The sequence below is a fragment of the Telmatherina bonti genome, assembly GCF_933228915.1.
Source record: "Telmatherina bonti genome assembly, chromosome: 21".
NCBI lineage: Eukaryota > Metazoa > Chordata > Actinopteri > Atheriniformes > Telmatherinidae > Telmatherina > Telmatherina bonti.
Genome location: NC_136630.1, coordinates 19,612,946 through 19,683,851, shown reverse-complemented (window position 1 = coordinate 19,683,851; position 70,906 = coordinate 19,612,946). Strand labels below are relative to the sequence as shown.

Below are 70,906 nucleotides of genomic sequence, written 5' to 3'. Positions count from 1 at the left end.
ACATATGTAAAAACAAATTTTTCAAACAATTTGAAATCAAATATTGATACTCTAATTAAACAATTGGGTTCATTTGATAATTATATATGAATAATTATATTCATGTATCCAATATAATATCCATTATGTTCCTCTGTGAACTGTATACATATATATATTGTTAGTATAGTATAGTATATATATATATATATATATATATATATATATATATATATATATATATATATATATATATATATACCCTGCGATGGACTGGCGAGCTGTCCAGGGTGTACCCTGCCTGACGCCCAAAGCCGGCTGGGATAGGCTCCAGCTTCCCCGCGACCCTGAATTGGAATAAGCGGTTCAGAAAATGAATGAATGAATGAATATATATATATATATATATATATATTTACACATATTTACAACTTCTTATTTTATGAAAAAACCCACTATGTATTAAAAACTAAAAACTACAAATCCCTACGGCTCCGTCGTGCGGCTCGATCCAAATAAGCGGGATAGTTGTAGTTCTTTTGTTTAGCAAACGAGGGGTACATAATCATATCTCATACATATATGAAATATGTAGTACAGCCGAAGTATTATTTACATCACATATATATGATAGATGTGAAAATAAAGCAAATGTAATGTTTCATTTTGGATATTTTAGCTGCTGTCTACTTTTGCGTATTCTGTAAATGGACTTTTGTGTTGTTCGTTTTTCTGGTTTTCAAAATAAAATAACTTTAGCTGTCAGAATGAAGTGATCCATAACTATAACGGAGAACGTTTACACTTTCCTATCGTATTGTTGAGTTATCTTCATTTTGTGTGTGTGTGTGTGTGTGTGTGTGTGTGTGTGTGTGTGTGTGTGTGTGTGTGTGTGTGTGTGTGTGTGTGTGTGTGTGTGTGTGTGCGTGCGCGCGCACGCGTATATGCATGCGTGCGTGTGTTCGTGTTAAAGGTGGCATTAAAAGAAAACTGACAGGTCAGTAATTTTTGGGTTTGGGTTATATAAAGATGTATATTGAAGAATGTATTGTCTACTTATAATCAAAGTTATTTTGTTATGCATTTTAGCAATAACATTGTTTATACTTGTGCCATTTACACTGAAGGATAAATGGCACACTACAACACGTGACAGGATTCGTGTAATACACACTCATTTGCGTCTCCATTAGGTAAGTCGGAAGGTAGATAATTAACTAACATGTAACCTGCATACAGAAAAAAGCTAAATCTTTATCCCAAACAGATCTTGTCAGGCCAAGGAATTCTTAATTATGAACACCTTCAGAAACACAGCAAGAAATATAGCAAGTTTGTGGGATATAAACATGATTAACATTGACGTTTGCCATTAGCTAAGTCTTGTTTCGCGCCAGGATTGGAAATTATCACTAACCAAGTACTAGTCCAATATGAATGTTGCGGGTAGATTTCAGACAAAAAAAATGATTTACCATTGAGTAGCTGTTGAATTTTAGCATTTTGTGATATTTACACAATGAATTAATTTCATACTTAAGCTATCACTGATTCTGTCTTGTTTTGTCTTTTCTAATTCAACCATATTTGTCACATAAATTCCTTCAGGCAAAATATGGGAAAAGAATTATTTCCATCTGTGATTTCTCCACTTTGTTATGTAAATATTTTGCGTAGGAGAATAATGTTAAAATATTGGGTGTCTGATTCTGAATAGTTTATTTTTTCTCCACAGTTCCTTCAAATCTGCCATTATGACACCACCAAAATTCAAGCCCTGTCCATGCTGTGATGTTCTCAATCAGGCATTCAGGAAAGCATGTTTTGCCTGTTATGCAAGCCTGTCTGTGACCAAAAAAAGGAAAGAAAAGGAGGCATCGATTGACAGCCAGTGGGCAGAAGGAGTCCTCAAAAACCGGAACTATGGGCGTGTAATTCATTCTGCCCGTATTGCAGTAAGAATGCTCATATTGCATATTTAACATTTACGAAGTCCATTTATTAGAATATTAGTTTGACTTGACCCATCTATCTTATGGCTTATCAAAAATATAAAGGGTCCAGAACTTTGTTCGTCTTCTACCCCTTAATCCAATTCACGGTCGGGGGTGGGGTGCTGGAGCCCATCCCAGCTATTGTCAGGCAAGGGCAGGGTACACCTGTCGCAGGCCAACACAGAGAGACAGACAACCATTCACACTCACATTCATTCCTAGGGGTAATTTAGAGTAACCAATTAACCTAACATGCATGTCTTTGGGTCCAGAACCTAGCCTCTATAATGTCTCCCAATACTTATGTCGTGAGGGGCTGGGCAGCCATAAGTATTTCCTTTTGCAAAAAAAACTGATATTGGCTGGTTTTTGGTGTTGAGGACTGTGAGATCCAGTCTTAACTAATATAAAACTCACATTAGACTCCACCTTCTTTCATATTCATTAACTCTGCTTGTTGCTCAGAATTTTCCATCAGCTTTATAGCTGTTAAATATTGTTTTGTTCGCAACTACATGAAACCTTTGCATTGTAAGGCTATAACACAAATGAAACAGGTTGATGCTCATTTTCATGAAGCGCCCTTATAATAAAGTTGCATTTACAATACTTATGTAAGTAATAATTAAGTAATAATGCAGTGGTGTAACTGACTTAATCAAGACATACCTGATAGGTTGAATGGTTGGTATTGTGGTAGGGGAGGGAAATAACATAATATTGACAAATAATTATGATCTACTATGTGTACAAATTCTAATAATATGTCAAATATTTGTTGGAATTATGTAATTGTGAGAATAAGCTACAGCTAGATAAAAAATGTAATAATTCAGAATTTTTTACTAATGTGTGCCAACTGCTTCTGTTAATTTCAGGTAAAGAAACTTGAGGCATTAGGATATAACCCCATTTTATTTATGGGGAAAAAAAGTAACAGGGGAAAGGGGAAGTGGGACTCAGACGTTATAACCCATCTGCCCCCCACTCCGAACACAAAGATGCTACTGGAGAAGATGCAGAGGGCTTATGAATTCATCTTGACCAAGGGTAAGAGAAAGATCTTTTTGGTTCAGACATTTTTTTCAATACATATAATTTTCTTTGTTAATATATGTAGATTTTTTTAAAGAAAAAAATATATTATGGCTACCTCCACAGAGCAGCGTGACGGACCTCCAAAGGAGCAGCGCATTGTCACCACCAAGGAGCAGCATGCCAGCCCCCCAGAAGAAGAGACTGTTGTCACCCTGACTCTTGTTCCTGTCGCTCCCATGCTTGATACTTCTGACACTGTCGTGCCTCACCTGGATGAAGCCGTACCTCCCATAGACCATGCGTTGCCTCACCTGGACACAGCCGTGCCTCACCTGGACACAGCCGTGCCTCTTACAGCCATTCTTTCTCCAAAGTCTTTGCGTAAGAGGAACAGAGGGGCTTACAGTAAGGAGGGGCCGGATGTGAAGACAAAGAGAAAGAGTAAGTTTTGTATGGTATCTGTTACTCCACTATGTGTAATTAAAAGCAGGTTATGCTGTAATAGAGATAAGATAAGCTAAGATAAGTATGTTTACCTTTTAAGAGGTCAGTAGTGGTTTTACTTTTTACTGTTTTATGTTTGTTTTTAGTTTGGACATGGACCATGAGTCTGTAATAAAGTTTATCTATCTGTCTGTCTGTCTGTCTGTCTGTCTGTCTGTCTATCTATCTATCTATACCTACCTACCTACCTATAGCAATTCAAATAACATTACATTATAATTTAGTGAAATGAAATATTTATTGATCATGAACAGTGGACCTAAATACCTGTCAAATGGTCCAGAAGTCACATTTGACTGGACAGAACTTTGCAGAAAACACTTGATTCCAGTGACTGCCTCAAAACAAAATTTTAGGTCGGGAGCCTCACCATGCTTTACTTGTTTTATTTTTTGTTAGTCTATTTCTGTTAAACCACAATTCAAAATCAGTGTCATGGTTTTAGTAAATGATTTATTTAATATTACTTTTGTCAGTTTAAACTTATTTCAATGGCAGCTGATTGTATTACATCTTTAATGGGAGGGCGCCTGAACTTTCATTCCCCACTGTAATAAGACAAGAGTGGCATAAGACCTAAAAACAGATAAGTTGCAAATAATCCAGAATTAAAAGTAAAACAAAAATATATAAATTATAATAAAAATAAAACTAAGATTGCAAATAAACATCAGATATACAGGTGAGATGTGTACAGTAGTGTATTTGCATCTTACATCATGAATATCATGAAATAAAAAATAAATATATGACTCAGATAGGAATATTATACTTTTGGATATCATTATTGCACAAACGAAACTCTACTGTTTTTGTTTTGTTTTGGGATTTTTTGCTTTAGTATCGGCCTAAATAGGCTATACCTAGTACAGGTCCTCTTCATTTATGTCTGCTGCCCCCCCAGATTTCTATATTTATTATTTGTGTTATTCTCTCTCTTTATCTCTCTCTCTGTCTAACTGGTGAGAGTAGATCAGATTGAGGTTTTTTTCTGTTAAAGGGAAGTTTATCCTTGCCCGTGTCACAGAAGGCTTTCTAATTGTGTTGTTCATCGCTGCACTATATGAAACTGTTTTAATTCGCTGCTATACAAATAAATGTTCTTTGTCTTTTCATCATTCTAGACTGCCGAAAATGTAGTAGGCAGAGGGTCTTCCTGTTTGACTGTATAACGGGGAAAAGAATAAAACAGGTAAGATGTCAAACCTTTAATTTAATTTGTGGTATTTTTCATTTGACTGCTTGCTTGCCACAACTCATTCTGGCATTTCAAAGACAAAGAAACAATATTATATGTAAATAAACAGTTGTAATTATTGTTCATTCCCTTTTTGTCTGTTTGTACAGGAAAAAGCAGAATTTAAAATTCCCTGGTTACCTTGCTCTCTGTGGTAAGATAAAGTTTATATTGCAGTCATGTATAATTTTTCTATTTTCACTTTGAACCTTTCAGAAACAATGGACTTAGTGTGTTAAAAGTTTTTTTTTTTAGGAAAGTTTCACCCTGACATTGTTGGATCATAACAAAGAGAGCAAAGATAGCATAAAGTAATTAATAGAAAACAGATGTAGTGCCTGGGACAGATAGGATACTACAATTTCCTTACTGCAGCATCTTGGTGTGTTGTTTTTCCTACTTTGTATATTAATGTAAAGCACTTCGGTGGGTCTTGGCTAAATAAATCTGATCGTGACATTAACATTGACATTGCAGAGGGAATAAGAACATTGACATCTAGGGATGTAAATTGATCAGACTACTGATACCAATGCAATAACTGATTCTGCTTATTGGTTGATTGATCTCAATCAATTCCCCTATTCGTGTTCAATTTTATGTGTAGGAAAAAAAGTAGACCTACACAAGTGTTTAGGCTCTCATTGCTGCTGTTTCCTCATCTCCACTTTTTATCTATGACTTTACATATTGATGAAAATAGTGCTCCTGGAAAAGTCACTGTTGTACAAGATGCTAAAGAGGCGTGGTACGATTTCTGAGGTGAAACAGATGAAGCACCTTCTTTTCTTCACCTCCAAGTTGGTTTCAGTTGTTTCATTGTTGCAGTGTGTGTTGGTCAGTGTGTCTCATCTTGTTTGTTACTGCTGGAGTTTAATGGGCTACTCCACTAATGTTAGTCTATGAGTGACAATATAGAAATTCATTATGTACTTCACATTGATCTTGCAAAGGTCCTTTTAGTCATTAAATAAAAACCACCACTGCCTTTTTTGAAAATCAATTACAAGAAAACTGAAGATAATTATGTTCACAGTTTAGTTCCACCTTTTCCACCAATTGTCAACCGCACATCCCTTGACATCGAAGAGGAATCAATAGGCTCAGAGGCATATGATACCATGGGATCAGACCATTTAGAACCAGTTCTCAACTGGGAAAAATTCTCGACTCATATGCCTATTGACAGCAATGTTTATAGGATTCATGGGGAAGAGAAGGACAGTGATAATGATGAGGAAGATCAGGCTATTACTTTCTCTACTACAATGTAATTAAAGTATGTAGATTAAATATTTATTGGAAAGAATTAACTTGAAGTTTGCCCTGTGCGCTAATGATTTGTTACAGTGGCAAAACCTGGGATGATACATGGGAGCCGGCGAGTGAATTCCAGCACTACACTGCCATGGATGACCCATCACTTCTCTCTGGCTCAGCTGACTAGCCTTTATCATTACCAGCAATGCAACAGGAGATGGATATTTGTTGGTTGACTAAATTGATTCATTATAGTTCCATAGTTAAATTTTTGTTGTTTAAAAACTTTACAATGAGGTAGATATGAAGGGCTACCACAGTATGTGTACATGTGATGTGATGACAATGCTCACCTGTGACTTTTTGCCTTGTAAATTTTATTATAATTGGATTATAAATGATCATTTCAAATCACAAGACTACTAGAGCTTTATACAGAAATTGTTTTAATGAGAAAATTAATAACAATAAATCTGAAAAGATATATTTATAAAATTGTCATTACTATAGAAGTCAAAAGTAAAGTTAAGTGATGGTTTATGCTTGGAGTCGATTTAACAGATTTATTCATTCAATAACAACATTTTTGGAACAGTTTAGTTATTGAATCAGTTACTTGAATTTTTCAAGTTTAACTCATGTTTTTGTAATAGTTTTACTTGGTCAGGTCCTAGTAGTTCCTGATTTGTCAATTTTGTCATGTGACGGGGGAATAGCGGAAGTTCAGAAAAACTGTCGAACCGATTGGTTGCCTATGAAGACGGAGCAAAAACGTGGTTGCATACATTTACCAGTTTCTATCCTGTTAACTCGTTTTGTATGCGGGATCTTGCAACCACCAGCAGCCGGCGTATTACATTAAAATAGCCTACTTTTTGGTTTAAATCCATGAAATCCAGGGCAAAGGACGACTATTTCTCGTGTCTATGGGGCAAAAATTGATGGGCGTGGCTTCGGCTCCCCAAGCAGACTTAACGTTATTGTGTGTAAAATTGGAATGAATGAACACATATTTTGATAATTCATTCTGCACAGCCTCCGTGTTTGGCTTTTATAACAAAGTGTTGGCGTACATAGCAAGAGATCACTTGGATGCATTACCATGGCAACGTCAGAACTCTTCCAGCTTGAGCAACTGCTGCAGTGTTAGCGTTACCCAGTCTTTCTAATATAGTCGTTCTTAGAAAATTAAATAAACATTTGGTCATTTCAACAAATTTATCCCCTGGTTTGTCTATGGTAAATAACAGTATAAATATTATAGTTACATACATAGACATTAATGTCTATGGTCTCACATAAGCCCATTAAAGAAGAAATGAGGAGCCACAGTCACGCCCATCTACTTCCACACCATGGGACCATGGAAATAATGAATAAATCAGTAGAGGAAAAAAATTATCTTCTGGTCAAAGCCAATCTCTGCCCTGGATTCCAGATATATTGGCTATGGATTTAAATGGAATTTTTCCATGCTTACAAAAAGTTTAAAAAAAAAAAATAGAAACTGTGATTATTTCAGGTTTTGGCCGAAGCCGCTTGGTGGACTACCGCATACCAGCAGGCACGGCAATTTCACTCCGACATTATACTGCCTTTTGTCAAGAGCAGGAAAGAAGCATCAACAGAGATAAAAACTATTTTAAGTCAGGGCATGTCGAGTTAAGCCGATAGATTGCTGATTTGGAAGGAGAAACGGGGAACCAGTGTGTGTGACGTCACATACGCGACTGTAGTTTTTACTCATTCTGCTCATACAAAGGCAACTTGCGAGGTAGTTTTTACAAGTCATTACAAGAAAAAAAAATCATTTAAACCCATGACCTACATATCTGGAATCCAGGGTAGAGAATAACTGGGACCAGACGATAGTTATTTTCTCCCCATTGAATCAAATGAATATTTTTTCGTTTTTAAGGTCAGGTATTATTGCATGGGGCTAAAGGCGCGACAAATAAACGTCACGTTACCATGACAACAAAGACAGCGTTAGTGTCCCCCACTTCCCTGTGGCGTCAACACTAGACGTTGTGGGAGTTCCATGCAAGCCTATGGGGTTACCCACCTCGTCACAAAATGACGAAAAACGGGTACCTAATGAGTCGGTATCTGACGCCAAGGGACTGTGACCATTCGTCAGGCTGTTGACTCATTGGGAGTGAGGATGTGTTGCAATGAACAGCCAAATCCACCACTGATCCCGCTCTGGATTACAGAGTGGGACGTAAATTGCAAAGTTTTTCACGTCACGCAAAAATAATTATATTTTATTACATTCACAACCTCTGTCACTTACTCACCTCATCCACTGTGTGTGACACAAGCATATTTATCTAGCTTGTCATGTCTCTAGAAAGTACAGAAAGGAGTGGGAAACAAATCCTGAATTAAAAACTGGCTGAAGCCGTTTATTGGAGACAATACGAGGACATTTTGCCTGTATTATAAAAGACTGATTTCTATGCTAAACTCTGCGATTAAAAAAATACACGACAACTCAAAAACGTATCCATAAAGCAAAGCCTTATAATAGTTCATCATTTGAAAAGTCCCCCCCTAGAGCACTTATTTTCATACGTTGCATTTATTACATCATGCAAAGGCACTTTATTTTGTTTTAAAATGACATGTTTCTGCCACTGCTTTAACTGTTCAATAAATGCGGTTTTGATAGTTTGCTTCGTTACAATTTCATCCTTTTGGCATGAATGTTTAAAATCAGCATATCTTAATGCAATATGAACAATTATGTTTTAATGGAGACACAAACTCTTACTGATGTGATTGTATGCACCAAAGCATTAATTCAAGGCTAAGGTAAATATCGAGATATATATATCGTATATCGTGACATGGCATAAAAATATTGGGATATTACTAAAAGGTCATATCGCCCAGCCCTAGTTCGAAGGCTAACAATTTTGCTACCAGTGTAAAGTCCTCTGATGTTTTCAGTGACGTAGCAGAACAAAAAGTTACTGAAATTATGAAAGACTCAAACAAGAGAGTAATAGTAGATTGACTCATGCCTCAAATCTAGTGAGTCTATGCTGTGGCGACAACCACTCCATACATAAATGTCAAAGGCTGACAGAAAAAACTGTAGAACAAAAGAAAAAGTTCGTTCAAGAAAAACTTTGTTTTGCATGCCTAAAGAGAGGGCACAATTCCAAAAGCTGTTCATGCCAGGGCCCATGACTAGCTACTATTTTAAAATAAAATAGTTGATAGTATAACTCAAGTAAAAAGGCTCAAAGGTACAAAGGCTAATAATATCCTTGTGTCAATAAAGTTCATATACCCCGTATCTCCCAGAGGTTGCTGTCTCATCTGCTTCTACAGCCCGTCAGTGAGGGGAGGGGGGAAAAAAAAAAAACACACCCAAGTCGAGCTTCTTTTTGAGTGCCAGTTTAACCTAGCCCACACTTCTCTGCAGCCCTCCCTCTTACCTCTTCACAACTGACCGCCACATTTCCCCAGAAGCTCGCAGAGGCGGAGAGAGGTGCAGCCCATGTTGGCGCAGCTGCAACGCCAGGTGGGGCTGATTAGCGCCGCTACATGTTGCATGTGCTGTGTGCACGCACAGCAGATTGCAGATTGCGTGGACACAGCATCGTTCTGCGCAGCGTCCAAAGCCGGGTGCGCATCTGCTACACGTGCACACCACAGAAAGCAGCGCGCGGCCCCCTGTCATTGTGCAATGCGGTGGGTTAAAACTAAGCACACCTCCCACTAACATATGCCAAGTTGCATGTGTATAGGCTCCTCAATAGGCAACAGTGTTGCGTCTAGGAGGGACTCCACATATTTTACGCAGTTCTTTCCTTCAGCTTGGAGACAACAAGAGGAGGGGGGCCTAGGGGGATAGGAGGACAGGACTCAAGCCAGACGATTGAAATGGCTTGCAAGAAAGTGTTGTGGCGGGCTCACAGTGTATGTCGTCATCCCCACTGACAATGTACACTGTTGTAAGAGCATTCTGGTGTCATGGACCTGGAAGTGTCTTTATAAAATGATCAGCAAGCCTTATTTCACTGATCCACTATTTTGTGCTCCTAGGAAAAGTGCAGTTCCATTGATTTGTTTGGGGGTTTTTTTCCCTGAGAAGCAAGTATGTTGCTTTTTGCCATAATTATTGTAAACTAAACAAGGCAAATGTTCTGCGCTGCCTTCGGTCCCAAATTAAGCAGTTGGGACAATTTCTCTTATTTGCTCATAACCTGAAAAAGTTTAAGAGAACAACTGGAAATAAGCGCAGTTACACATGTACCTAGAGACAAAAAGGAACAGGCTGAGCAAAAATCACCTCTTTACTTTTTGGGTTTGTGTGGATATCTGCATGTCCTGTAATTGTTGTCCTGCATTCACTGGCACTATGATTAAATTAGGCTTTTCCTTTAGTAGAACTTTATTAAGTGTGAAGAGGCTGTGATAGCCAATACCATCCAGTATCCTCAAACTGGCATTTGTTGCACAATTTAGGAAGTGGATGCTATAGAAGCGGAATGTGTATGGAAAAAATCTTGTTATTGACTGTGATTGTCCGAGCAGTGAAGAAACAGTGAGACACAGGTTTAAAGTAAAAAAAAAATTATTTTTTTTAAAAATTAAAACCCAAAAAAAGAAGAAACCATTTTATCACGACTAAATCAGGCCTATAAGAGAGGTCAACACAACAAAACTATACTCAAAGAACTTGTAACGAAATTAACTCACTCAAGCAAACAATGAAATAAACTGACCTAACAAATGACACACAAGGGGAAACTTAAATAGTGTCTGATCAGCCCAAACAAAAACAGACAAAGGGGATGACACACAAAAACCTAGCTAAATGAATGAAAGAAAACTCTAAATTCCCCCTCCTATTTTTGCAACTGGTCAGGTCCAATTAGCTGGCTTCACCCTGTGGCCACCTGCTGGTTCACAACCAAGGGACTGGAGCTACTGAAACTCAAAGGAAAAAGAAAAATGAATAAATCATATAATCACAACATAAACTGAAATGTGTGCTATTTCAGAATAGTTGTGAATCATAACAGTTGTAAATGATACAGCAATCACATTGGCATAAAATGTTAGAAGCAGAACTGCAGTTTTCCTCACTTATAGTGAAGAAACTACAGCATCACATTCACTGACATTTCTGTGTAATCAATCAATTTCATAGTGTAACAAGCATTTTCCTGAGCAGTAAAAGTGTAAACTTAGATAGCTGCATCCATATATCTTCTCCACACAGTCCTATTTTTAATAATAAAATGTTTTCGAAAAAGGTCAATATGTGACAATATTCCACAAAATCACTGTAGTTGCTGAGTTGAGTGAATAATAAAAAAAAAACCATCAGTGACAGTCGGGGGGGCTCATTTGTGGACTGCACAAATGATTGTTGACCCCTAGTGGACATTTTCTAAAATGCAAGTGGATATCAGAGGCCACAACCGATTATTTGGACAGCTGATATAATATGAGACATTTTCTTATAATGTTCGAGGTGTAACTAAAATGGGAACATGCAGAACATATGATCAGGTTTTGTGTGTTGCACCGTGTGCTGGCTGGATGTTGTTGTGCTGTATCAGTGGAGGTGTAGCCTACCAGCCCTCCCCTGACTGCTGTTTCTCTGAAAAATCTACCCCGAGGTATTTTCCGCGTTTCTAGATAACATGCACCTCCCTGTCTAGACAGACTCCTGTCCTGTCCAAAAAAGAAAAAACTTTTCCTTCCTCATCAGCGAGCTTCTGTTAGCCTCACATATCACTGTTATTGTTTATTAGTAGCAGCAATGGGAGAAGTGAGGGAGCAAACAAGTTTTTCTGAAGTTATTAGCCAGATATTACAAGAAGCGCCTGCTGCCAGGAAGAACCTGGTGGATAACCACAGCAACCTCTTCCGAGTGGCAGATTACTGCGAAAACAATTACCTCCAGGTGAGTCCAACATCCCCATGAACAATGAAGCGCATTTATAGCTTGTTTTCAGTATTCATGTTTTTAAAAAAAAAAAAAAACAAAAAAAAAAACTTTGCAGGCAGAGGATCAAACCAAGGCTGTTGAGGAGACTAAAGCTTTGGTAACTCAGGCTTTAGCGAGTGTCACCTACCAGATCAACCGAGTGGCCAGCGCCACGGTGAAGCTGCTGGACTCACAGGCCATGCAGATCCACGAGATGGAGTCTTCTGTCACCCTGCTGTCACTGGTCAGGAAAACACACTGAACACAGCTGAGAAAGTCTCAAAGCTGATGACATTAATGCGGAAACTTCTTTTTTTTTTATGAGGGGGAGTTGCAGAAATGAAATGATTAAAGTGGAGTGGAGGAATTGAGTGAGTTGGAAATGGAGGGAAATGTTTAAGACATTATATTTACTGAAACAAAATTGACATATTGAGGTCATTTTTGCACAATTTCACTGAATGGTTATAAACTGCAGCCAAAACCTACATTTTCTTTTGAATAAATAAATAAATGGTAATGGCGATCGAGAAAGTATGTTTAAAAAAAAGACACGTTTTTTCATACAAAAAAAAATCATAGTTTACTGTCAGATTATTGAAATGAATTTGACATTTTTACTTTATTTAGACAGGAAATGTATTGCTCTTTATACACCACCCACTCAAAATTTTGCTATGCAGTTTGTGCCTTTTTTTGCTTTTTACAAAAATTTCATCACAGTTTCCACTTAAGTGTATGTTATCGCAAAAATTAAATGATTAGATAATAATAATGATGATGATGATGATGATAATAATAATAATAATAATGTTATTATCCTCATTATTATCAAGAAACTCACTGTTTTACCAGAACATTTTTCCACAGATTGAAAATTATATTTACAAATAGCTTCCCTCATCAACATAAAAAACAAACTTTTTTTTTTATAAATATATTGTGTTAGCTTCATAACATAATAGCTTAAGTCATATTTCGGCCAAATTGAGAATCTGTCTAGATCTACTCTCCTAGCATTGCTGATTCATTATGCATATTACCTATAATACCTTACAATATGACTTAGGATGTTGTGCTATCAGGCATGTGATTTGCGTCTGTTTTTAAAGATCATGTACAACAGACTGAAAGCAACAAAGATCAGACAAGACGTCTGCAGTTTCAGTGAACCAAGGTTTGTCTGATAGTGAGGTTTGGTTAGATTGATGTCATCACATGGTGATTTAGGTTGGAAACTCAAATCAGAAGGACAATCAATGATGTGGAAAATTTAAATATAAAAAAACAAACAAACACCTGATTGGATCTGTACCTTTCAACCTTCCTCAACCTTTTTTTTTTATCTTTTTAACTTCATTTCATTTTTGGTAATATTGCACACAGACTCTTCATCTTAGCATTTTAATAGTAATAATAACAATTGAATCCTTATCATTGCATATTTCTAAATAAAATCTTCTTTGACATAAATCCTGTAAATAGCAGCATGTCTAATGAAATTGTCTAAATATCTAATAGTCTAAAAAGCATTACAGTTGTAAGGCATAAGAGATAGGAAGATGGGCATCAGAAATCTTTTGAGATAATGTGTTAAACACTATGGAGGGCTTTACTGAAAAGGTAATCCTTTTTTTACTGTACGTGAAAGAAAGGAATAGAAATTAGATTATTTATAAAGCATGTGATTTGAATAAAGAGATCTTGTTTATTATTGACTCTGTTATTTGGTCCAGGCTGCAGCTATCCACTTTGAGAAGGTGGGCAGGAGGGAGATTGGTGAATTCACAACTCCGAAAAACAAGACTTATTCCAAGCTCATGACCCTGCCGACATCAGGCAAGGAACCAGAGAAAACCTACTCAAGAGCACCAATATCATATTCCATTTTGGACTCGATCGGACATTGTTTTCAGGTAAAGTGGGTTCTAAATTGGGGCATCTTGAGAGCAGAGTTTGACTCCAAACACATAATGAGATTTGTCTGTGGTCAGGTCACAGTTGTATGGGGGAGATGTGCTGTACGTAGTCTGGTTTTCTTTTTTCTTTTTTTTAAATCATCATTTTCCCTCCACAGGTCACCCAGCGACAGCCCAGCAAAAGGACGGAAACCATGCAGAGCATAAAGACCACCAGAGAAACCCCTGTGTAAGTAGACGGTCATTTATACTAATAACACTGTTGGGATTTATCAATTTACACAAAAGAAAGTCATAATTTTCAGATGTGATGATACATTTTCTGTAAAATTTCCATTTATATTTAATTTTTTCCCTCCTTTTTTTCAGATCCAGTTTCGGCATCGCTGTTCCTCCGCCTTCGGTCCCCATCATGCCCACCGTACCCACAGACAGCAGCCTGCCTCCTCCACCTCCTCTTGCCAATTTGGACCCCACCTGGCATTTTCCCCCTCCTTCAGTTGACACTGACCTCCCACCTCCCCCCTCTTTTCCTTTACCCACAGATCTACCGCCACCTCCTCCTCCACCACCCTTTGCAGCTGGAGGTGCTGCTGTTCCTTCCCCATATCCTCTTGGATCAGGAACTGCACCTCCTCCTCCACCCCCTCCTCCTCCAGCTGCCCCCATCAGCTCCTCTGGAGCTGCACCACCACCTCCTCCTCCACCACCGCCTCCACCAAATATCAGTCCTAACAACAACTACCCACCTCCTCCACCACCTTTTGCAGGTGCCCCCGTCAGCTCCTCATGCACTGTTCCACCTCCTCCTCCACCTCCTCCCTTTTAATAGATAAGTTAAATCTGCAGATATGGAATTTAGTCAGACATTGTGGATTCTGTTGTGTGTAAAACGTGGCGCATGAGGGAGACATCCCTCCCTGCTCAGTCATGATGCTGAAAGAAAGAATAATAATATTAAAATGTTCAGAAGAGTGTTTTCCCCTTTTTTTTTTTACGTTTTCTTGTGTTTTTTAAAAACAGTTTCACCTGTGTTTAATGGCAGAGTGTGAGCCTGAAATGAGATTTTTTTTCTGGGAGAGAAAAATCCTCCTTCAACATGAATTGTTAGCGTAGAAAGCTGCTGGAGAAATTCTTTCAACAAGTCTCAACAACACCTGCGCTGCATTCCTGGAAAACATGCTGAAACAGAGCTTCTTATCTTTCTGTCAATGTAAATGGATTTCCTGGCTTGACTATGGTTTGTAGATGGACATGAATCAGCATGAATCAGCATATGGTGAAAAACGCTTCAGAGGTTGTTGATATCGCAGCGTTCAACCTTGTTGAGCTCTGTGTCTTTAAACGCATCACTGAAGCTGTAAACTGTTTACTATCTATCTATCTATCTATCTATCTATCTATCTATCTATCTATCTATCTATCTATCTATCTATCTATCTAAACTTGTTAAATCATCTAAACTGCTGTTTGATTTATATTTTTTTTACGCAAATGAGACCTGTTGCAAGTTTTCATATAAAAAAAAAAAAAGAGTTCTGCCACAACCACTCTTTCACTTTTATTCATTCAAATCCCATGCACCACACACACTGGAAAGCTTTAACTTTGAATCATGTTGTTTTTATAGTTACACAAAAGCATATCTCCTTAAATTCTGTACTGAAGAAAGAAATCTGTCCATAGCTCTGTAGTTCATCAAATTAATTTCTTCAGATAATAGACAGTTGGCTGCTGTTTTAATGTAGATAAGAGCAGCATTTCTAACTCATTCTTTAAACCAGCAGATTTATGGAGAAAATAAGCATTATGGTATGGATATTTAGATGCAAAACTGTTCAAAATTAGATCCATCTAAAAAAAAAAATACTCAAGTAAATTCACACACCTCTTTCAAATGGATGGTTTATTCTGATCCGATGGACACAAAGTGCTTTTACCTGTGATAAACCTTGATTACAGTCACTTTAATGCTCAGAGTACTTTTACAGTTTGCTGTTATTATCTTTACATGAGTGGAGGGTGTAAATGTTTGCCCCACAGCTCTGTCAACGACAGAATAGACCTGTAAACTGGATGAAGCTTTCACACACACAGTTGTTACTGTATGTCCGCCTGACATGCTGTCAATGTTGCTTTCAGGATACTGAGTCAGGAGATAAAGAGTGACCTTTGAACTGTTGCAAAAAGGGTAATTAAATTGAGTGGCAGCCATTGCAAGGTTTTAAAACACACCTGTTTTTTTTCTCTCCTGACTAGTTGTTGTCTTGTCTATAAACTGTTCCTGTTTGAAAAAAAACATGCCATAGTTTATTGTCTCATGACTGGGTAAGTATTTCCTGTTCTGAGCATGTTAAGATTAATTTGAGTTGGTGTATACCTCGTTTTCACTCACGCTGCACATGTGACTGAGCTGTCTTTTATTTCAGGATGCTGTGTTTATGTGTCATTGTGTGGATATGTTGCAAATAACTTGTAAGAAAACACAGACAAGAGAGCGGGACCTGCAAGCCTGACATTTTTCCATCTGTAAATATCCTTCCTATAGACCAAGAGGAGGACCAGGAGGTTGTGGAAGGCATATGTGAAGCATATGGACCTTATTTCAGAAAAACCTCCAGTGTATCATTCAAGAAATGTCAGTCCATCTCTTCCATCTCTGCTACGGCTCTGCATCTCATCAACATTCCTAAGTTTGAGTGTTTAATTAATAAAAAACGAATCTTGCAAATGCACAATTGCAATAATAAGTAAGATAACTGTAGCATTTCTCTTCTTTGTAAATCAGTGCCCCTTTTGTCAAGCTTGAACCACCATCCTCCCCAAACCACTGCCACCATACACAGATTCAACAGCTTATCCAGATCAGCCATGATCGTCCCCATCTTCCTCTTCCAACAACTCAATCTACCCTGTGCTGCACTTTGGATTCCATCAAACTGAAACTCAAGATGCAGTTACATATCGGTCTTTTAATGTGAACAACAGTTTACATTGTGATCATCTAGAAATAATGATTAAGGCAAGAAAAATGCATCCCTAAAATTATATATATTGTATCTTTTCAAATGATAACTGACAACTATTATTTTACAACCTAAAGCAATAGTTTCACCCCTATTTGAACCAGTGTAAAGTTGAATTTCCTATGGTCTATATTTGTCATCGTTGAGTACAATTATAGGATTAATCTATCAGTTTGTGTCATGTGGTTATTAATATTTATGTTTCTCATTCTTAATGTAACTCAATGGACAGCAGATATGCTTTGATACATATACGTGTATGTTTGTTTCCTGTCTGTTTTTACATGAAAACTTACCTACATAAAAACTTTCATTTCCACAGTGTATATGGGTACTTTGCTGTGACCTTTTAAAGTGTGGTGAGCGATGTGTCTCGAAGTTCACTTTAGTTCACCTGTGTCAAACTGTAATAAAATTCAGATACGTCCAAACTTTTGATAGGTACTTTAATATGCTCTTGTACATATGATGTGTAAATGTATTTTGTCTAGCCTCATTAAGAAACTGAAATCTGAATATGTCACATACTGTCTAAAACAACCATACAGTGTAAACACTGTAAAAACAGTATAATAGGAATTTTAAAGCCAGTCTGAGAAGTGCTGATGTTGATAGTTTGCTACAGTAAATATCAGCTGAAATAAATTTAAAAATAATTGTTCTCCACATATGCCAAAGACACAACACACCCACCTGTGTGTATCTATAGCTTTAAGGAAGACAATGATGCTGTAAAAGCTCCTAGCACTTAAGCTCTAAGCACTTCCCTTGGTGACACATTATCCTCTGGCAACGACCCACAAGTCAGGACAGTTTTTGTAGGTTTCTGATTTAAAATAAGGTAAGAACCACCCCTCCATTACATCATGATTACAGTCCAGTTATTTTTCTCTAAAATTTGTTTAAATGTTAAACTCAAGTATTTTCTGTTCATTTTTGTCTTCAGTTGTTGCAACAGATTTATAAGATGAAGGTCCACTGCCTGGTGTTAAAAGAAAAAAACAACATAAAACCATTATGACAATTCTTCACACTTCTCTATATGCTTCTAACAAGCTAATAAAACATTTCTTATTGTGCATGACTGGAAAATTATTTAAAAATCTGAGTGAAATGCCATGGAGTTACTGTAGGCCACAACCTTTAAATAGGAAAGTTGTATGTTAGCATGTTTCTGTATGTTTATATGTCGTACTGATGTGTTCTGACATGAAATTTAGGAGTTTATGCAGATTATTACTGTAAATTGCACAGATCTATCATAATCACAATTAAAATTTCCCCATTATGATTATTAAAAGGACAGAGTAGCAAAAAATTCCTCTGCTTCTGTATGTGTCAATAAAGTCTTGCATTATTTTACAGTAATGTCAGCTGATTTCCATAACTCAAGCAATGACTACAGTAGCGGCAATCTTTCAATATATGTAAATTTTCATGTTGACTCCAGAAATAATCTCTGCATATACTGGAGATGACTTACTATACTAAAGTTTCAAAATGTGTCTTTAGATTGCCACTCCTGATGATATCCATCGCTGTCGTGTTCCTGTGTTTCTATTGTCATTTGAAAAAGAAAAGAGGGGCATACGATGTCACCATACAGATGCAAGTGCGTACAGTTTCTTGGTCCGAAGACCAGCCAGAAGTGGATCCACATGATGACACATTCCCTCCTCGTTACAGCACCATTGAACACCCACCACCATACTCCCTGGTGTGTGAGCCATTTTCATATCAACTAAGGTTATCAGATCAGTTTGCACACTCATGAACAGGTTTGGGCTCAGTCTGGTGTGCTTTGGCACATATTTTTAGATCTTTTATGGAAATAAAAGTAACATTGCCACTTTCAAATGAGAAAAGATATCATTAGAATATTTATTGAAATAGTGTAATTTATCTTTCACAAAAAGAAATATTAATTTACTGTGATAAAGATGTTACTAAAATCCTTAATGAATCATATTAAGATTGTAGTCAGATCAATTTAGTGTAGTAAAAGGTGCATTTTCCACATAAATGAGCAGAAGTTTATATATATATATATATATATATATATATATATATATATATATATATATATATATATACACACACACACACATACATGCTACATTATGTGTTTCAAAGCCATCATGGGCTTGTGATGCTGGGCTAGCTGTTCATATTGCTTAAGCTAAGCTTGTAATGGCTTAAAAATAACTAACAGCAAACACCAGATAAAAACCTGCGCACTAGAGGACAACTACAGTCTTTTGATTTTTAAAATCTCTAACCCTGTTGCATTTAAACAAACTTCTGTCAGAAACAAAAATAACTCCTTTTAAAATATTTTATCCAAAGAGGTTAATGGAAAGTTGTCCTTTTTTTTGTTTCAGTTTATCTCATATAAATTTGTATTGTATAAATTATTGTAAATTTCTCCTGTCACCTTACACTCAGTTCTCCACATTGGCCAAAATGGCTTTTGAGGTAGGTTGTTAATTCTTTAAAAAGATTAATGTCTAATATTCTAAATATAAAAAATACAACACAGGTGAAACTGTTGGAATTGAGCTTTAGTGTGCGACTACATGTGCTCTTTGAAATAATTCTGTACCTTGACTGGAGTTCACCAGTACCTAATGGTGTGAACATAACAGAGATAACACATTTTTATGAATTTTCACAGCTGATTATTAAAACCTGGAAATAAAACCTAAAAAACTGGATTGCATCAGCCACAGATCAAGTGTGTGACTTGAAACTCCTGAAACATCTAAAGAAGAGACGATTTCTATTCTACGTGGTTTAGTTTATTCTGCCAAGAGTGATGGAGAATGTATGACCATCTTGAATAATCATTCCCAAGACTGTGGATGCTTCTAAAAGAACTTAAACCAATTAAAAAGTTTGAATACTTTATAAAAGTAGCCCTTGCTTTCTAATTTAGGAATGTATAGATTAATTTTAAAACATGACAAATTTATGAAAAATTGTCCAAATGTTTCAAGATTTTCCAAACATTTCATTCACTATTAGGTCAGTAACATTGGCCTCCGACCATATTCATTCAGTATTTTTATATATTCTTTGTAAAAAAAAAAAAAAAAAAAAAAAAAAAAAAAAAAATCAATTTTAAAAGCACAAAAGAAACGTATTACTTTTTTTTTTCATGCAGTTTGATCCCAGACTGACGAATTTTTGGCCCGGTGGGGCACCACCAGCTTACGACATGTATCCAATAACCCTTCCTCTGGCCCTTCATTACTGGACACCATTGGACCCCCAGCAGCCAACCCAACCATCCTCACCAGCCAGCCACAGCCAAACAAACCCACAGAGGCCTCACAGGGTGTCCATCAGCTAAAACACCCTCTAACCATCCAGAAAACCACCATGTATTGTTTTCTTTGTGTTTTTGAATAGTGTTCTTTTTATTATTTAACATAATTTTGCAACTTAAATTAAAAATGAACTTCAGGGTTAAAATAAAACAATATTTGGAACAATTCAAATTTTAAGACATTTTTGTATGAAGATTAAATCTATATTGTAGTTGTCCAGCTGCATCTACACACCAGCAGAATCATCAAAGCACCAAGTGTTTCTCTGTTATACTATACACTCTTTATTACAATACAGTACTTACAGGTGGAAAGGAAGAATAAATAAATATTAAATACATTGCCTTTTTTTTTTTTCTTCTTTTTCCAAGTGTTAAAATGTACAATGATAGAAGTGAGACGTTCAATGATGAAAAAATAGAGTGCTTCCTTGGCTTTTTGAACCATGTTAAGGCAAAAGTAAGCATAAATTAGAAGCCACTGGTAAACTGTTTTACTGCTTATACATCAAAATAAAAAAAAATCTTCCATTTACTGTCAAACTGGTAATCTTAAGTAGTATTCTGTCCCTTCATTATGCAATGTATACGCTGGTCTAGGCTACTTATTCAGGTATTTTTCTAGGTCTTTTTTTCTACGATTCAAATGTTTTCAGTGCTACAAATAAAACTCATTCTTCAATTGGATCCTCTTACTGTCCAACACAATTGAGCATTTTCAGCACAGGATGGGAATCATTCATTGTAAAAAACATTAGAAAGAAAGTGAAACTAACTGAGACTACAGGATTAATGCAATATGTCAACAGAAACATCTCTTCACTCCTTGCTCCCTGCTAAAACTGAAGTCTGTCAGTACATGTATTGCATGTGTATTCAAGATCATCTATTGCTGTTCAGTTTTCAAATGAGAAGACACACAATTTAAGCACATTTCTGAACACATATAAACATACCATATGATCAAATGGCAAAATATTGAGTATTCAATACAAGTATGACATTTGGTATCTTTCCTCAATCTGTCCTACTGATCCAATGTAAACATTACACTACATAAAATATTTAAGATTTGTAAAGGCTAGAAATCTCCTTCTACAAAAATCTTCAACTGAGCACTTTTACTTGCAAAACATATGCATTACTCTATGTCCACGTTTATAATGCCCACACACGCTGTTGCACTACACCTCGTAACCAACTCTAAGTCCTTCTCAACAAACATCAATGGAATTATTCCAGTTCTAACAAATAAAATACATCTTGACATTGGGCTCAACAGAAGAACACTAAGTTTGTACAAAAATGCTCTACATGAGGCTGGTCATTTGCACTGAATTATGAAGCTCAATTCCCATCACCACCGGCTGCAGGTAAACAGCCACCCCTCTGATGCCATCAATGAGAAATCGTCCTCTGACTTTTGGCTCAGGCATTTTGCGAGGAAGCTCGCTGGTAACCTTTAAAATACCCAGCTGACCGGCACCCACTGATGTTCCGTTGACAGTTTCTCCAGTGCCAGCCGTAGACTTCGGAAAGCCACTTCTAGGCCATCGTTAACGATGCAGATGTCAAAATAATGTCCGTATGCTCTTTTAATGCGCTCACTCTCGTCCACTGTCCTCTTTAGCTCAGAGTCCTGTGCAGAGGTTGTTTGGAAGAGAGGCAGGATTTTTAGACCACTAATAATGACAAAAACAAAAAGTTGCAGGCACAGAGAATAAAGCAGCCAATCTGAATGTAAAGAATCCAACTTTGTTACAGGAATTCCTCAAGACAGAGCAAGTAATTAAGATATGTAATCCCTAAACACTGACGGTGGTTTTCACCTGTATTCCTGCAGTTATTCCTACAGCAAAGTCAAGTCTGGTCTGGATGCAGTGCTACTGGATCATGGTCATTAAACATTGTTTTCTTTAGATTCTCTGAATTTTTTTTAGGAAAATTATGTGCTGCAAGTCAGGCTTTTTAAGTCGAAAATCTTTAAAATAATCAGGTCACTGGTCACAACCCCACTGCCACCTGAAACTCATGTATGCATTCTTTGATACTCACAACACGCATATTCTGTTACAGGTATTGTAGACTCTAATCTCCAATCTAAACTGTGCTATCCTAGTCATTCTGTTCTTTCTCTACAACTACATTAGTATGACTTTTACTTCTTCAGTCTATTTTAGCATCAAATTCAAAATCAGCATAAATTAAAAGACAAAAACATTAATTTGAATATGTCGTATTTGTACATTTCAGTTTAACCATTTCCAGACTAAGTTTACCTAATTATTGCAAAGGCAACTTTTGAAGCTGTACAGTCAAGCAGATCAAGTATTTATGAGTAACAACTAAACAATAAGTTTTGAAAATAACTATAAAGTATACTATAAATGTAAATAAATTTAAATAAGAGTTAAATATCTCTCAAATTTTATTATAATATAGTTAAATCTTTATTTTGTACCATCGAGTTACTGCCTGCTTCCAGCTGTGGGATGAATAAGAAGTGACACTCACCGTTAACTGTTTGGTGACTACGCCAGACTCTATTGCTGACCTGTTCATAGCTTTGAGAACTTCAAAGTCCGGTGCTTCAATGAACACAACATAGGGCAGGAATTCAGACGTCCGCAGGATTTTAAGAGCCTTCATGAGATAATGGGCACAATAAAGATGCATCACATTCACAGCACATCAAACAACTACAGTAAAAAACTAATTAAAATGCAGCAGCAGCATTTTCATCTAACTTTGTTTAATGTGTGTAAACAGGATAAGCTAAGTGTTTCCAGCTGATCATTAAGTGATCCTTTAGGATAAATGTTGAGGGTGTGCTTAGCCTACGAACACATTTGTAAAGATGAGCTGTGGATAATGTGCATAAAATTATGTTCTTCAGTCATTTACCTCAGAAAACATGATATGAGAAGGAGCAAGAAATGAAGACAGAGAAGAAGTAAGGAAAAGAACTACAGTGGGAACTAGGACTGGGCGATATGACGATATATATCGCTTGGACAATAGAAAATGTCTATTGTTTCATATGAGGCTCTATCTTTTATGCACCTTATGATAAGGTGCTTTACTGCAGTATTTTACATCAAGAAGCGCTTTACGACATGCATGCTGCAATATAAAAACAAACATGGAGGAAGACGATAGCAGACACGTTTCAGAGCACGATAATTCCCTAAAAGATGACCAGCCAACTAAAACTAATGAGCTTGTTCATAAACGAGGGGAAATTTCTGTCCTATCATGGATGCGGTTTGGATATAAAAAGGTTGACGTGGAACCGACAACAGACTACCTCACAGTCCCAACAACTGACTCTGACACAACTACCAGTAACTCATTTTTATCACTGGCGCAAGAAGCAGGATAAAGAATACAGAATAAAGATTAGAGTCAATGAGTAAAAGCTGCAAAAGCAGCGTCAAGTCGTGGTGAAAGCGCTCATAATAAACTCAAGGCGCAAAAGCTGCAACGGGCTTTTACCCGCGAAACGTCATACGGCCATAGTTCCCGCAGATGGAAGGAGATTACTGCTGCTGTTGCCAAACACATCTGACAACTGATTACTGACACAAAATTACACAAAAACTTTTATATCGTTCTGGGGATATGAAACGAGCTATATCAGGATACGAGATTTTGGTCATATCGCCCAGCCCTAGTGGGAACTGTGGGAAAGGAACTACTTCCTCTACCTGTGGGTTGACATCCAGGATGCAAATCTTCCCCGTTTCTATCACTTCATGGATGGAGTTGATCTTTGTGCCATACAGGTTCCCATCATATTCTCCATGCTCCAAAAAACGACCATTTTTGATGTCACACTCCATTTCGCTTCGGCTCATGAAGGAGTACATTTGACCATCCCTTTCATCCACTTTTGGTTTTCTGGAAGTGACTGTGTGTTACAGAGAATACAGACACACTAAGCCTATAATAGTCACATTAAAACAGTACAACAGAATTTAGTAATCCCTAGCGATTGCCAATTTGCCATGAGTCTTTAGATCCTGTCTCTTCTCTGAGCTCTCTGAAGTCAATAAAAGTCAATCTAATATTGACTTGTCTTATCTGCTGTCATGTGATGCTTCAGGCTGGAACACAAAGTTGAGAAGTTGTTTTTCAGGACACTGCAGAGAAATAAGGATCCCAGGAATGTATATAGAAAAATTTAAATGTTGTATCTAGATGAGTCGGAAGCACAAAGTTTTAAAATTGGAAACTTATGTAATGTTGCTTTAAAGAATTGTTTGGTTAAAACAAAGTAAAAAAAACCAAAACAAACAAAAAAAAAAACCTGGCAGACAACAGACAAAAAATGACAATTAATTTAAACACATGTATGAAAAACTGAAGTGAAAAGGGGAAAGACATTAAGTGTCTGTTAGTGAAAGAATGAAGGGCTGCACTTACAGGGGACGGTGGTGCCATATCGCTGGCTATCCGACACCAGCAGCTTATTCTTCAGACTCCGACGACCAACCCCCTGTGCTCCAATCAAAACCAGCGTCTTCCTCCTGAAAGGCGGCACTTTGGCAACCTCCTCATAGATCCGCAGCTCATGCCGATCAAACTCTAACAATATGAGAGATATGACTAGGATAAGTGACAAGGCTCTTTTTCTCACAAAACTTCTACAAACCCCACTTCAATACTTTTTTTTACCTGCGTTCTTGGTGGTCAAATACATCATCTTTTTTTTCTTCTTACCCCCCACTCCTGCACACAGAGGACCTGAGAAAGAAAACAACAAAACAAACTCAATCAAACCTCCAACCTCGATGCTCATCTCTGCCGGCCACTCCAACAGAGTCCATGTTAAAATGATACACTATCAAGGTGAAAGCTCTGCCAGGCCATAGATGAAATCAAAAGAGAATATGGAGACTCTACCACTAGATGGCACTGTGCACTAATGCTGACCTGTCCCGTGAAACCGCTCTGTTGCCAGAGAACACCTGTGACCAGGCGATCTGCTGACCGTCTGTTCATTATGCCAAATTATTTGGTCTTGAAAACACGAGTTTGGTCGCATTAAAACCCCAGTAACAACCAGTATCACTTTTGGTCTTAACAGCAAGGAGTGTTTATGATTAAAACATTTTATCTTATTTGGTTAAATCAGTGGATCATCTATTATCAGATTTCCCTATTCGAAAGTACTCATTTCAAACATTTTATTCTAATTATGTCCTCCGCTAAAATAACACGTGGAAAACGTGCTGGCAGACAGATGCAACCTTCCTGGGCTTCAAGGGCAGTACAGTTGGGCTGTCATCATCTTCCTCTCCTCCACAAGTGAAGGGCATGCAACTCGCTCCCCACCTGTTTTTTTGGCTGCTCAGACTGCGCACCGAGCAGATAAATCTAAACACACAAAGCCTCTTTTCACCCCATGTCTCATAAGACGTGGGATCACTATTGATCAGGTTATTGTTTACAGAGGTCTTATCTCCCCTCCTGAATCAATGCTCCTTCTCGGTGAGGGCAGTTTGTGAATGTCACACCCTGCGGCTTAATAACCAACAGATTGGATAAGGCCACCTAGTGCCTCATCTCGATGCTCATTATGAGCTCTTCAGCGGACAGAGAGGAGCCAACAGGTGAGGAGAGAGAAAGAGGAACGGCTGGCACTAAATGAATTCCTCGTATGATACGGAGAGGAACAGATGCTGTCTTTGTTGCCAGGCTGTTGGTGCAGCGAGAAGCTCATGTTATATCTGCATAATGAAAGGTGCTTCTCGGCTGCAGCTAAGAGGAATACCTGAAGTAGCAAGCTCCAGATCTCTCTTCACAAACGCTTTCCTCTTCTCCTCAAGTAGCTGGCTTGGAATCAGGCCTGCACTGCCTCCTTCTATGTGACAGGCCTGTATGGGAAACAGAAGTGATCCAGATAAAAAGTCTCCACTCAGCTTATATTTGGAAATAACTGAAAATGCTGGTGGCTGAACTGACCTGCCACCAGTTGAGGTCCTCCTGGTTAAAGATCTGCAGAATGTCTCCACTGCTGAAGCTAAGGCCTGCCTCCTTGCAGGGAATCAGGTTATCATGAGCTGGGTCGTAATCAAAGTGGCACTTCACAAAAGCCTAAACGAACAAAGATGTCGCAGGATGTCAGGGAAACATGCAAGTTAAAATGCACATCTTGAAGAACAAAATAATGGGTTCTGTAATTCGGTCAATCGCAAGCTTTTAGGGCCTCTGATGTGGCATGTGTGAACTGGAGATGATGGAGTGGGGGAGTAAGTGTCCGTTAGTATGAAACGGCTTTTTGCACTTAGAGCCGACTCCATCTCTCAGCTCACTTTCACGACATTTAAAGGCTACAGAATTTAGGTTTATTAACCAAAGCATCAATCCAGACCCCCCACTGACAGGACAGAGAGCCTAAGAGACAGACAGACAGATGCAGGGAGAAAAATCTAAAATACAAAAATCTGTGGCCATGGCAACAATCCCCTCCCCCTATACTTGACATTGTATGATTTTTTTCTGTCTCTCACTGAACTGATGCAAGAGCAATATAAAGAAGAAAAAAAAAGAAGCCCGGCAGCTTGCACTGTTCTGTGTGTCACATTTCTGTGTAAGGTCAGACACACACATTCAGACTCAGAGTCACAACTTCCTAGAGTCAAAACGCATTGTCATTTATGTTTAATCATCATGTGATGGCTGGCTCGGGGGCAGTCTGGATCTGAAGACAGCTGGATTACGCTTAGAGGGATTTTTTGGGAACAACACAAGCCATCAGTCACTGAACTGCTTTTACCTGTCTGAGAGCAGCCAGACATTCTTTAAGATCTGTGACTGACAGCTGCTATTATGTGTTTTTGCTGGCTTTTATATGAGAACTGCACACTGAATTTAATGACATCCTTACGCTTGCATATCCTCTGCTTGAGCAAAACGAGCATCTTAAGAAGATATATTATTGAAATGTCTGCTGAAAGAAAAGCCAGCACTTTTTGAGCTGCATAAAAGACTGGTGAGTAATAGCACCCTCTTCTCAGGCTATAACCCTGAGAAATGGAGGGGAGTTAAATTTTCTTACATTTTAACAATTTTACAACATTCTAGGCAGGTTGAATGCTTCCATTCGGTTTTGTAGGTCTTATCAGAGAGGTGGAAATGAAGAATGTGATACTGCTTTACAACATCCCCCTTACCACTGCTCTAACAACTAAAACAACCATTGGACACTGCAGATATCTGTAATATTTATATGTTTTCTTCACTTTTTGGTTACTCACTTTTTAGCTCCAGTTTTTTTTTTCCACCCAGCAGCAAAATATGCTTTAAATTCAAATATCAAGTCTATTACAATGATCCTCACACACAACCCCTCACTGCACACATTCACTGGAGATTATGTTTTAGTATATTTTAGTCTGCTGTAAGGAATGAATTTGGGATGGCTTCTTCAAGATCCACTTGAAGAAGTGGCTCTTAGTGCTGAGACCAATCAGTCACAGAGTTGCATGCAATTCACACTCCCATCCTTTTGGTAATGCATCAGCAGACATAACTGTGTTATTCCATGTCACTTTTAAACAGGTCACATCTTCAACTTGTCCTGCTTGCTCTGAATCTTAGCAAGTTGATGCTTGTTAGTGGCATAACTTAAGCACATCTGTAGCAGAATGTTTCTATATGCTAAAAGAAAAAAAAGTAAATCTTATAGTATCTTACAGGATCTATACTATTAGTTCCAGCAGTGCCCCCATCACAAACCTGTCTTCTACCGTAACAATGACCCTGATCTTTCGGTGATGTCTCTTCATGTGTTGCCCGTTCACCGAGACATGCATAATAACAAAAACTTACAAAAACTGACAGAACTACAGACTCAGATAAATAATGTTTGGCTCAGCATCGGGGGTTACAGACAGCTGGGTGAACGCAGGGAGGAAAGGAAGTGCTACTTACTGACAGAAATGTCAGAATCCCTTTAAGCAAACGATAACTTTTTCTTTCAGTAATTATTATTGGATACATCCCTCTTTGAACTGGGCTGACCTGTCTTGGTGTGTGAGGCTCTTGGTAGCTGGGCAGGATCTTCAGCACCACGCTGCCGCTCGCTTCCTTCAGCATCTCCTGGAGCACCTTGGGGTCGTTGCCCACCTCCTTGCCATTCACCTCCTTGATGATGTCACCCACATGGAGCAGACCTTGCTGATCAATCATTCCCCCATGAAGGATTCTTGCAATAACCAGCTCGCTGCTTTCCACTCGAAAAGTCACTCCCTACACACACATATACACAGCAGCGATAATATAATCACTGGGGACTGGAAGACCGAGAAGAACGGCTTGGATAGGGCTTCCCGTACAAAGCAAATTTAAAAAAATAATGCAAATAGGAATATTTAAGTCAGAGCCAAAAATGAGCTAAATTTATCGGACAAGGAGGATTTCAGTAATATCTAAAGGCAGAGGAGGAGCATCCTGGTATAATGGTTTGAGCAAATTACATTTTAAAAATACACAATTCAAAAGTCCAAACCCCTTTCTTCAGACCCCACCCCCAGCCTCAAGGAGGATGAGGATGACCAGAGTTAGCCAAGCTCTGGCTCTCACTTCATTGCCTTTACAAGTGCTCCAAGCCTCTGAGAGCTTGTGATCTGCGCACTAAGGGGGGCACAAACAGAGGAGTTGGGAGGTTTAAAATGGGCCAGTTAAAGCTAGGGTGGGGGTAAGCTGGCTGAGAGACTTTTTTTTTTTTTTTTTTACTCTGGGTGAAGTGGTTCCTTGTCCTAATAGTAGTCTATATATTTTGTTATCACAAAGAAGAAGAAATATAGTTAGACCTCTCAGTTTACTGTAAAGCTGTAGAAACTCTGACCAATCCAAACGTCCGGACCGAAAAGGAGTTTTTCATTTCTTATATTTCGTAAGCTGCTCTCCTCCTCCCGCAGCGCATACCTGATAGCCACACCCTGCATATAAATAGTGTGTTAGGATGAAAATACAAAGTAGTGAAGAAGAAACTCGGAAGGCAAACATGGCTGAGAAAATGCAGGCAGGATTTCCCCGACCCGGCACGGTTTATTTGCCTCCTCCCGCTAAACAGCCGAGAAAGAGAAAATCGTTGGTGGAAATAGCTGTGAATAAAAAAGCCTTGGATCACGTAAGGAGCAAAACCAGAGGGGGAAGAGCCAAGACAGGGGGCCACTTTCACATCTTGCCTGCTCTCCAACATTACCTACCCCAGCTTTAAAAGGGTTTAATGTGCTTTTTTTCCCATTCCTGTCCATTCGACAGGCAACAAAACATTTTTTTTTCTTTTTGAGCATTTAATTAATCGACTGCCATTGAGGTGTGAAGGTGATTTTAAGTTCTATAGTAAAAATGCTCATGAAGGATCTCCTACACTGCCTTGAATGTGGAATCTCTCAAAGCCTTTTAGTCCAAACTTGTTCTTTGCACAACCATATTATTACAGAAGCCCAGAACAGACAAACCAAAGACCGGCTCTTAGGTGTTCCTTTTTAGTCTTTTAAATTCTTGGAGAGAGGACGTTAAAGTTTAGGTGTACCGCATGCAATCTGCAACTTCAGCACTTGATGTCACTGCATTTCCAAACACATTATGAAAACATTTCAGCTTAGATTTAGGAAATTTTTAACATGTAATGAGTCTTGTACCTTAGTTTTTCTCATTTAAAATTCCACTTGAGTTCCCTCACTTGATAAAATTTTGGAGCAGCAAGCTTGAAGTGTGACTTCAGCTGCAGTGTGAATGACTTCACACAGCTGCTACACAATTTGTGGATAGACAAGGAAGTAACAAAGCACCTCACAAAGTTGTAACTTCAATTTTTTCCCCTTGTTAATCACTAATAAGTCAGACCATACAGATAAATCACATCCATTTTGTTCTGCAAGGCAGAATAAATCTGGCATTTTTCCTCCTTTTAACACTGTTTCAAAGAGATCTCATTACACTGAGTGCATGAGCTGTACCAAAGCATACCATATATCATGCCACCCACTGAGCTGTTTTATCTGTTCACAATTTATTGTGGGGTGCAGTGTTATTGGGATGATTGCAGAGTCAGGTGCTTCAAAAAGCAGACTTACCAGGTGCTCACCCGACACTTTACGGATGCCCACCATCCGGACTGCATCTGGGGGAACAGGCTGGTTGTTGAGGGCTGCATCCATGAAAGAACAGGGGCTGGGAGGGGGAGTGTCATAGTTTTTGGATGCGACAGAATCATGCGTTTCCAGGAGGGACTGCAAGCAGAAAGGTAAATTATAAAAAGAAACCACTCATTCAGAGATAAGAGTTAAAATCATGGTACATAATAATAATAATAATCCAATGGCTGTGTTCATGTCACTATGGAGATATAGACACTGCAGGGTCCTATGTTCAGAAATGATAGCTTCAGAACCAAGAGCCTTTTTATTACAGAGCTCTGCTTTCCAAACCTGGAAGTGAGGTTCTTTCAGGATGTGGACCAGCTCCTCAGCTGCCTGGCTTATGTGTGTGAGTGGGCTGAGCTCCTTCAGGATATCCTGGACCAGCTCCACGTTGTTCTCACTCACAGCCTCAAGCTTGGGTTCCTCAAACCGCTCGTGGGCCTTGGATTTAATAAACAGAGCACAGATGTTACTCTGGCATCCCTCTCTCACTCAAAATGGATTACTCAATGAAAGACTTGGATTATACATCTTGCTTTCCACAGCTGCAGAACATAGTTATAACTTTCCATTCCATTACAGTGCCTCTTCCATGAACATATAACGCCTAGTTATAATAAAATGTTTTCTGCATTCTGCCAGCATGTTTGTTTTGATTCAATGAAGTGGTGAAAAGCATAGTAAGAAACAACAAAATCAGTAACCTTAAAGCCAAATCCAGCTGAAAAAGACAGTTTTTATGAAACAACTTAAATGTTTAAAAAATTATCAAGAAAAATAAGAACACACTGTGTGTTAAGATGTTAATAATTCATGGAACATTTATTTTTCAGTTTCTAATCCACTAACACCACGGCCAGAGGTGGACATTGTTTCTTTGTCCAGGGCCAAAGATACAAACGTTCTATCTATTCCTGTTTGTTATGTTGGACGGAGAACCCGGTGTCCAGTTTGTCTCTTCAGAGACACTAAGTAGCATCGTGAACTCCTAGTTATCTAGTTTACTGGTAAATTTACGACTATATTTTTCCAGAATGCACATTGGTAAAGATAAACATTATGGTAAAAAAAAAAACCAACAACAACAACAACAAAAAAACCCACAAACTGGGGTCAAATTTTCATTTGAGACATTGAGAAATTTGATTGTTGGGATAACTGTAACTCTGAAGTCTAACTTTAGTTTAGGAGGAAAAACAGTTTGCTAAGAATAATAATGTTTATTTCTTACTTTACTATCCATTAGACAAAACCCCCTGTTTGACTGTAAAAGCTCAAAAGGGAAGATTTCTACTGTAATACCATGGAGGAATCATCAGAAGAAAAAAAAACTGTTTTACATTTTACTATGAAATTCAGAATCAGACATTTGAAAGTTAATAGATATGTAAACCAAGGATAATGATCCTAAACACACTAAATCTATTTAAGAGGTGGAAGTTAAATGTTTTTCCATGAACATCACAATCAAATGAAGCATCAATAAAGACTTTTTTTAACAAAAGGAAATGATAAAAAAAAAAAAAAAAAAAAAAATCTAAAAAGTGACCAAACAACTCCAAAAATCTCTTACAAGCTCACCTGTCACTCAGTGAGACATTCACACTGACAGAAATTAGGACCAGATGTACATTTTCACCACAATTTTAATACATTTTATAACATGTCATTTTGTAAATAACTATCTTTCTTTGGCGAGAGAGTCTTATGGTGTTATCTGATAGGCTGTCTAAGCCAGTTGCTGCTTACAGAACTTAACTTGTAGATTCAGTCATTTAGAGACACGCGATTGGCAACAGCACATCAAGCAGTGCACTTGAAAATTTGCATTGTCAGGCAGTCCTTTGGAGGATCTGTCTGCTGGGACACACTGCTATTTTGGCAGACACAATGTTTGTTTGCTGTGGAAGAGGGGAAGAATCCCTGCTGAGAAACAGGATACAATGTGCATGCACACACCCACAAGCGCATACACAAATAAACAGATTCTCTGTCTAACACAAAACATCCACTGGAAGAACTGCATATTGTGGTATAATAATAACTAATTCATTGTCAGTGAAAGTTGCACCTAACAGCCACTTTATTATGTACATCTGTTCAATTGCTTGTTAACACAAATAGTTGATCAGCCAAACACAACTCACTAATTTATTCATGTGGCCATGGGCAAGATGACTTACTGAAGTTCAAACCAAGCGTCAGAAAGGGGAATGAAATGACTTGGTGTCAGTGCGACACAGGCTGGTCTGAGTATCACAAACTGCTGATCTACTGGGATTTTCACACACAAACCACCTCCAGAGAGAATGGTCTGAAAAAAAGAGAGAATATCCAGCAAACAGCAGTGGTCTGGTCTAAAATGATGGCAGAAATCAGAAGAGAACAGACAGTCTGATTGAAGGAGATAGCAAGCCAAGAGTAACACTAATAACGACTGATTACCAACAAGGTTGGCAGGACAATATCTCTGAACCCACAACAGTTTGAGATGATGAGTCGATGGGGTACAGCAACAGAATACCGCACCAGGTGTCACTACTGTCAGATAAGAAGTGAAAACTGAGGCCACAAACTCACCAAAATGTGACAATAGAAGAGTGGAAAAACATTGCCTGGTCTGATGAATCCTCAGAATTTGGCTTAGAAAATATAAAAGCATGGATCCATTCTGCCAGTTCGAACTAAAGGTGGTGTAACAGGATATTTACTTGGTACACTTTGGGACCCTTAGTACCAACAGAATATTGTTTAAAGGCCACAGTATAAATAATAAAGTGACCAGTGAGTGTATATCCACAGGGTCTAAAACACACTCTTCAGTCCTGTTCAGCAATGACCCTGAAAGGAGTTTATCTTCCTCTTCCAACTCTTTACAGAGGCGTTTCAGGAATGACAGACAATAATTTTTGCTTTTCTATAGGTAAAAATCTCATTTTGCTTCCGTCATATCATATTTGATAAGTTTTATCTGGTTCATTGCACATGTTTTTCTCTCTCTGTCTTTTTATTTAATTTTCTTTTTATTTTTTCCACTATGTCTTGTTCGGCATCAAAGCAACAGAAGGATGATCTGGCTGATGTGTTCTGCAAAGCAAATTTGCTTTGCCAAGAGGAGCTTTATCGATATAATGATCTTCTTGAAAATCTGAATTTTTATTTGTTTATTTTGAACACTACTGCCTACTATATTCATCCCTTCGTCACACAGTATTAGCCATCACTATCCAACTGACTAATAAAGAAAAACCACTGAAATATGCAGAGGTAGAAGAAGGCTTTTCTGGCTTTAATCAGATGCACAAAGATCTTCACCAGCATCAGCATATTTTTTCAGGTACCCACCCTAACACAAGACATTAAAACTTTTTTTTAAATTAAGCTTGCAGCTCTGTGATGCTCTCTACAGAATGCATTTCTACATGATTTTTATATTTCCAACCAAATATCAAAAGCTTCTGGGAAATGGGAAGATAAGTGACAGCGTTTAACTGCTTGGCAGACGTTCTTGTAATTGTTTTGCATTATTTACTCTTTACAGAACCACTGGAGTCTTTCTTCTTCTTCTCCTTCTTTTTTTTTTTCTTAAATAGTTTAATAGCTGAAATTGCCAAAAAAGAAAGTGTCAGGTCATTAAGTTGCTTTAATTGCCTCAGATTGATTTGTTGGATGTAGAGCCAAAAACTGAGTCAGTGCAACAGTCATAATGCCTGGAAGCCGTTTTTAAATTCAGCCGGCTCTGTTGATATCTGCTCACTTACTATCTGCTAATTGCTCTGATTCATGGCAGAATTGTGGGTTGTGCTAATTGCATTCTTCTATATTAATCAACAGTAATCATTGAAGCCATCATGCCATGTGAGGACCATTGTTTTGATGTAAGCATCATCTTTGCCTCCCTACACATTAAGTGTGAGCTTGTTAAGTGTTCATAGATCCACTACAGGGTCAAGGGAAACTATCATCTTGGAAAGCCTTTTTATACCCTTCAGCAAGGCGGAATCAGCAGATGAATCTTTTATGAGAATTCTCATCAATACACTGTACCACTGAGCAATCTCCCAGACATACAAACACTCTTGGCATGTTTTTTATACAGCTGCTCGCACACATACATGAGCAGGTTATTTTTTCTGCAGGGGAAATATTTAATTGATCTACAGTCAAAGAAAGCAGAAGCTAGAGGAGATGGAATGGAAGGGAGTCTAGAAAGAGAGATGGAGATGCAGAGGAGCAGCAGAGGTTTTGTATTCAGCAGCACAGGAGGCATCTCATGCAGTGCTGCCTACAACTCCCAGTAGAGGGTTCATGCTAATACTTTCTGAACAGAACTGCGTCTACACAGCGGAATAATACTGCACAGTATGTACCCCTGACGCTGTGCAAGTCTCACAGCAATGCATCATGGGTTTAACAAATTCCATTTCAGTGCACAGTCTGTGCAGTGTCGGAAGGAATAAATGTGCTCCCTAATTAATGACTGTTGACACCTGAAAGAAAAGAAAAGAAAAAAACCTTTTGGTATATGGTGGGAACATTACTTTTTCCCTGAACACACACTTTAGCAGAGTACTTTTTCCTGTTCTTGCTGTTGCTCTGAACAAATCCGCGTCTTAAAAGGCATGAGAGACTGCTGCGCTTTTGGCAAAAAAAAGGGAAGATGTTGACAATACGAAAAAAAAAAAAAAAAGACAAAAACATAAGATGTAGTGGGAAGAAACTCTGACAAGGCTGTCTCCCTCTAAGCACTTTCACTCTACTCCTTCACTTCAAAAAGCTGTCGTCTATGACAACAGCAACACTATCCTTCGGGTAAATATGAAGATTGCTTTCACCTGAAGGACTTCACATTAGAACTCAAGACTACATCAAAATCTTTTCCTCCATGCAGGAAGTGTACTTGTCTAAAATTTTGAAGACATCCACTTGATAGTTTTAACAATCTGATAAACAAGGTAGTTTCCACTGTGACCGTTAGACACGTTACTATTTTGAGCAATATTTGCTTAATAACATAGGAACAGCTCAGAGATAACAGAAGCATCATCTGCTCAAACAATGGACCTATATGGAATAAAAATCCAAGCATACACTGCATTTACACATTAGTGTTTTACAGAGACTGTTATGGTCTGGTGACCTGTCCCCCCTCCTCTCTCTCGCCTGAGGATTGCTGAGATAGGCTCCAGCTTCCCTGCAACCCTGAATTGGACTAATCGGTATGGAAAATGAATGAATAAACATTTCAAAGAGATTACCACTAAAATGTTGTTTGCACAAACTGTATTGTTGTTAGATATTTACATAGTCGCTGAGAAGAACACAAAACTCTAATCACATCTGTATTCTGTTGGATAAAACCGTGATGTCCTTTCATCAGGACAAGCTTTCTGGGCAACTTCCTGCACAAGTGACACATGGATTTGAAAATGAATCTTATTATTCTTATCTTCTGACTATAGATGTAATAAACTTTAAGGCATATGGGGTTCCACTTTTCTTTTCTGCCACTGTTGAATCTTCATGGGCAATAATTAGGGCAGGCAGATGAGTACCTGTTGTATGTAGGGGAGGCTCTAGTGAGTTATTCACAGAGCAGAAGACAGCTGTGCTAACTAAATTCATTATTAAAATTCTCAGTGGAAAAATACATCAAAACACTCTCAAAATTTCAAACCAGCCTGAAGAATAATCAACAAAGAACCTCATAAATTAACTTAAGATGCTCATCTAAAGCATTCGCAGCTTTACTAAAAGAAAAGATGGAAAGAACGAATGGATGAGTTATTTATTCATTCCTCTTTGATTGTGGGGATCTCTGCCTCAGCTGAACTTGCCACTTGTCAAACGTGTCTTGGATAAATTTGCTGCTCTCGATTTGCTCTGACTAGTTATAAAATATGTCACTTGTTAGAAAGACTGACAGGTGGGAAACAACGGAAATGTTAAATCTTAAAAAAGGAAAAGGAAAAAGTGGGCATTTGCTGCACGCTGTTAAATACTTAAACATCCAACCTGTGTGCTCACAGGAAGCCTGCTGGTTCGAGGCAACAACAGTAGTTACAGGACGTAGGTGTGTATTGTCAGATTTGTGAAACACCGCAAACATGAGCAGTTCTGTCTGTCAGATATATTTATTGTTTAACCTCAACTGTTGATCGCGACTCGTCTGGAAGATAATGATCTGATGGGGAGAGTTTGGCCTCTTCTGTCCCCAGATAGACGTCCTGAACAAATCCCACACTGTATTTGTGTTTGTTCTGCTTCAAACCCCTACGGAAGGCTGTAAACTTTATATACATAACTAAGCAGCTACATTTGAGTATGTACCCCTGTCTTTTTTTGGGAAGAATTTTCCTGCAGGAAAATTGGCGTATCGAATTAGCATTTTCAATTTGTGAGAACACAATGAAGCAAGTACAGCGAAATGGAAAAGTCATTGCACTCAACAAATTTAAGCTTCCCTGTGGGATAATTATTGCAGGATGAAATTTAAATTTCAAATGTAATGAAGGGTGTGAAAAGTTTTTGTTTTGCAGCATCATTCCAATAAAGCCGCTCGTATTTCACTTTTAGTGCCGCATGTACATAAAAACAACCATACTCACATAAAATCTACACAAGATTTAAGGCCTTTAATCTTCATTCGTGCTGCAACGCAGTGTGTCACCGACAGCTAAAGTGCTGAGTTTTAAAGAGATGCTACTTCCACACGTATCACCTAACTCCATATGGAAGCAGCAACAGCAGCTCCTTCAGCAGGACAACTTGTCACATCACGTCACAAAAACTGCTCAGGAGCGGGAACACAACAATGTTAATTCAATTTATTCAGGTTGAAAATGAATAATTCGCAGGCAGAATTCCCTAAGAAATAAATCAGCCTGCAAACTCCCCATTAAGACTGAGCATCTGAAGGAAACCAGACTCACAAGAGCCAAAGAATCAGCATCATAGTCAGTGTTGAGGCTTGTAGCTGTCACCAGCATATGCTGAATCATTTGGGGTTTAAAGTTTGCCATAAAAGCAGACATTCTTTCTCACGGGTGTCAACATTAATTTGGCATGTATGTCCTGGATGGATTTCAGCATACATTTATCCATGTACACGGTTCTCACCACTGGGCTCTCCATGATACCCTTCAGGAAGATGAGATCCAGGTCATTAGCAGTCGTAGAGCTGGTGCTGTCACTCAGTGTGTCCAAGGTCTGATGCATGGCTACACACAGGAAAAACAGAGAAAAAAAAAATTATTTTACAGAGCTTCCTGTTCTCCATTTTGCATTAGGACGAGACTGAGCTTACCTGAAGGAGAGAATAAGGGGAGGACAGAGTGAATACATTAACAGGCAGGACTAAGAGAAGGCTGGAGGGAGAAGGGAGACAAGATGGGAAGTACCCCACATCCTCTCCCGAGCAATTTCACCCCTGTCAGTCACTTTGCTCATAAGTCTGTCAGATGAGGCTGTATCTTTCTCCCACAACTCCCAACTTCCTCCCCGTCTCCTACGCACATGTTCACAGGCACACACCAACATAAAAACAACACAGCTGCTAAAGTTTTAGAGGAAATGGATTATTTTTACAGTATGTATGCTCCCACCCAACCACACTGCACTGTTTTCAGAGCTGGATTGCATTATTTTAATGTCTAAGTGGACAGACTCATAAGGCTGTGCATGCAGCCTTATTTACCTTAAACAGTGGAGTCACTTCAAACTCATTACTCAAAAAGACGGACAGTCAATCAGAAGATCCAAGGGGGTGTAAACAATTCAGTGAAGATCAGAGAGGGGTCTGCCTGGCCTCAAAGTATCTCTACAGAATTGGAATATAAACAATTATTACGATACCAAACACACAGAAATCAGCTACAAGCAAGATTGATCAGCAGCAGACATGTCAGAAGGTTTTCCTGCAGTCAAACAGTCATCTGCTGTAACTTCCTTTACAGACATTTAGTTCTTTGTTGTCTGAGCTAAAAATACAACACTGTTAATATTCATGAGACCGACTTCATACTTCTCATCTCCTTAAAAGGTCAAATAGAACATGAAGACTGCTGGTCCAATTAAAGAACTTCTAATTAATCTTGCTTTCCACGACTGAGTACCGATTTTACTTTCTGTGAATGAATTTTAACCACATTTTCTATATATTAAACCTTCAAAAAGTATGTGAAGAAGCGTATTTTCCTTGGTATACTAAATGACTGACCCACTATATAATAAGAATATACAAAATCACTTAAGTAGTTTGTCACTGCTGAAAAAAATAAAAGCATTATGGGCAGCATTTACAGATGTACTTGCAGCCTGATTTTTGTCTCTCTTTTTTTTTTTTAATAAATCTATAAATAGCAAACTCTACAACAGCATAAACATTACAAAAAAAAAAAGTTTTCAGTGATCTAAAAGCGTTACTTATTAGAAGAGCTTGTATTTGTCTCATTTACCCAGAAGATCTGATTTCATATAACAGTTTTAATCTATGTGTTGCCTGAAGCTGCTTTACACACATCACAATATCAGTTTGTGGAGCAAAACTGTCTCAAAGTCACACAGCAAATTGTCCCTCGTGCCCTTGCATGACAGTTTTTAATCATCAAATCTCAAGTGAAAATGCAGAATAACTCAAAAGTGGATAAACTGTAAAAAGGTTTTGACAAGAAAAAACATTTTGTGGAAACCAAATAAAGAATCATCCTTTTATTTTGAGGCAGATAAAATGATCAACTACTTTCAGCATGTCAAAAAACTGAGTCTATCTCGTCTGTGGAAGCAGAACCAAATGGGTGCACGATCATCACGCTATCACCACTGCTGTAATGCACCAGAGTTTGGTGCCAGTCAGAGCTCCCTCAGCTGCCTGCAGTGCTCAGAATGATGCAGCTAGGCTCTTTACTGGGTCTGAAAAGCTTTAACACTTCACTCCAGTGCTTGTCTCCCAGCAGACAGGAACTGCAAACAGTTCCCAGGTCACAGTTTGTGACAAAGAGAGATTGTACCGTTTCCATTAGAACCAACTGCCCACTAAACTCAGGAACAACAATTTGCAGATATTTCCCATGTTGATTTCAAAGCTTGCTCTGTGTGAAAAGGTGAACGCTTTGGCAGGGTTTGGTACAATTATGTATCATCAAGCCCCTGAAGAAAAATGAGCTAATTTCCACTTATGTGGTATTTTAAGCAATTCGGTGCAGAAAAGCCAGCAGTCCTGATCTTTCTAATCACATGGGAAAGAGACAAAAGGAAAGAAAATCATAAAGGGGCCAGAGTAAGCCCACCTCAGTAATGACAGGGTTCATTCATCCTCTTTTATAATGTGATAAGTAAATGGATGAAAAAATCCAAACCGAAGTCTTGCTTTCCCTCCAACTACAGCTCTGCTCTGACTGAGGAATTCCTAGATTTACTGCATACCTGGCAGAGAATACCAGACCAGCACGTTTGCTTTAAAATCCAGCATAATTGTCTTTAGTCACCCAAACTGTTGCCACAATATAGTGCTTGTCTCTACTTCACAAAGACATGTGTGGTAAAAGAAAGAGCTGAAGAAGAAGTGCTTAATTTTTTATGTTTTAGCAAGACTACGCAAAAAAAACTACACTGTGTGCTGAAAAAGAAAAAGTCATTCAATTACGATGTAGATCGGGATCCGTTTAGGTAAAATTGCGAGACGCATCATGGAAGAGGAAGTGCTTATGATTCTTATTTCAATTTCCCCCTTACATGCTCAGGCTTGGTGTACTCACATATCAGCCCAAACAATTATGTTAAAACCCAACGCTGCCTCATACATGACATCAGGAGATGGAGGTGGGCTTGTACTTAAAGACAGGAGCATAGAAACGACTGGAGAGTAATATCTCTTCCAGAAGTAAGCATAACTGAGTCAATCTATTATTCATAGATTATGAAAGACCTAGCTTGTCCTTCTGCTAAGATCTTTCTGTACATGCATCTGTAAATGGTTGTTATTTCAGCTGAAATAACAGAGGTCTGTACACACAGGTGAGAAGTTCAGGCTGAAGGTATCAGAGTACACCAAAGTGTTTACTTGCTTCTTTTTAAACTGCAGTTTTGTTTGGCAAATAACTTCCTCTTTAGCATTCAGGTAGAAGATCTTGTCTTGCGTGGTGTTGCTGTCAAAGTATTCCTGCACCGCAGAAACTTCTCATATCACTGCACAGAAAAAGCCAAACTGCCTTTTTTTTTTTTTTTAATTTTTCTTTTCTTTTCTGCATCACTGACAGTCTTTATCTCTCCTCTGCTCGTAACTCATATCTGCCCCGAAGTTATGTTTGCATCTTAATATACTTAAGCTTTTTCATCCACTTTGCTTTTTACAAGTGAGACAAAAGTCATTTTTCACTTGACTGGATCTCAATTGCCCTCACCTCAGCGTGCAACTTGATACCGTTTGAGCACTTTAACTCAGCAGGTGTGAGTTTAAAAGGACAAAACGGTGTGACGCAGGTGTGTGGACTTATATGTGCGTCAGCCGCGCCGTATAACCTTGTTCATTGAACAGACACAGGAATTTGAGACTAAGATGGAGCGTGAAAATGTGGCATTTACGAAAGAAAACATCTAGAGAAAAACCTTCAGGTGCTTCTTCAGCTATGATGTCCGCAGTCTTTTCAATACGCTGCCTTCCTGCATCACATCTCAACAAAGAGCAGAACAACCATCTCTCTGCCATGGCGACAGCATGGAATCACACAGCAGCCAAATTAAAGGTGCTCTTGTCCAAGTCTCGTTTGAGTGCCCATTTGCCACCAAGGAGGCTTATGATTAAACTCAATGTCAAAGTGGCAACCAAACAATCGGAGATTTTATTGTTTGTGGTTCAAGCACAGTGGGGTAAACAAAGCTCTTAGCCAGCACTTAGTGAAGCTTGTTCTGTTGCTACGGAGCAGCAGTTGGGTAAACAAGGAGAGGATGCACAGAGGAGCCAAGGGGGGGGGTGGAACATGAGGAAAAGTGATATGGGAGAAGAGGTTGTGTTGTTGTCTCTCCATGTCAAATCCTCAGGGGGAGGCCTTGTACACACAGAAGACTTGCTCTACTCCAGTTTTGGGGAGAACAGCCTGCTCTGGTGAAAGTATTTATGACGAACAAACTGAAATCGCAGACTGACATTAAGCTCCATCACATGGAGCTATAGTTCATTTAGGTCTGCTTTTACCACAAGATGCTGCTCTGCATTCTTGTGAGTTTAATCCATCATCCCCTCAGCATTTACCCCAACATCATATTTCCACCTGGAATCAACATGCAGCCTGAGGATACATTCACAAATGACACTTCATACTAGCCATCACCGTTACACTTGCATACATTTTCAGAGACAACTTGCGATTAGACTCCTCATATCAGTTCTACATGCAAATAGGCTACAGAACGCAACGTCAGCTACTCGCACAGCTCCACTAACACTCCTGCAAAATGCTTACTTACAATCAGATGTGACAATAGAGATTTGTTTTGTTGTTGTAAAGTAGCTGCAATATGAGATAGAAGAAGAAGAAGACAGATTTATGATGGTGGAGAGCTCTGTTTGAGCAGGTTAGATGACAGTATGGACCATCTATGTGCAGGAATGTTAACTAAACGCAATGAAAACTTATTCACAAATAAAAAAAATAAATAAATAAAAGAATGTATAAACCCGCTAACATTAAGTGTGAGATCCATGTATGATCTGTTCATGTCATGTAATCTGCAGCACCATCTCCATTCACCCTCCCTCCTCTGGTTACTTTAATATAAGAGTTAGGCCAAATGTAGCCTGAGTGATCAGAAAACTTGAGACATTTCAAATATGTAATAAGAGTTGTTGAGCCAACTTGGAATACACAAAACCTTTGTGTGCAGGAGCTGTTAGATAACTTCACCCAGAAAAGAAATGACACTTCGAGTACAGCCGACATTAAACGCAACAAGCACAACACACAACAGTCAGGTTTTTTTTTTCCAAGTTAAACTGTGAAAAGCCGGTGAGGTGAATCCTGAATTAAACTTTGGGAAGACTAGAATAAGGGGGTAGATTTGGAAATTGTCTATATTATTGCTTCCATAAGGCTACTGAGGAAGAAACATTAAAAATACATCTTTATTTATTTATTGTGATATTCGAAGAACCTGTGGCATTTTCTGGGTGAAAGGTACAGAGTAATCAGTATTAACAGAAATCTTTCTCAAAGCGTGCAGTTTTATTTCCGTCTACATTCAAAAGCTTTTTTTAATGTGTGTGTTTTTCTTTTTTTTTTCTTACATCATTATTTAATTTTCAGAACATTTCTCCTATAAATATGGTGAAAACTGATTTTAAGCTCTGGCTGTTGACCATACTTCTTGATTTTTTTAAATTAATTAGAAGAGTTATTCAAACTCATCTTTGTAAAAAGCATTTCAATATTATGTCAACAAGATGAAGTCAGACCTTTTTAGTTAATAGATAATTTTGCACTTTGGAAATGTATACCATTTACAATACCAGTAATACTCAGAAATGAAGAGTTTTCACAATTATTATGAACAAAAGCTGAAAATCTTCAGATGCCTGATTTACTCTGTAAAAACAGGCCTGTTTCTTTAGAAACCCATCTTTGCAACATTGTTGGGTCTTACTGGCTTTATTTCACTGGAACTCTTCAAATGACAGAAAACAGCTGAGTTTAACCATGAAACTGCTAAAAGATGCTTTACAACAGACAGACTCTGCAACTCAACAGGCATCATTAAACACTTTGACGCTGCTGTTGGATTCATTCAGGCTCCAGCTCTCCAGAAAAAGATAATTGCAATCAATCCCTCAGGTGGCAAAAGATTAATGTTTAAGACGGTGGAGAAGAATGATGCTGGAATGGCCCTTTTCCGCCGAGGTGTGTGCCACAACCAATGAATCATTTATGACTGAAGTATATGATTAATTTGCCCTCCAGCGAGGAGATTCACAATTCTTTCCAACCTAAAGCACTTGTAAAGTGTAATCAGCCTTCTCCACAAAATCAGACGTCAACACAGCGCATTGAGGGAACAACAAATGAAACGAGGAAGCTGCTCTGGTATGCTGCATTCTGAATTATTAAATCAATACCCTCCTCATGAAGTGTCACTGAAAACACAGGCGCGCTTATCATGTTAAGTATGTGTGGGCACATGCTGTGGAACAAACTTCAAGTGGCCACTCTGTGAGTGTGTGCCAGTGTGTGTGTGTATGTGTGAGCTGCTTGTTCAGACTTGACCTTCTCAGTACATTTTATCTGGTGAGCATGAATATATAAGCTTTGCAGAAATCATCTGCAGCACAAAGCACATTTAAGCACAAGGAATTTAATATTAAATCTGCTCAGGTTGTGGTTGGGTGGTGCAGATGCAACGTAATGCTTTAAATGAGACTGTTTTTGTACAAATAATTCTGGAGCCACACAATGCTCACAAAGGGAGGGTGCAAGTCCTGGATAGACAGTCAGCAGGACAAGTGACATTTAAGCTTCTGCGCTAATACTTGCTCCAACATTTCCACAGAACAGATGCAGGCTGGATCACTTTGTTTAAAAAACAGGAAGCTGAAACTTCGAAAATGCAGGTTTTATCTGTTTCCCAGACGCAACACATCTTATTCAAACAACATGAATCCAACAGCTTGTTGTCAAGTTTTGCATAGTGACACATTCATCTGAATCAGATGTGTTGAAGCAGAGAATCACCTAAAACTGGTTAGACAGCAGGCTTCGAGGAACATGATCTATGACAATGACACACACTATAATTCTGCCCTTTAAAAGCCAAGCCATCAGGATGTTGTGTTGTTGTGTAGATGCAAAATGCACATGCAGATCTATTGGCTAAAACTTGGATCAGCTGATATTTGATGAGACACACTGCATAGATATTATTCAGAATGCTTATTTTGTCGTTGACCTGGTATAAAGGATACAAATGAAATTACATCATCAGTAATCAGCCAAATTGTCATCTGCAACATCTGTATCAGCAAAAATTCTCTGAATTCTGTTGTGTCATAGGGGGTGAAATTTAATGATGGTAAAAAAAAAAAAAAAAGGTTGAATGTTTTGTGTGTATATGTGTGTGTTGTTTCAGGCCAAAATTATTTCATTTTCCAATTTCAACCAAAACCACTGTTTGTGGGCACTTTCATGTGGATCCCATTTGCAGAGACTTGCATCCTGATGAAGGTCACCACTGGAGACAACATTTGTAACATTTGTTGACATTTTGCAAATGAACAACGGCTACATTTTCACCTCATCCTCGTTGACCCGGACAGGGACAAGAGAAACAAGTCGACCCCCTAAAGTTGCCTTAAAGAGGCAAAAGTGAACTTAAACTGCACCCATTCTCCATCCAGCAGGTAAATGAAGGAACAAATGGAGCTCATCGGGGTGCGATACGGACCACATAACTGTCAATGTTGCCACATTATCCAATACTCTCAGCCTGAACAAAATTAAATTGTCTTATTCCTATGAAACCCAGCGATTATCTTTGACAGTCTATTCCCACCAACGCCGTGTACTCAATGATCCATCATATGTGTTTGAACACAGCTTCATTAGGAGCAGACAGGCTACGCGTGGCTCGGCAAACACATGAAGAAGAGGTGAAAGCAAGAAGGCTGTGAGTTTGACACTTTCAAGCCTGCTGTCTCTAATCAGAACACTGCTGCATATGAATGACCCCCTCTACTTACTCCCCATGAATCTACAATGCACTAGAGGTCTGCCTCTCTCTCCGTCTCCATCCTACACCAGCACCCACACACACTCATGTGCCCTGAACTGGCAGACAGGACGCTTTGACAGAAAATGTGATTCATTATGGCTGTCACCGCTGTCCTGTCAAGCTACATTACAGAGGAGAGGATATCTTGCAACACACTATATTATGTGACACAGTGGGCTTGGCAGTGATGTAATGATGTTTCAAACGCCGTCTCATTTAACATGACACCATAAAATTGTTGTTTTGATTCAACCCCCCCTCCCCTGGCATCAAAATGTTTTTTTTTTTTGGTATACACAAAGTTAGCATCCCATGCATGGCTTTAAATCACTAGTGTGAAAGACTGAAGTATGCAACTCTATCCAATATTGATGAAATGCATCAATTATGAATGGGATGTATGGTGGTTCCCATGCTGAGAGCAAACATTATGCAGGCATCATCATTCAGGACAACAAATACAGGCTTGCTTTACAAACAATCCACCTCTTACAATAACTCCTCCCTTTTTTTTTTTTAATCTCAGTTTATCTAAACACACTCTTCTCTTATCAGGCTTTCTTTGTAAAGCAAATAAAGGCTAAATAGCTGCTTCTCTTTCAGAATATCATGCCTTTAATATTGTAAGTCAGCCTGCTTTATTTTTACACTGGCCTTACTGTTTTTATAGTGAGCTGCTTCAGATTCCAGCACATCACACACAGCCCTAGGTCCTAATCTGTCTCTGCTCATCTCCATCACACCAGTGCATCAGCTGCAGGTGCAATGCAAATATAAAACAACAAGCAAACCAATAAGCACAGTGCAGCATGAAAAATCTTCCTTTTAACACCAGTTTCAGCTTCCAAATGTTCTTACCTTCTTCCCCCAGCTTGACATCCAGGTCGTCCAAGGAGTTGGCTGAGTCCCCCTCCTCCAGAGAGAGCTTTCCAAACAGGCTGCCAGCCATGCCAAACAACACCTCGCAACGGGGAACACACTCTCAGAAACACACCCAGCCCTGTATCAGAGGCAGTCTGAGAGATCTCCTCGCCCTATCTTTCACCGATTCTCTCCTCTTTCTGCCAAAACAGCTCCCCGTTCTCTCCTCCCTTTCCACCTGCTCTTGATGTGAATGTGCAGAGGCTACGCCTGGCTGAGCGCCTCCTCCTCTGCATGAATGAAAGGAGACGAGCGAGGTGCAGGAGTAAAGAAAAGGAGGTGGGGGAAGTGGGGAAGAAAGAAAGGGAGGGAGGTATGATGCCTTCTCTGGGAGGAGGCAAGGAGCTTTTTTTTTTTTTTCCTCTTGCACGGGTCAACTTGGGAAAAGCGCAGGAGAGGGTTGGCTTATCGCAGGGGGGGGGAGCAAAGTTACCGTCTTTTATTACAAATATTAAAAGTTATTTTCACACTGAATTAAAGAAATATTACAGTTTGTTTTGGTTTTCTTTTTTTTTTTTATTTGTCTTCACTTGGAAAGGGGGCAATCTGCATTCAATTCCACATAAAACCAGTCCGGTGTATTTCTGGAGGTTTTCCTGCCCCAGCACTTATTGACAAAGATGACTAGCGGAGTGCAGATACTGTTATGCAGCACTGCAGGCAAACACAAGGCCTCTCTGATGAACTGTGCCACCCTCCTAAAAAAGCAGCAGGTGAGCGATCAGTAAATAGCTGCTGACAAAGGAAAAAGTGACCTTTGCCTATTGCTGCTCTCTGAGTGCAATATCATGTTTACATCACTTCCAACCCAAACGTGGAAGATGAACCGAAGGCAACAAGTTGATCTTACAATCTGTTTCACAAAAAGGTTTTCTGTTCAGTCTGAAAGATGCTCAAATAAACAGTGCTTATTGAAAAATCTATATTTATGCTTTTTTGTTTATGAGCTGATGGAATTTACATCAGAGCTACTGAGATAAAAAAAAAAAAAAAAAAAAAAAGAATACTGGACTGTTTCAAACATAAACTGAGGTTTCTCTGCAAATCTGCTGAAAATATTGTTTTTTAATCTAAAAAGACATGAACTGACATGAAGACATAGTTTACTGCATGTTACTAAAAATGCCAGTCGTCAATTCTCAGACATTGTGTACAAATCAGGACTGTGACTGACTGACGGCTCACTTCATGCACATCTTGACGGAACTCTTTCTTTTCCTCTTTCCAGAAGCTGACTGCAGCAATTTATTATCCCATGATAAAATTGTTAAAGGCTCTTAGTTCTCGATTTAGCACTGTTTAAAAATGCCAAGACCGATTTCCCAGACGTCTGGTCATGCTGGTTTGTTCCTTTAGGTCTCTGTTCTCAGCGCTGAGTGAAGAGGAAGTACAAAGATGAATGGCTAAGTGCCAGTGTTAGTCTAATGCAGGCAAACTTTTGGACCTGATACAAGAAATATAACTAACGCCTAAATATCGCTTACTTTTATAATCAATGTTATATCAAACAGTGTGATTCTAAATTTGACTTGGATTCCAGCAGTCCTGCCTAAATGTTGGCTCAGGATGGAATGCCTTATGTTGGACAAAAACAAGCCCATATTATCATCATGGGACTGGGTTTATAAACCAGTTTGTTGCAGATGGTCTCAAAGCAGCAGTCTATGCAGAACAGAGAAATGAATATTCCTTTGGCTAGCCAGTCTGTTTGAAAGAAAATTAACTACCTCCATCCAACATTCATATTTGAAATCAGTTTAACTTGGAAAAAAAAAAAGTGATAGACCCTTAAGACACTGACTGTCAAGTGTGCATTTGTATGGGAGTCATACATGTTTGTGCAAACAGCTGTGTTCAGAGCAGGTTAAATATCCATTTGTGCAGAAGTTGTTGGGGAAAATTGTTATGAGTTTGGTTTGTATTAAGTATTAGACATATATGCATTGATTTGCTGTGATCCTGCTGTGTTTTGTGTCTATGCACAAAGCTTTCTTTAAGTTATATGATCCTTGTCTGGAATGTGCAGACAAAGTCTGAGACAGGAAGAGTTTCCTGCAGGGCATCTGTTTTTGTCAACTGCTTGGTTGACCAGTTGTCTAAAGGTTAGAGGTTAAAGGTAATAAAGTAATATAGTGAGTGATTGATGCTTAGTGAGTTCAGTTTAGTCTTAAATAAGAGATAATGATTGTTTCATATGGTCTGCCCAGCAACTAGGAGGAGTTAAGCATGGTTTATAATCGGGTGTTACTTCAGCATCTGCAGAGAGAGTTCTCTCTCCAAGCTCCAGCGTGTGCTTGTATTAGTTTATAATAAAATGTTCATTGTAAGAAGACAGTTGACTCTTAGATGTATTACAACTTCTCAAGACCAGAGTATTTTCCACCACAGTTTTTGGGGGCTCGTCCGGGATCCTGCGTCAGTCCGCCCAGGTTGGTGATAGACGGGTTGGCCACCTGAATCCACAGATTCATCCTAAGAACCTCAATTAGAGAATTTCAGAGGACAGGACGTCTTTCTCCCACCCGTGGTCGACTACGCCAGGACTCCTTCTGAACCAGTGTGAAAAGGCAATGGTGAGAAGTGTTATTCTAAATTTACATTAATTTTCAGACTCAAACTGGAGTCAAACATTACTAGAAATTTATCACAAATTAATAATCAATATCTTAATTAATAATCACAATATTTTTCTGTTTTGTGGTCAATTGTCTTCATTATTCTCATTGTGACAGGGATTCTCCTCCTCACCTCCTCATCGAAAGAGTAACTCAAAGGATAAGAGAATAACTTAAGACGAGATCAGGTTGACGTCATAAATAAAATCCTGTGAGTTTAAGTTAAGTTTAAGTTAAAGTTTAAGTTAAAAATCGTGAGTAACAAGACCAAGTCGTAAGTGCTGTGAGCTAGACGTAGCAAGACCAGACCAGTAAATCTTGTGAGTTACAAGACCGAGACCAGTAAATTAGTCAGTAAGTCCTGTGAGCTCGAGAAGCAAGACCAGGCCAACCTTGAGTTAGAAGACTGAGAGGAAAGCCATCTTGAGTGAGGAGGAACAGAGAAGAAACTGTGTGGGCTGGTTTCTGGAGACATTGAGAATTTTGCCTGATAATTCTACAAAGGTGTGGGATTGACCCTCTGTGTACATCCGCTGCAAACAGAACTAGTTCCTTTGCAGTAGGAGGTTGATGTACAGCACCATTAAGAAGTTGAAATCTCTGTCTTCATGTGAGGGGAAACTGGGGTGGTTGTGTAAAATTTCCTGTGTTAAACTTGATTGGACTGATTGTGTGGAGAATTAAAACCACGTCTTGTGAAGCCACACCGGACTCTCGCAGGAGAGCCTAGAAGCTTGTGTGGGGGTAGACAAACGTGGGGGCACGACCCATTCACATGCATTCATCCAACTGTTGAAGTGAATTGTTTGTGTAAAATCTAATTTACTGCAGTAAGAAAAAAAAAAAAAAAAGAAAAAAAACAAACAACAAAAAATGTATGAGAGAAGGAAGTGAGGAAAAGAGTGTGTTCATTAAAGGCCTTCTGCTCACTGAAGGAGATGATGTCATAGCATGTTAGGCAGAAACAAACATATAAATCCTGTGTAAAATAGCTGCTTGTGCTTTTCTTCCTAAAGCTTTTATAAGAGCATAAAAGCCACTCCCTGTATGAATGTGGAACCTTTTCCTAAGGAAAAGCAATTCTTTATTATCACCTGAGAACATTTTAAAGAGCAACAACATATTAAGAATGAAAAATCAGAAATGTGAGAGATGTGATTTATAGTATTAGGAACTTACTATGTTAAATTACTGTACATTGTGTAGGCAATAAGCTTGGGTTTCTGTCTGTTCCCTTTCAGACATTCATAAGGTGATTTTTATTCCTTTACTACTGCTATTATAAATTTACACCTAGCATGTCTAAATAAATTTAGATAGACTGGAAATAAATAATGCAGCTGAAGGATGCTGAAACTAAGCATAATGTTAGGAAAAAAAAAGAAAATTCTTGACCTTAAAATAGGAATGGTGAACCAACGTAACGTGCCAGAGTAAATTTCCCTTGCAATAAGTTCACTTTAGCTAAATGTGAGCTAACGGCGAGAAGATAAGTTCTCAGAACAAGTGTATCTTCTTAGCAAGATCATGTTCAGCTTTCCCAGGAGAGAACTGAGTTATGAATCCACTGATAATATAGTCTCACACACACAATTACAATGTAATGTTCAAGTTACAGGATGTTCACAGCACAGAACATGGTCCACATAATATGTTTGCCTCAGGATTCAGAAGAAAACTATTATAATTATGAGGCTATGATCTTTATTTTCCCCTTACTGGAGAAGAAAATACACCACATGACCAAATGGTTCAGTCTCAAAAGCTTGTCTGCTGTATGGTGTTGGACACATTGCAGCGTTCCCTTCTAAACCCTTGTCAGCATGCAGCTTGGTCCACAGGGACCTCAAATGTCTATCTTGCCTGAAGGGGATTCAGAGGAGGGGCTGGGGGAGAGTGAGTTCTTGATCCGGGTCACTGCAGAGTTCTGGGTGTCACGCGTGGTCAGTCAGGAGACTGGAGCAGAAACGGTCCCTACAACCTAAAGCATCATTCCACCTCCCCTCTGTGTCAGCTCTGAGTCCTGGAGCAGAACCTGATATGCAGATGTGGCTGCATGGACCCGGCCGCTGCTGATGGGGCCTGGGGATCCCAGAACCAGAGGGTCTGGCAGAGCCCTGTTGGTTGTGACTGTGAACAGTGTGGATATGGCTCCTATGGTGGACATTTGAGCTGGATTTTCACCTTTGACCTCTGGAGGTGATGGATCCTCCTTGTCCTCAGACTGTGTTTCAGTTGTGGGATTTTCTGGAAGTAAAAGACTAACGGATGTGGCCGGCAGGCAGCACAAATCCCACCCCGACTACAGAATCAGATGATGTTTTCTGGAATAAGCTGCACCCTGATTCTGTCAGAAAGACTGTTGGGTTCACTCAGTTCTCTGTGGAAAACCTGGATCTCCTTCCTTGAACTTTTGCCTACTTTCTGATCCTTTACATGTTACTCTTAATTAATTACACATATGAATCTGATTTATCTACCAGGAAGCTTTGATGAACATGTGTCGGGCACTTCCTGGCATGAATTTCTGATTGTATGCTGATTGGAGGAGAGCATGGTGGCTGTGGCGCGTCTGACTCCTGAGCAGATCGAGTGATACGAGCTGAATGATTATCCACAAGACCAGGCCAAGGAATGAGGCCCTACAACCAAACATTTACTCACTGTTTCTGCTTAGCTTTATACCACATTTATGAGCATGCATAAAATTTTGCACTCCTGCAGACTTCTGCAACTGAACAATGACACAGACATCTCTGCTTTGCTGCAGGGAAGCTGAACAGTTCATACAGACAAGTCAACTTCTGGCACGCTGTGCCTTATATAAAAAAAAAAAAAAAAAAAAAAAAAAAAAAAGTGATGAATACTAAGTTTTTAATGTTTGAGACAGAATAGATGTCAAAAGAGAAAAAATAAGCCGCTATATGACATTAAATAAGAAGGTAGTTTTGTAATTTCCCGACTTCAGCGAATGCAACACAGGTACAACAATCTCCGTGTTTTATTTGCTGACAGCTTGGTGTTTCATCCCTAATCAGAATTCATTATTTTGAATTAAAGCAGATATGCTCAGTGGTTAAAATACACATCAGATGATTTTTGTTTAAAGAGTAGAACCAACTCTTGCGATGGCTGCCAGTAAACAGACCAGTCTCTTAGATAACACGCTTAATAAGTAAACAAACAAGTCATTTAAGCCCTGTATGTCCTCAAAATTAACATGAATATGAGGCAGATTATTTGAACAGTATTGATACTTCCAAAGTTAAGCTAACTATGCTAAACCGTTAGCCTTGGCCTTTTCTGTTACACACGTTTGCATTAAAATCATTAAGGAAGAAGTGCTGCTGTGAGTGTGTGCACGTACATGTGTGCGTCGTGTTGTTGTAGATGAAAACAGCTTTACCATCAGTATTAGAAGTTTGTTTCTAAATGCTGCTTTAGTTCAAATGTAGATAGAAAACAAACAGCTTTATTATGACCTGAAGGTCTCTGGCTGTTCAGTACCTGAAGTCCAGCTGTTAAAGATGGGTTTACATCTTGTTGCTTTATGCTTATGCTTATGTTTACAATATATTTGGAATAGAAAGCCAGTCTTATTATGATCTCAGTTTTGTGTGTGTTGCTCCTGAATGGGTCTGTTGGAGTCTGAGAGAGACAAATCAGAGTAAACCATGAGATTAACTAGACTACATTACTGATTAAATCAACAGTTCTGAATGAGCTTTATTTAATATATGCAGAGATTCTTCAGTGTGGTTCTGCTTCTGTCATTTAGCAGACATGACATAAACAACACGAGCAGTAAATCAGAAAGGAGATTCCAGCATGGATAAGTGTTGGTCAGACTGCTGGGAGTCCAGTTTGACACATGTCCTGCTATGCAGTACTAGAGGATTTTTTCTGGTTGTTGGTTAAGATGAGACTACCTGATAGGAACTTTGCAATAAGTAATTAAATGAATTTGGTTACTTTGAATGATTACCTACCAGATAACTGAGTGGCCCTAACTGTTGCTTTGTATTGTTCATGTTTTACTCCATGACTGTTTAGCTTAAACTGACTATCCTCTGCACCCCCCAGGCCTGGCCCCTGACCGACCTCTAGTTGACCCTGACTTGATTTTCCTTTTGATGCTGTTTGCTCTGACTGTGACATGGTGGAGGCTGCAGCTCTCCCGTCTCAGTTCTCGTGCTTACTTGAGCTTACTCTTTAGCTGAAAACAAGTCCATGTTTTGGCGCTCTCTTATGAATGACTTTCTGGATGCCATTTTCCTGAATGTTTTCCTCCCACAGGTTGCAGACGGGGAAATTTCCTTCTGGCTCTCTTTTCAGGTCTTCCTTGGACCAAAAGTACTTTTTCTGGTTCTGATGTACATGCGCATGCGTAACATGGAAACATGGGCCTTTTTGTGATTCTTTTTGCAGGACCCTCACCCAAGTGGGCATGGTTCCTTCCAAGACTGCCTGTTCAGACACAGCTCTGTGTGAAAGTAATGTTTGAACATATTGTCCTAACCTCATAAGAACCCTTTTCAGGCATTTGCACACAGGTGAAAGCTGCCCTTCATGAATCAGCATCTATGCAGCTCTATTCACTTCATTTTGTCCTGATGAGAAGCTTTAAACATCAGCGCTGGAACCAACATCGATGGTTTAGGCCATTTCAGGTTTTCCTGACGACCCAGACAGTGGTAAAGGTCGCAGAGTGAGCTGCTTGGCACTACAGATTGCTTGAACCTCCTGAAGCTCTTCAGTCTGAAGTTACGGAAGAATAACGCACCACCCAACAAAGGGCAGAATAATCCCTGTGGTTGCGTGGGTAAGTGAGATAGTCTACTCTCACACCTGAAGACCAGCCTTCGCTCTCAAGCAAGATCAGTGTGAGGTGAAGAAAAAAAAGCGCTCCACTGCAACTGTGATATGCCAAGTCCCACCAGAACGCCGACAGTGTCTTCACTACACCTCTGTCACCCCCTAAGAGGAATGATTTGTTTCCACTTTTCTTACATTTATTGTTAGACTCAGATTTTGAAGCTGAAGCAAATGGCTCCTCACTATTGTAATTTCTGAAAGATTCTTTTAAAACCCGATAGGCATGAGGCTCCTGATGTTTTGAGAATGTTGTCTTCTGTATGTATTTTTGCGTTCTGATAACAATTTCTCTTCTTATTGTTGGTCCTGTAGGACCAAGAGGAGGGAGAGTGTTGGGGAAAATTGTTATGAGTTTGGTTTGTATTAAGTATTAGACATATATGCATTGATTTGCTGTGATCCTGCTGTGTTTTGTGTCTATGCACAAAGCTTTCTTTAAGTTATATGATCCTTGTCTGGAATGTGCAGACAAAGTCTGAGACAGGAAGAGTTTCCTGCAGGGCATCTGTTTTTGTCAACTGCTTGGTTGACCAGTTGTCTAAAGGTTAGAGGTTAAAGGTAATAAAGTAATATAGTGAGTGATTGATGCTTAGTGAGTTCAGTTTAGTCTTAAATAAGAGATAATGATTGTTTCATATGGTCTGCCCAGCAACTAGGAGGAGTTAAGCATGGTTTATAATCGGGTGTTACTTCAGCATCTGCAGAGAGAGTTCTCTCTCCAAGCTCCAGCGTGTGCTTGTATTAGTTTATAATAAAATGTTCATTGTAAGAAGACAGTTGACTCTTAGATGTATTACAACTTCTCAAGACCAGAGTATTTTCCACCACAAAGTGCAAACCTGCAAAGTTTACAAAAGTAAATCTTTTGAAGCATGGCTGATCTACGACGGGAGTTTTAGAGCTCCATTAGCCAGCTCATTAAGTTGCATTAGAAGTAAGGAGATACACGTCCTGAGTGCGAGAATAACTACCAACCACTCAGTATACCCTCCCCCCCCCCCCCCCCCCCCCCACACACACACACACACACACACACACACCCCACACACCAATATAAGCTTATTGTAGTGATACTGAAATACCTACCAGAGTCAGAGCTGGATGTTGCCACAGGCATTTTAAAGATTGGCTCCTCCCAGTATCCTCTACAAAACTTGTTTGGTCAACTGCAATGACAAGGAGAAGCACAGACTGTGAATATAAATGCAAAAAAAAGGTCAAATTCAAGCTGGAACAAGTTCTGTTGTTAGAGCCGGACCTTGAATTCAACACAGTGAGAAAGAAGAAAGTTCTCCCCTCGACAAACAGTCAATGGACTGACCAACGCAGAACATTCCCATTATATCAAAACCACCTCCCACACATGACAGCTAACTTTATTAATGTCTATAAATAGAGCAGCCAGTTGCTCTGGTAACATCCTGTTTTAGCCATCACGTCTGCTGGGAATACGATAAACAGCAGTTGGAAAGATGGAGTGAGCGGGTGAATGAGTGGGCAGGCCAGCTAGCATCAGCTCAGTAAGGTTTTCCATTCAATCTAATTGATCTTTTCAACATCAGGACAGCGAGAAAAAGTAACGACTTTCACAGGCCGTAGAATGAGTGTGTGTGTCCTAAAACTGGCTCTCTGTGTCTTGTGAACTTTCTGATCCATCAACATAAAAAGCTAGGCCAGTGGAGGAAGAAGAAACGTAAACAAAACAACCAATGAGTGGGGCTTTGTAGAGAAACATGGTGGAATTGTAGCAAGAGCAAAAAGGTGAGAGAGCTGTGAGGCGGGACGGCTGTGTGGAAACATGAGCAGGAATACAGAGAGAAGAACAATGGTGATGAGGAGAAGAGTGTAGCTGATGGGGGAAGAGAGAGAGAGAGAGAGAGAGGAAGCGGGAGCGAGTGAGAGCACTGCAACCAAGGATGCTAATTCTCAGTTGCCATGACAATGGCTATCCACAGTGAAACCGGCGCTGTGGTAGTCAAAACCGAGCAAAGTCACCACAGGGTCACAGTGTGTAAATGTGTGTGACAACATAAGAACCCTGCTTCATCATCACCATCCTCGGCATGTGAGAAACTATCAGGCAGCAGCGACTGGAACATTTACTGCATTATAAATGCGCTCTGTCGACCTTCCAAACTTATTTATTCATAAGGAATAAATATACGTCATTTTCTACATGGACTCACATTCCTGTTTCACGCCTACAGAGCAAATAAACTTTTCTAAAATGGTTTCTGGGCAGAGTTTTTAATTAAAACAGATCACTCGTGTGACCGAGCTGAGCTGTATGTTATTTTATTCATCTGATCATCAGTGCAGAGATAAAACTCAACACTTTAATGCCTGAGTATGTTGACATGTCCCAGACACCCAATTTAGGATTTTACTTGATTAGCTTTTTAATAACATGCCACTGGCTAATTTGGCTGACTTTCAAGTCACATTTTATCCTAAATATATAATAATTACTGTATTAGCGTTTCACCATCCTTTATGTGGAAATGATTCATGCAGATACTCCAAATCAGGATTCTTCGGTTCTGGTTCTCCTGAGCCACCGTTCTGCAGGTTTTAGCTGTGCCCCTGCTTGCACTCACCCGGCTCAAATGCATGGCTCAATACCAGGCTTTTGTAAAACCTGGGAACAAGGAATTGGGGAGAGTTTTGGTGTGTTGAAGCAGGGAAACAACTGAATCCTGCAGGACAATGACCTTCATGGACTGGAGTTGAAGAACTCTGCTCTAATTTGTGCCTGTTAAAGAAGACTTTACTTAATGTTTCTTTTTTTTTTAAACTAGAATTTACAGTTGTTCACTGAATGCCTCACAAGCAGGAAGTGGGCACCTATGAAGTGTAAGTTGCAAAATGCACAAAAAAAAAAAAAAGGTTTTGTGTGATTTACAGCTTTAAAGCCGACTCAGGCAGCTGGGAAACAATGACAAAAGACAGAAACATGTCAGCCAAATAACTTCAAATTTGGTTCTGCACTGTGTCACATGTCCACCATGTTTATTGTGATTTGATACAATTGCAATCCAATATGTGACATGTCTAAAGACATCGCTTTAACCATCATCTTTGGAATATAGACAACATCTCCAACTTTCCATTATAGCCAATAGACATCCAGAAGAATACTTCCTGTTTTGAACTTGACTTGTTTTTTTGTGCAGATCTATAGAAAAACAATGACAGGAAGTGAAATCAGTGTTACACTTCAGACAATGGTTTTAAGGTCGTAAATCAGCTGATGTGGACCTCGTCTCGCTCTTTCAACAACTGCTTACCTGTATGGACTTTATGCGGCTCAGTTCAATGCAGCCAAGCTCAGAAGTAAAGTTCCAATGCTGCTTATGCAGCTTGGATTATTTCCTGAGCAGTTCCACATGCCTGAGCCTGTTGTGGTGCCGTGCGACATATGACGCACACCAGTGCTCTGAAAAAGTTTTCTTACTGCCAACATGAAAGTGATCTCAGATGCTTTTTATGAGGTGTCAGGAGATTTTGGCTAATCTAGAATTAGTACAACAATTACACAATCATCACTTCGCTCGCCATAACGCGCTTTGGACATGATCAGCTTTATATCTTTGCCTCGCTTTATAATTTCTGATCTAATGCATCGCTGTTGGGGACAGTTTTGCTATAAATCTGCAGTGCACAAGTCCGGTCCTCCAGATCTTTTATCCTGCAACTTTTAGATGCAACACAACACACCTGTATCAAATGGCTTAATTCCCTCATCTGCAGAAGTCTGTCAACAAGTCAATGCTTTGATCTAGGTGTGTTGGAGAAGGGCTGCATTTAAATGTTGCAGAATAATAGATCTTAGAAGACCAGACCAGGGCGCTCCTCCTCTAAATGGTTTATTACTAATGTGCATTCCTGGGGCTTTTTCTAATACTACGATAATCATCAGTTGGGTTGTTAACACTGTGCGTAAGTCTCCAAGGCTTATCCGGGTTCTATCCTGTCTTCACGCTGTGTGTAAAGACGAAGCTTGTTAAAAGTATGCCAAAGCCATACAGCTGTAGCTCACCGCCATGCAGTGGAGCTGGGCTTACAAACTGTTGGGAAATATAGAAGATATCACAGCTTTTATCTCACAGAGTATGTAAAATTGTTGTTGATTTTTCCCATTTGCTAAGAGAGATGCCATTAACATTTAACCAGTCTTTTCTGCTGCATAAGGAAAATACCCTGCAGCTGTGGAACATGTGGGTCAGTCTGTACAGCAATACTGTACTTCATGTATCTAAACAGTGTCTTCTCTCTGACTAACTCCCGCTGTCTCCATTGTTCAGCTCACACACACAGACCCACGCACATCTACGCAAATCTCCATCCTTATCACTGCACAGCAGGAAGAGAGCAGCTCAATAACACAGCTGCTGTGACATCACATCTGCAGACCTGCTATCATCTCTGCAATGGCCATTACAACAAGAGGCCAGCTGCATGTGTTGGCTCTTCTGTGCCATCTGTGAGCTCATAGATCTATAATTCTATTTCTAGACTTATTTAAACACATTTTTAAAAAACATTTACAATGTGAAAACAGGTGAATTTTTATTCCCAGATGACCCAAATGATACACAGCCAATATTGACCAAGTATGACTAAAAAGGTCAAAGCTTAGAAGAATCAAAAATAACCTCAGAAGTCAAGAAAGAAAACCGGGTTGACAACCAGTAAATCATCGTATCAGATGCACAAATAATGCACATGGATAGCCATTTCCTTTCAAATAATGCTTGCAGACATGTTAAACATCGAAGCTCAGAAAAGCCAGCATCCAAGCACACCGATGTCCTGGTGAAGTGACACAAGCAGTGGCTCAGGTGTTTGTATCCCAAGTGTAAAATGCCTTAGGCTGTTCTCACACTGAGGCTGCATTAAAGCCTGAAAACATGCTCATGCATACGTGCACACACGTGCCAGCAACCAAACAAGTCTTAATCCACACATGCACACTGGCGTCAGGCCTAAAAATAACCCTGTGCTCCCACAGGTTCGGCTCTTCTCATTACTTTACCAGGGAAAACTGTCGTATCCAAGACAACCGCGAGGAGCTCGCTGCCTTTTTTCTTTTTTCCCCAGCGCTTTGCCATGGCAACAAGGGAAAATGTGTAAAATAGTAATAAATTGGAGCAAAAACTGGGTCTATTAAAAGGTCTGAGCAATACTTTTGAATTGATTTGCTTTTATCTAAGGAAATGTTTTCTAACAGCATCATTTTCCATGGTTACCGGTCAGACAAATGGATCTATTTTGTTTCTTTTTATTCATCAATAAAAACACATTGAAATGAAGGAAAATGTTGCATGTAAATCTATAATTCATAATAAAAGACATTATCAACCTAAAAATGTGATTTGATACAGTAAATTTGGCTGCAATGCAGCTGAAGTTGGTGACATGCAGTTTTTTTCCTTATTGGACAAACCTAATGTAAAAATAGTGTTCAACTGTTCTAAAAACCTGTAATGGACTGGCGACCTGTCCAGGGTGTACCCCGCCTCTCGCCCAAAGACTGCTGGGATAGGCTCCAGTTCCCTTGCAACCCTTACTCAGACGAAGTGGTTCGGATAATGAATGAATGAATGTTCTAAAAACACGTTTTCAAAAATACCAAACAAGTTTCAGCTATCTGCCATGAAGTCTCATCGCTGCTGTCAAACTGGATTCACAACTAAACTTAACATGAAGTATTTCATTCACTTCTCCCCTTCAGAATCACACTACAAATGCCTAAACAAATCAAATCAGTGTATGGAGACTGTGTGGAGGAGGATGCATTTAAAAAGCAGTTTAAAGTTGCCATGTGAAACAGGCCTGTAAGATTGCATGCCTGCAGAAATGAACAGCATGGAAACAAACACTTAGACCTGAGGTGAGTGCAGGCTGAGCTTAACATTGTAAAGATGTTTAAAACCTAAATGCACTGTTAAAACAATACATGTATGTCATTTTTAATCTGCCAAACTTATTTTACTATTTAAAATTGGAATTAATTGGGATTTAAAAAACACTTAATAAACTTCAGACAAAATGTAGGAAAAATTGTGTTTGGCTGACTATTTCAACCTTTTAATGATAACAACTGGTGCTGAATTATATATTGCTGGAAACCTAATTATTTACCTTTTCAACAAGATGTAACTTCTAAGGGTTGTGCTTCTGTGGAATAAGATTCCGACTGTAATTAGAATGAAATGCATCACTGAGAGGTGAAAGGACTGAAGCAAAGAGGCATTAGCTACCCAAAGGGAGCGCTTACAGAGTTCATTTATGAATGTCTCATCTCTTCTTTCTGAGATGGCAGCTTCATCAAAGTGAGGAATAGAAATCTGACTGTTGCAATACCACCAAAATCTCTAGAGAAAAACTGCTGAGGCCTGAAAATTACAAAGAAAATCAGCATTTTTACTTTCACAGCAGTACACACGTGGCTTTTTTAAATAAACTATCATACTTGAAACCAGGTGTGAGAACGGTGAACACAGTATAGTCATTTTTCACTGATACATATAAGCAAGGCTTCCTTCATCCATCACATGGAGGATGTGAACATCTGTACCAAATTTCATTTCAAAGCATCCAAAAATCAGATAAATTACACACGTCACCCTTGTGGGGGTGCCACGGGATGAGTCAGGGGATCAATAAAATCACAATTTCCACACCTCGTTTCTCACATTTCCAGATGTGAGAGCGCAACTGAAGCTCAGAATCACCGGCTGTGAGCCATAAGTGCAAAGAGAAGGTGCATTACAAGCCCAAACCGAACTGTCCACATATTCTCCAGAAAAGTTGGAAAACAGTTGTTAAGACATTGTAATTGAAAAGGGAAAAGATTTATTTCCTGGGCTGCTAGATGAAACATCAGGTAAATCTCAGTAGTATATCCTCAGTGGAATCTGGTTACATGATCCAGATCTAATAATAATCCATCTAATCCTTCCTGAACTATTTCAAGCCAACACTGCCATCCCTGGAGCCATGTCACTAGAGAGGCCAACATAACAGCAACATATGCCGTGAACATTTTATGAATGACACCAAGGATGGCGGGGAAAAGACGCTAAAGCCATTAGAGGTAATTCTCCAAGTGGAAACAAGTATGGATGACTCCTACTAGTAAATCCTTCCTCTAAGCCAGCTACAGCTGATTAGAACTCCGACTGGATGTGCTAATTAATCACTCAGCCTGTCAAAGCACTGAAACTAAACAGTGTCGTGGTCAGTCGCCGTCCAGAGTGTCTTATTAAGAGTACAAACAACTTTTTGAGTAAAACATCTGCCAAGGAGTCACTCAGGTAGCTCTTTGAATCTTTTCAGTAATTTACTTTAGACTAATTTGAAGCTGAGACCTGTCATTTGTCAGCTTGACACAATACTACATTCCAGTTTGATGCCCCTACAGAAAAGGTTTTCAAATGTACAGAAGGGCTGCATGGTGGCGTAGTGGTTAGCACTCTCATCTCTCATCAAACCTCCCACTGAGCCTCAGCTGGGGGGGAACAGTGGCCTTCCTGTGTGAAGTTTACATGTTTTCCCCATGTGAGCGTGGGTTCTCTCCAGGTACTCCAACTTCCTCCCACCCACAAGATAAGCATGTTAGGTTAATTGATCACTTCACATTTAAGTTGCTTTGGAAGAAAGCATCTGCCAAATGACTGTAGAATGGAATACAAAAGGGAGAGTTTGTTGGTGAATGGACTTGTACACTTTTCCAGTCATGCCAACAACTCAATGCACTTTACACTACATGTCACAGTCACCCATTCACACACACCACAATAGGCACATCTGGGGGCAATGCAGGGCTCAGTATGTTGCCCAAGGACACTTAGGCATGTAGTCTGAAATCGATCATCCAACTTTCTGGTTGAAAATCGACAACTCTTTCTCACTTCCAAGGCCACTAAGTTCTTCTTAAAGCAGATTTCATAAATTATTAATGAAGAACATCATCAGAAATGTTTCTGTCGAGGTGTAACCAGACCATCTGATCTTAGAGAATCTTGTCAAAAAAACAGAAATTTATGAGAAAGTGCTGAGTCAATGAAGTGTCTCGGTGTGTCGTTTAAGTCCTAAGTGCTGAGAATGCCACACATTCACAATTTATTCCTATACTCAGATTTAACAATGAAAGCTTTTAATCAAATTCCTCAAGTCTAGAATTACACCCACTATTTCAGACACCTGCAGAGGGGTCCTAAGTGGTTAGGAGTTGCCTGTAGAGGATGGCAGTAAGACCAGTGAGACCTGTGCAGACCAGGAGTGGTGAGATTTCAGCTTTCTTTGTCGACCAGCTGCTGATTAGACGGTATCGGCTGGACAGAGCAGGTATTATCTATGTTCTGGATGTAAAAAGAGACATTATCTCACCAGTAAGTGTAAAGCTGTCACATAAATTTGGGATAACGTTATAATGTCATACTTTTATACTTAAATTGTGAAACTTGTTACTCTAAAACATGATAGTTTATTGCAAAAACGTGAAACAAAGCATGTTATTATGTTATGAAAACATCAAACACAAAGTATTGTATGCAGATGTTTTTTATAACCTAGAAATATTAGAAAATACTGGAACAAATGGAAACATTTCAGCTGTTTTTGTTAAGAATTAATTTTTCTTTTGTCATTCATTGTTGTACACACAGGAATGTGGGGCAGATAAGAGCAGCGCGTCACTGCCGTTGTGCATTGAGATTGTGCACATGTGTGTCTAGGTGTGTGTGTGTAACTTTTGGTTAAGAAATAACAGTGGTAACACGTATGACCTTGCTTTCTTCTAAAATCTAAAATGAAAATGCTAAAACCTATATGCATCGTGGGACTGTGAGACTGAAGTTGCCGACATGAAGACACTGTTCTGTCTGGTTGATCAGTGTCCTCGATGCGTCACCATTTCCTCATTCAACCAGAAATACGCTTTATATTCCATGTTTTCACTGCAAAACGCCTCACGTTATTAAGCAAAAAGTTTCACCTTTCTGCAATAAATTATCACACTGATATTAGTAATAAGTTGTGAGTTGTTTGTTTTTAATTTTTTATGAAACAAACCCTGGTTTTATCTTGTAGAAGCTGCTTTTTCGACATTAAAATTAAATGAAACTGGAATTTGCCTTTGATTCGCTGTTTTGCTTTGATAGATGGTCACTAAGTGAAAATCGGAATATTTGGAGGGGGACATGGCTAAAAAAGTCATGCCAAATGCAAAACAAAAAGTAACTACCACTCACAAGGAACCTCCATTCGTCTTTCACATTGGAGCATTGGAGGTCTATTTCTATCGGGTTCAACACGTCAGCACGTGACCTTCCAGAGGTCCGCGAGCGCTCAAACCACAGTGTGCTGACAAGGATGCACCCTTTTTTGTTCTGTTTGTATTGTTGTTTGTTCCCTGTGTCTAACCATTGGTATATCCCTGACACTCTGTTAATTTGTATATATCTCCTAAAACATTGAGGGAAAAAAATCTCTATACTTCCCGATAGTGTGTGTGGGCATGCGCATAAACAACGAACAGGTGCGTAGCGTCCACCCAGTCTTTGTTATTCGTGTTTCTACACTAAAGTGCCTCATGGCCGACATTAATTTCGCGGCTCGCTGGTGCCGCAGTTGTGAATACCTGTCAGACTGTTGCGCCAGTGGAAATTAGCTTGAGGCCAGTGAGGCTAGCCGAAGAAAAATGGCATGTGGCTGCGGGCTTGTAGACAAAAAATAAGGCGAACGAGCCTGTGACACAGTCCTCCTATTGAGATACGGACATTAGCTCTGATAATAGGTGTAGTCAAGGTAGTGATACGTTTTACATGAGTTCTTATAAAGAGACATTTACCAACGAGACGAAATAACACATTTTTATGGAGCATTTGCAGTATGCAACAGTAGCCATCGGGTGATTAAAGAAGGGGAAATACATGCTGGCTTTATTATTTCCGCCAACCGCTTGAATACATTTAAACACCACGTTTCGCAGGTGAAAAGCAGCTTTATGTTGAGGTGCTCACCTGCCCGGTCACCTTTATCCGGATGCCTCCTCCTCTCTTTCTGCGATGCAGCGAGTCTGTGATATCAACCCTGGTGTCCCCTCAGGTGTGGAAACACCGAAACCAACAGCAACCCACACAAAAGCTTATCTTTACCTTACCCAAAACGGCTCGCACACTATGACAAATAGATCCATTCATCAAAACCCAGTTTTCTGACGACTATGCACGCGCTGACTTCTCTTCCTTGATAGATGTCCAGTTAGGGTAATGGTTGTCAAACGCGTCTTTTCGGTTTTGTAGCCTTGTGTGAAGTTGAAGCCTGTCGACTGGCGACGACATGAATCCATGCAGGAGCAGCAGGAAACGAGCAGAACTTGAGTGTCTGCGCATCATGGTGATATAGCGACATCCAGTGGAAGTATGCGCAACTGCAGTTGTCTGAACGCATATGTAGTAGAAAGAAAAAAACAGGTTTGTCTTGTGTAAGATTTTATTCCACTTAAATCTTTATTGTAAATAGATTGTTTTTGTTACAAATTATTTACATTTTTTTGGCAAAAGAACGAATTACATACAGACACTGATAAAAGCAGACAAACAAAGATTTTCATGCACATTGAATAATTAAACATATAGGGTAGGTCTAATGTCCAGTGCAGGTTGTCACTTGATAATAATTTTGATTTGTGTTAAATAAAAGGACTGGGTGGCTGGGGGTAGAGGGTGGCGCTTGGCATTAACATTGGACTCATTTACCATGAATCAACATAGTCGGATCTGTGAGAAAAAGAGAGAAAAAAAACAGTTAAATCACTTAAAATGCTTTTTCTAACTTCATACCAATATGTGGGAGATTAGGATCTTAAGTATCACCACAGCACTGCTTGTGTGAATGTATTAGATCAGTATTGGCAGGGCTACGTGTTAATCTATATTAGGTGCTTAAATTAAAGCATCTCCCTTAATTGTAAAGACACTTCTTAAAGCTATATTAATTCATTCATGGAATTTAGCCTGTGAACCCATAGCAACACGAGTGGATTTATATGTGTAATGTGCAAATTCACCGGCTTCAATCATTCCCTTAAATTATACTGTCAGTGGTCAGTTTGGTGTGGGCGTCAGCTAGAAGGGTGCCAGACTGTTTTTTCTTACCGTGGCTCAGTATCTTGGCTCGAATCTGCCCCAAACAGCAGCCAAGCCACCGCCTGCTCTGGGGATGATCTCTTCCCGTACCTGCAGAAAATAAACCACTGCATGTAATGATGGCAATCAAACATCAGTGAGAGTCTCCATCCACCCTCCTCAGCTTTATAAAGTGCTCCAGTGTGACCCCATCAACCTTGCTATGAATTTCAGCTGTTGGAAATATTTTTTTTCTGAGGAATCATCAAGCTGTCAACACGGCAGGTTAACCACATACACCCTGTTGAGTCTTTGTGTTTCTCTTTGCAATCTCTTCCTGCCCAATCACAAATCAGATGTGCAATTACCTGACAAAAGGGGATTTTCAAGTTTACTGCCTGGTGGTCCTCACAGCAAATACACCAGTCTCCTCTAAAATTGGTCTTTTGACAAGATAACTTGTTTCTGAAGAGGACATGTGCCGAGGGGCTAAAATCTGGTGCACACAGACCTTTGAATGTAATCACACATCCAGCTGGTTTAATTGCAGAGGAGGCAAGTTAAAGCTGAGACTATATTCAGCCTCCATCAAAGAAAAACACACAACCAGAGCTCTAGGAAGCCACCACTGCGTGTCTTTTAAATACTCTGTTATTATTCTGTCTTTACACCACGCAAGAAGTAAAAGGAAATGTTTTGGATATCACTGCGCAATTCCTACAGGCTTCAGCTGGTCGGATGCCAGGCTACTGATTCTTAGTTCTAACTTAAAGAAAATCCATTTAACTAGTTAACCCAAGAGTGTTTATTACTTTAGAAAGTGGCAGCATTGGGGAAATTTCTATTCAGGTTGTTAAATGGCCCCTCATGAAGTCATACCACAAAAGGAGGGCTCCATGATTCATGTTTATCTTTGCAAACATGTCCTTGACCCTCAGACTTTAATCCAGACATCAAGGGAGGTCGATGCCTCTACGAGCCAGTCAGAGCACGAAAATACCAAGTTCACGCAAATTTTATGAGCATTTTTTTTTTAAAGAAAGTTTTAATATAGGCAAGGTAGGAACTAATTGAAGAATTAATGTCGAAAACTTGATCTAGTGCCAAAGTTGCTTCACAATCAGTGCGCACTCGTGGAATGTAGTCATGCGTCGCTGTTGTCTTTCGACAACATGCCAGAACCTACACGTGCGTTTTGGTTCAAGTAAAAACAGTTCAGGCACGCTTAAGTGGAGCTCTTTGCCTTACCTCTGTCTGGTAATGAGGTTGACATAATGTCTGACAGCTGCGTGGTATTTGGCCCACTCCTCCGGTGAGGCGTTGCTCCCGGGGCTCTCCGGTTTTGGGGGGTAGGCGTCCGCGAAGCTGCTCAAACACACCAGAAGGCAAACGAATGCCGCGAGCATCACCCAAGATCTCAGCATTTTGGCCATCTGAGGAGAGAGAAGGAACAAAACTCTTTAGAGATAAATGTTATCATTTAAAAAAAAAAACAATGAAATGTTTACGAATACGGTTCTGTTTTACATAAACATACAGACTCTGACTGTTTTAAAGTTGATCACAGATTTGCAAAAAGTCAAAGAAGGGAAAAATTCTTTGCATCAGAGTAAAACAAAGTAAGAAGACTTACTGTTTTATCCTGTATCCTGATGCTTTCACCTCAGTGGTGCCCCCGTCCTGTTGCTCTCCTCTCACTTCACAGGATTATATAGTGTGGGAAGGATACCTGATGCGCACCGAGTGACACTTAACCACACCCACTCCGTCAGGACACGCGCGTGAGCGGTTACTCATGTCGAAAGAAAGAAAGAAAAAAAGAACTGCTCAGACCTTAGTTTAGAGCAAATTTTTATTTGAAATGGAAAACTATTTATACAGTCGTTTTTTAAGACTGCTTAGAGTAAAAAAACGATAAGAAAGATCGTGTTGGAGTGGATTTTGGAGTGGATGTGATTTCAGCACCACGGACAGCACCCTGGGAAGCAGCATACAAACTGGCCTCAGCTCTGAGCCCTGATGCCTACATTACATGAGAGCCATCTACAATATAATGCTTTTCACTTCTGATGGCTTGTAGAACATCAGAAACAACTAATTACAAGCAAACATAAAGAAAAACAACTAACAGGCTCTTCACACTTTGGACGATGACCTGCACTGTGAAAAAGCACCTCAGCAGTAATTTTCCAAGCTGACACAGACCAGGTTTCACAGAATGACCACGATCCATTACTTATAATTTGCAATAAAAATAAATATTGTTTTGTTTATTCATTTTGTCAACAATATTCAAGCTTTGGGACAGCTGCAAGTAGATGCAGAAATAATGACTGAAAAATACTTTTAATGTGTTTTAAGATGATGAAATCCATGCCTGCATAATTTAAGAGCAGGTAAATCCCTTTACTTTGAGACCAGAGAGAAAAATTTTGATCTGGTGAAACACTTTTATTACTAATTCATAAGTATGGACTGAATTCACATCTAAGAACTGCCTTCATCGTCTAATCATTTGCTTTAAGGTCTTTGGTTATCTGGGCATCACTCGACACTCCAGCATACATTATTCAAAGCTTTTAATATACTCCGAAGTCAAAGGCCATATGCTACACATAGATTAGTAATGCTATCATGTTTGACACGCTCTTGTTAAAGCAGGGGAATTGATCACGCTTGTTTGACATATGCACTCTGACAAAAGACATTTTGTGCCCACATACCTTCCAGGTATCACGCAGACTCTGTTTAATGTAATTCATCACATTTACGATAGTTGGAGCAGCTTCTGTTTATCTTGCCTCTTCACGGTCTGCTGTTTAGTTCATGATGCCTGAAAGCGGCCCCTATCCAACCAGTGTAGGTGCAATATCTTTTTAATGTGTGTGTGTGTGTGTGTGAGAGAGAGAGAGAGAGAGGGGGGGGGGGTACAGAGGACAGAGATGTGTAGTTGGGTTGTTTTCAAATGGAAAACTTGTAACATGTTTTATATTTATTTCATTTTATTGCTTTTATTTATTTTGCTTAATTTTTTTTGGTCTCTTTATCGTTATGCATCGTTTACGCCACGTGTCACCTACCCAGTGAACAGAAGGCTTGTTGAAAAACTCGTACTAAAGATCTGTTTGTGAGTTTTGGTTTTATCTGTCGGTCCCTAATGAGTCTTAAAAATAGGTCAACTCAACCTAAGACAAATAACACGGCTTGACATTTTACACCGTGCCTTTTTTTATTTAACAAATTCTAAATGCAAATCCAGAAGTACAGCATAAAGAACGAAGTTCATCTGAGGGAACGTGGCAACAAGATGCTGCTAATCCCACTCACTTGATCATCAAGGTTATTTTGTCTTTAGTTTGATGGTAATTCGTGTCTATTAACACAAAACCAAGGAGGAGAGACATCAGCAATATGATGACATTTGCTGATGTTGTTGTTAATCAATCTGGGAGGAGGCTGTTTCTAAAAACTTTGAAGTTCATCATTCATTTGTAAGAAGGATCATTTGCAAGTGGAAAACATTTTAATTAGCAATCTTTCCAGGAGGAAACATCCCTTCAAGGTTGGGTTGTGCAGTGCTTGAAGAAAATGCACTAAAACTAAGAGCTACATGTCAGACTCCACAGGCTTTAGTTAGTATGATAAATGTTACTGCTCATGTAAAACTGGAAAAAAAAACACTGGTCATGCGTGACTTGTTGGGGAGGGTTTTTGTCAGGAAAAGCTTTGTTTTCTCCAAAAGTAACACAAGATCACAACTTAAAGATTAGATCAAAGTGGAGATGTTTCGTCATCATATTTGGTGAAAGTAAAATAGCATCTCAGCACACACACACCTGATACCGTCTGTCAAGAACAGTGGTGGAGGCCTGCTAGTTAGGCGTGTTTTGCAGCTGCAGGATGTCCTCACTGAGCTGTCAATGAAATTTTCTGTGTATCAAAATATCTTAGATACACAGTTAGAGGCCCTCAGCTAAACAGCTCAAGTTTGGCCAAAACTGGTTCATGCAACATGAAAATGATCCAAAAACACCAGCAATTTTAATTCTGCAGATGGTAAAACAGCCATCAACAAAAAACATACCTCTTTTTGTTCCAAAAAGTAAGTATTGGTCCCATGAAGTCATGAAGGGATTCTGCAATATGCAACTAGATTTTTTTTGTAACATATTCAAAGGTTGCAGTTAGCCACAGGACAGTTTGCGACTCCAACAGCTCTATCTATTGAGAGGGCTTTCTTTTTTTTAATTTAAGGTACAGGAAGAACAAAATATTACACTGCTAGTTCGCCAGCAGCTAGAATATCCACAGAAAACGAAGCCTATGTGATGATATTTGAGGGTTTACTGAATGAATAAAAAAAACTGTCATGGCAGAATAGAAGATCAGAGCATGCAACATGCTGTCTTACAGGCCTCCCAGGGGAAGTCACGACTACTGCTTTCTCATGCTTTTTATAGAGTCGTAAAAAGCAGCGGTTTTGTCTTTGTCTGTCCCTAATCCCTTGTCAAAAACACACCTTGATTTAGGCATAAATCCCAGCTTTACAGTGCCTGCAAACCTGAGGAGAAAAAAACAAGCAATTAAAGTGAAGAGGAGCGCATCTCAAAGCCTGCAAGTGGATTGAGGTATCACACATTGATTACACTGACCATTTCTGGGTAATTATTGTATCATAAATCACCTTTTTTATGTTGTGACAATTAGTGTATGAAGTTTTTCCACCAAGTTATGTCCAAACTGATGCAAAAATAGAATATGAAAAGGAAAATATGGCTTTTAACGATAAGTAAGAGTTGGTGAAAAGCAATCAAATAATGACTAAACCATTTTCCATTGACGGCATCTGATATTTGTGCTCGCCGTGGTAATCACACACAGCTAACAGTGGCTATTGCAACCATTCAGTTAATTCTACTACAATAATCAACTACTTTGCATTGCCTTTACACACCATAAAAGTCAATGGCAAGAGACAACAACATGCACAAGACAAACTCATTAGCTTGCCCCTGTTTTTATAGGTAAACAGTGAACACCTAACAGCCCCCGGATAAGAGAAAGGGCAGACAGACTAAGTTGTCACGGTCCAATAAAACTCAGCTAATGCTCTCTTGAAGAGCTGTTTGGGCTCCTACATATGGAGAGTGTTTGAGCTACCACCAAGGCCAAGATAATAAGACCAGTGGGAGGCAGATGATTTCCAGAACTTTTTAGTTTTAGTCTTTTACCAACTTTTCCTAGTAACATTGCCGCCATCAATGTCTTTGTTATGTGTTATGTAAGACACGGACAATTTACATAACTTTGTCATCAGAGTGTAATAACTCCTACAAATCCTGATGTTGGAAATCTACTTTCTGCTGCCTTCTACCTGTATTCTTCAAATGTAGCAGCGGCTATAAAAGCTTTTCTTCTAAACCTCTGTCTTCAATTTAGATGTTAAAAAACCACCTACTTTTCCATTTGGGCAACACACGCTGCCGTGTCCAAATAGAAAGATTATTGCCACACACATGCACAGAAGTCCATTCGAGTGCAGGAGCAATTTCCCAGGAGAATGTCTGACTCCTTCCTGCCATCACAGACAGAAAGGGGGAAATGATTATGCACTTTTATTCAGCCTTATCTTCAGAATGGGGGAGCCACTAATATGAGCAGAGTGCTTTTCATGAAGCCAGATCTGTTTGCACAGTTCAGGGAACAAAATGGGGGGTTGATTGCGGCCCACCACCACAGTACGATAATTCATGAGCATATGAATGGCTTCAAAGGAAGCCATCAAGTGATGCTGAGACAGGACTGTAGACGACGTCAGTGAATGAATAGAAAAACAAGAGCTGTAGAACATATTTCTTTCATGCAGCAAGCTTGTCGTTTCCACCGGTGGATCCGCCACAAACACATTTAATTTGTTTTGGAAAACACTTCTCATTTATATGTGTCTGGATTCCACTGGAGTAAAGATAATTAATCCAACTGCAGCATCAATTTGCGTGTTTTTAGGTGCGTAAAACTGCCCAGCAATATCTCACAAACTGATATGTTTACGAGTGAGCTGGCTGTGACGTCTCGGTGAACTGAGATGACGACATGGGGTTTGCGTGGCTTGGGAAAGGTTTAATTAAGAAGATGCTCTCAAACATGTCAAATATTTAGGTAAGAAAATTATTCATTTAAGATCGTCTGCCCTCTTAACGAGTGAGAT

At 39.2% G+C, this 70,906-nt stretch overlaps 2 protein-coding genes across 3 annotated transcripts; one reads left to right on the top strand and one right to left on the bottom strand.

Moving 5' to 3' along the window:
* Window positions 1-11,800: 11,800 nt before the first annotated feature.
* On the top strand, window positions 11,801-14,939 carry abi3b (ABI family, member 3b; the record flags this gene model as incomplete). Its single annotated transcript, XM_079260591.1, has 6 exons — window positions 11,801-11,944; window positions 12,045-12,212; window positions 13,705-13,884; window positions 14,046-14,116; window positions 14,257-14,657; window positions 14,911-14,939. The coding sequence occupies 6 exons, from the start codon at window positions 11,801-11,803 to the stop codon at window positions 14,937-14,939; spliced, it is 993 nt and encodes a 330-aa protein (XP_079116717.1).
* Window positions 14,940-21,703: 6,764 nt separating this feature from the next.
* mpp2b (MAGUK p55 scaffold protein 2b) lies at window positions 21,704-54,720 on the bottom strand (the record flags this gene model as incomplete). Of its 2 annotated transcripts, none has more annotated exons than XM_079261224.1 (12): window positions 21,704-21,880; window positions 22,756-22,884; window positions 23,949-24,151; window positions 24,667-24,828; window positions 24,919-24,987; window positions 26,018-26,120; window positions 26,209-26,340; window positions 28,270-28,497; window positions 30,333-30,488; window positions 30,687-30,839; window positions 37,518-37,618; window positions 54,650-54,720. In XM_079261224.1, the coding sequence occupies 12 exons, from the start codon at window positions 54,678-54,680 to the stop codon at window positions 21,704-21,706; spliced, it is 1,644 nt and encodes a 547-aa protein (XP_079117350.1). The 2 variants fall into 2 exon arrangements, with proteins under 2 accessions (XP_079117350.1, XP_079117349.1); XM_079261223.1 differs by lacking the exon at window positions 54,650-54,720 and adding an exon at window positions 46,011-46,101.
* Window positions 54,721-70,906: the final 16,186 nt, after the last annotated feature.